We start from the raw sequence: 72,089 nt of genomic DNA, 5'->3' as shown, positions 1-72,089 counted from the left end.
AACATATGTGGCATGATTTTTGGAATGAAGTGTTAACATAACATCGCATAACATCGGTTAATGGAAACGCTGTCATTTCATTTTTTTTCTATTATCAAAATTTAGAAAATATTGCTAAAGTTTTTGCGCAGATCTGTAATTGTCAGACTGGGGCTGCGCTCCACTTTTAGACACGCACTCGCACACTTCCCTAAGCACTTCCCCTTGGGGGAATCTGCCGCCATTTTAAAGTGCGTTCCAGACCCTTGAGTTTGACTGAGGGAGCGAGTCTACTTCATTTCTACAGCTTCATATACCACAATTGAATTCACCCCACCACAATCAACTCTATAACATTAGATTTAAAACAACCCAAACACACCTATATACATATAGAATTCAGCATTAAACAATTTCTTAAGGGAAAGTTAATAATAACTCAAGTGATCAAGGGCTCAGGCTGTTCCAGTTCTGCCCAAAGGTTCCTCCAGTAGTGGACACTCATGAACCCTCAGCAATGACACACCTCTGAGGGAACGAGACGAGGGAAGGGCATAATAAACCAACTGGAACACAGACTGGGAAGAGAGGAGGCGCAGCTATGGGGAATATGAGGAATAATCAACATTCAAGCCGGAATACCTGGAGAGCCGGAAACAACAGCCTTTGAACAAGAGCATGATGGGTCAGAGAGATGATGGGTCAGAGAGATGCTGGGTCAGAGAGATGATGTGTCAGAGAGATGCTGGGGTCAGAGAGATGATGGGTCAGAGAGATGCTGGGTCAGAGAGATGATGGGTCAGAGAGATGATGGGTCAGAGAGATGATGGGTCAGAGAGATGCTGGGTCAGAGAGATGATGGGGTCAGAGAGATGATGGGTCAGAGAGATGATGGGTCAGAGAGATGCTGGGTCAGAGAGATGATGGGTCAGAGAGATGATGGGTCAGAGAGATGCTGGGGTCAGAGAGATGATGGGTCAGAGAGATGCTGGGTCAGAGAGATGATGGGTCAGAGAGATGATGGGTCAGAGAGATGATGGGTCAGAGAGCTGATGGGTCAGAGAGATGCTGGGTCAGAGAGATGATGGGTCAGAGAGATGATGTGTCAGAGAGATGATGGGTCAGAGAGATGATGGGTCAGAGAGATGATGGGGTCAGAGAGATGATGGGTCAGAGAGATGATGGGTCAGAGAGATGATGGGTCAGAGAGATGCTGGGTCAGAGAGATGATGGGTCAGAGAGATGCTGTGTCAGAGAGATGATGGGTCAGAGAGATGATGGGTCAGAGAGATGATGGGTCAGAGAGATGATGGGTCAGAGAGATGATGGGGTCAGAGAGATGATGGGTCAGAGAGATGATGGGGTCAGAGAGATGATGGGGTCAGAGAGATGATGGGTCAGAGAGATGATGGGGTCAGAGAGATGATGGGTCAGAGAGATGATGGGGTCAGAGAGATGATGGGTCAGAGAGATGATGTGTCAGAGAGATGATGGGTCAGAGAGATGATGGGGTCAGAGAGATGATGGGTCAGAGAGATGATGGGTCAGAGAGATGATGGGGTCAGAGAGAGAGATGATGGGTCAGAGAGATGATGGGTCAGAGAGATGATGGGTCAGAGAGATTATGTGTCAGAGAGATGATGGGTCAGAGAGATGATGGGTCAGAGAGATGCTGTGTCAGAGAGATGATGGGTCAGAGAGATGCTGTGTCAGAGAGATGATGGGTCAGAGAGATGATGGGGTCAGAGAGATGATGGGGTCAGAGAGATGATGGGGTCAGAGAGATGCTGGGTCAGAGAGATGATGGGTCAGAGAGATGCTGTGTCAGAGAGATGATGGGGTCAGAGAGATGATGGGTCAGAGAGATGATGGGTCAGAGAGATGATGGGGTCAGAGAGAGAGATGATGGGTCAGAGAGATGATGGGGTCAGAGAGATGATGGGTCAGAGAGATGATGGGTCAGAGAGATGATGTGTCAGAGAGATGATGGGTCAGAGAGATGATGGGTCAGAGAGATGATGGGTCAGAGAGATGATGGGGTCAGAGAGATGATGGGTCAGAGAGATGATGGGTCAGAGAGATGATGGGGTCAGAGAGATGATGGGTCAGAGAGATGATGGGTCAGAGAGATGATGGGTCAGAGAGATGATGGGTCAGAGAGATGATGGGGTCAGAGAGATGATGGGGTCAGAGAGATGATGTGTCAGAGAGATGATGGGTCAGAGAGATGATGGGTCAGAGAGATGCTGGGTCAGAGAGATGCTGGGTAGGAGAGATGATGGGTCAGAGAGATGATGGGTCAGAGAGATGATGTGTCAGAGAGATGATGGGTCAGAGAGATGATGTGTCAGAGAGATGATGGGTCAGAGAGATGATGGGTCAGAGAGATGATGGGTCAGAGAGATGATGTGTCAGAGAGATGATGGGTCAGAGAGATGATGTGTCAGAGAGATGATGGGTCAGAGAGATGATGGGTCAGGGAGATGATGGGTCAGAGAGATGATGGGTCAGAGAGCTGATGGGTCAGAGAGATGATGGGTCAGAGAGATGATGGGGTCAGAGAGATGATGGGTCAGAGAGATGATGTGTCAGAGAGATGATGTGTCAGAGAGATGATGGGTCAGAGAGATGATGGGTCAGAGAGATGATGTGTCAGAGAGATGATGTGTCAGAGAGATGATGGGTCAGAGAGATGATGGGTCAGAGAGATGATGGGTCAGAGAGATGATGGGTCAGAGAGATGATGGGTCAGAGAGATGATGTGTCAGAGAGATGCTGTGTTAGAGAGATGCTGGGTCAGAGAGATGATGGGTCAGAGAGATGATGGGTCAGAGAGAGAGATGATGGGTCAGAGAGATGATGGGTCAGAGAGATGATGTGTCAGAGAGATGATGTGTCAGAGAGATGCTGTGTCAGAGAGATGCTGGGTCAGAGAGATGATGGGTCAGAGAGAGAGATGATGGGTCAGAGAGAGAGATGATGGGTCAGAGAGATGATGGGTCAGAGAGATGATGGGTCAGAGAGATGCTGGGTCAGAGAGATGATGGGTCAGAGAGATGATGGGTCAGAGAGATGCTGGGTCAGAGAGATGATGGGTCAGAGAGATGCTGTGTCAGAGAGATGATGGGTCAGAGAGATGATGGGGTCAGAGAGATGATGGGGTCAGAGAGATGATGGGTCAGAGAGATGATGTGTCAGAGAGATGATGGGGTCAGAGAGATGATGGGGTCAGAGAGATGCTGTGTCAGAGAGATGATGGGGTCAGAGAGATGATGGGTCAGAGAGATGATGTGTCAGAGAGATGATGTGTCAGAGAGATGATGGGTCAGAGAGATGATGGGTCAGAGAGATGATGTGTCAGAGAGATGCTGTGTCAGAGAGATGCTGTGTCAGAGAGATGCTGTGTCAGAGAGATGCTGTGTCAGAGAGATGCTGTGTCAGAGAGATGCTGGGTCAGAGAGATGATGGGTCAGAGAGATGCTGGGTCAGAGAGATGATGGGTCAGAGAGATGCTGTGTCAGAGAGATGATGGGTCAGAGAGATGATGGGTCAGAGAGATGATGGGGTCAGAGAGATGATGGGGTCAGAGAGATGATGGGTCAGAGAGATGATGGGTCAGAGAGATGCTGTGTCAGAGAGATGCTGGGTCAGAGAGATGATGGGTCAGAGAGATGCTGTGTCAGAGAGATGATGTGTCAGAGAGATGATGGGTCAGAGAGATGATGGGTCAGAGAGATGATGGGTCAGAGAGATGCTGTGTCAGAGAGATGATGGGTCAGAGAGATGATGGGTCAGAGAGATGATGGGTCAGAGAGATGATGGGTCAGAGAGATGCTGTGTCAGAGAGATGCTGGGTCAGAGAGATGATGGGTCAGAGAGATGCTGTGTCAGAGAGATGATGTGTCAGAGAGATGATGGGTCAGAGAGATGATGGGTCAGAGAGATGATGGGTCAGAGAGATGCTGTGTCAGAGAGATGATGGGTCAGAGAGATGATGGGTCAGAGAGATGATGGGTCAGAGAGATGATGGGTCAGAGAGATGATGGGTCAGAGAGATGATGGGTCAGAGAGATGCTGTGTCAGAGAGATGATGTGTCAGAGAGATGATGGGTCAGAGAGATGATGGGTCAGAGAGATGATGGGTCAGAGAGATGATGGGTCAGAGAGATGCTGTGTCAGAGAGATGATGGGGTCAGAGAGATGATGGGTCAGAGAGATGATGTGTCAGAGAGATGATGTGTCAGAGAGATGATGGGGTCAGAGAGATGATGGGTCAGAGAGATGCTGTGTCAGAGAGATGATGGGTCAGAGAGATGCTGGGGTCAGAGAGAGAGATGATGGGTCAGAGAGATGATGGGTCAGAGAGATGATGGGTCAGAGAGATGATGGGGTCAGAGAGATGATGGGTCAGAGAGATGATGGGTCAGAGAGATGATGGGTCAGAGAGATGATGTGTCAGAGAGATGATGGGTCAGAGAGATGCTGGGTCAGAGAGATGATGGGTCAGAGAGATGATGGGTCACAGAGATGATGGGTCAGAGAGATGATGGGTCAGAGAGATGATGGGTCAGAGAGATGATGGGTCAGATAGATGCTGTGTCAGAGAGATGATGGGTCAGAGAGATGCTGTGTCAGAGAGATGCTGGGTCAGAGAGATGCTGTGTCAGAGAGATGCTGGGTCAGAGAGATGATGGGTCAGAGAGATGCTGTGTCAGAGAGATGATGGGTCAGAGAGATGCTGTGTCAGAGAGATGCTGGGTCAGAGAGATGATGGGTCAGAGAGATGCTGTGTCAGAGAGATGATGTGTCAGAGAGATGATGGGTCAGAGAGATGATGGGTCAGAGAGATGATGGGTCAGAGAGATGCTGTGTCAGAGAGATGATGGGTCAGAGAGATGCTGTGTCAGAGAGATGATGGGTCAGAGAGATGCTGTGTCAGAGAGATGATGGGTCAGAGAGATGATGGGTCAGAGAGATGATGGGTCAGAGAGATGCTGGGTCAGAGAGATGATGGGTCAGAGAGATGATGGGGTCAGAGAGATGATGGGTCAGAGAGATGCTGGGTCAGAGAGATGATGGGTCAGAGAGATGCTGGGTCAGAGAGATGATGTGTCAGAGAGATGATGGGTCAGAGAGATGCTGGGTCAGAGAGATGATGGGTCAGAGAGATGATGGGTCAGAGAGATGATGTGTCAGAGAGATGATGGGTCAGAGAGATGATGGGTCAGAGAGATGATGGGTCAGAGAGATGATGGGTCAGAGAGATGATGGGTCAGAGAGATGATGTGTCAGAGAGATGATGGGTCAGAGAGATGATGGGTCAGAGAGATGATGGGTCAGAGAGATGATGGGTCAGAGATATGATGTGTCAGAGAGATGATGGGTCAGAGAGATGATGTGTCAGAGAGATGATGGGTCAGAGAGATGATGGGTCAGAGAGATGATGTGTCAGAGAGATGATGGGTCAGAGAGATGATGTGTCAGAGAGATGATGGGTCAGAGAGATGATGGGTCAGGGAGATGATGGGTCAGAGAGATGATGGGTCAGAGAGCTGATGGGTCAGAGAGATGATGGGTCAGAGAGATGATGGGTCAGAGAGATGCTGGGGTCAGAGAGATGATGGGTCAGAGAGATGATGGGTCAGAGAGATGTTGGGTCAGAGAGATGATGTGTCAGAGAGATGATGGGGTCAGAGAGATGATGGGGTCAGAGAGATGATGGGTCAGAGAGATGATGGGTCAGAGAGATGATGGGTCAGAGAGATGCTGGGGTCAGAGAGATGATGGGTCAGAGAGATGATGGGTCAGAGAGATGTTGGGTCAGAGAGATGATGTGTCAGAGAGATGATGGGTCAGAGAGATGATGGGTCAGAGAGATGATGGGTCAGAGAGATGATGTGTCAGAGAGATGATGTGTCAGAGAGATGATGGGTCAGAGAGATGATGTGTCAGAGAGATGATGGGTCAGAGAGATGATGGGTCAGGGAGATGATGGGTCAGAGAGATGATGGGTCAGAGAGATGATGGGTCAGAGAGATGCTGGGTCAGAGAGATAATGGGTCAGAGAGATGATGGGTCAGAGAGATGATGGGTCAGAGAGATGATGGGTCAGAGAGATGATGTGTCAGAGAGATGATGGGTCAGAGAGATGATGGGTCAGAGAGATGATGGGTCAGAGAGATGATGGGTCAGAGATGATGGGTCAGAGAGATGATGGGGTCAGAGAGATGATGGGTCAGAGAGATGATGGGGTCAGAGAGATGCTGTGTCAGAGAGATGATGGGTCAGAGAGATGATGGGTCAGAGAGATGATGGGTCAGAGAGATGATGGGTCAGAGAGATGATGGGTCAGAGAGATGATGGGTCAGAGAGCATGATGGGTCAGAGAGATGATGGGTCAGAGAGAGAGATGATGGGTCAGAGAGATGATGGGTCAGAGAGATGATGGGGTCAGAGAGATGGATGATGGGTCAGAGAGATGATGGGTCAGAGAGATGATGGGTCAGAGAGATGATGGGTCAGAGAGAGAGATGATGGGTCAGAGAGATGATGGGTCAGAGAGATGATGGGGTCAGAGAGATGATGGGTCAGAGAGATGATGGGTCAGAGAGATGATGGGTCAGAGAGAGAGATGATGGGTCAGAGAGATGATGGGTCAGAGAGATGAGGGGTCAGAGAGATGATGGGTCAGAGAGATGATGGGGTCAGAGAGATGATGGGTCAGAGAGATGATGGGTCAGAGAGATGATGGGTCAGAGAGATGCTGTGTCAGAGAGATGATGGGGTCAGAGAGAGAGATGATGGGTCAGAGAGATGATGGGTCAGAGAGATGATGGGTCAGAGAGATGATGGGTCAGAGAGATGATGGGGTCAGAGAGATGATGGGTCAGAGAGATGATGGGTCAGAGAGATGATGGGTCAGAGAGATGATGGGGTCAGAGAGATGATGGGTCAGAGAGATGCTGGGTCAGAGAGATGATGGGTCAGAGAGATGATGGTCAGAGAGATGATGGGGTCAGAGAGAGAGATGATGGGTCAGAGAGATGATGGTCAGAGAGATGATGGGTCAGAGAGATGATGGGTCAGAGAGATGATGGGTCAGAGAGATGATGGTCAGAGAGATGATGGGGTCAGAGAGAGAGATGATGGGTCAGAGAGATGATGGTCAGAGAGATGATGGGGTCAGAGAGAGAGATGATGGGTCAGAGAGATGATGGTCAGAGAGATGATGGGGTCAGAGAGAGAGATGATGTGTCAGAGAGATGATGTGTCAGAGAGATGATGGGTCAGAGAGATGATGGGTCAGAGAGATGCTGGGGTCAGAGAGAGAGATGATGGGGTCAGAGAGATGATGTGTCAGAGAGATGATGGGTCAGAGAGATGATGGTCAGAGAGATGATGGGGTCAGAGAGAGAGATGATGGGGTCAGAGAGATGATGTGTCAGAGAGATGATGGGTCAGAGAGATGATGGGTCAGAGAGATGATGGTCAGAGAGATGATGGGGTCAGAGAGAGAGATGATGTGTCAGAGAGATGATGGGTCAGAGAGATGATGGGTCAGAGAGATGATGGTCAGAGAGATGATGGGGTCAGAGAGAGAGATGATGGGGTCAGAGAGATGATGTGTCAGAGAGATGATGGGTCAGAGAGATGATGGGTCAGAGAGATGATGGTCAGAGAGATGATGGGGTCAGAGAGAGAGATGATGGGTCAGAGAGATGCTGTGTCAGAGAGATGATGTGTCAGAGAGATGCTGGGTCAGAGAGATGATGGGTCAGAGAGATGATGGTCAGAGAGATGATGGGGTCAGAGAGAGAGATGATGGGTCAGAGAGATGATGGTCAGAGAGATGATGGGTCAGAGAGATGATGGGTCAGAGAGATGCTTTCGGCTCACTGGATATTCCAGATATGACATTGATTCAAAAAATGTAGTAAGACTAATAACATGCAGATTGAATAATGCTGATTTCCAGGTTCTGTCCTTATATCATAATGAAGGAAAAGGCCTCAGATGGCCAAGGACAATCTTTTATTATTAGAAGATTGTTAGAAAGAAACGTAGCAACACAGTTTTGTTAAAATATGAACATTTGAAAAACTCTTGTGAGTTACTGCAAACAGTGTGGCTAACCATACAGAGGAATAATGTGTTTCACTGTCCACCTCGCTGAACTAAAGCATTTAAAGCAGCGTTTTCATTCTATTTAAGGTCTTCCAAGGCCTCTTTTCCAAAAGCTCACCGGTCACAATGAAATGTTTCTAACATGTGAGCACACTGCTAATAAGCTTTGATTTGAACATTAAAATCAAATCGATCGCTGAAGGGTTTTCAGTTGAATTGCTTCGCTTGTTGAGATAATGTAAACAAAAGTGAATATCAGATCATTGTAGAATACAGTACAGGATGTGCCGAATATTCTTCAGATCTGTGCAAAACAGAAATACGACAAATAGAATATCAGATCTCTGTCATATGGCCAAAAATAAATATAGTTGTGTTTGACACATGAAAAGTGTAACAATGATTCGTACACAGAAACACGACGTAACCTCGCTCCCACTTGAGTTTGAAGTTAACCCAGGTGTTAGCCTGGTTAAAACCACACCATTCTCAGTAGTAACTGAGTTATGGTCTGGCAAAGCTTCATAGACAAATCATTTCCAAAGGGGCGTCACCAACGGGCGCCGCTCAAATGCCTCTCGGCGCAATTGGATAGACCTAAAACCAATCAGAGCGATGAGGGAGATGACGTATGCAGAGCGACGGAGAAACATCTGACTGGCCGTTTCTCAATATGCGTTCTTGTCTGTACTTGTGTTCTCAAATAGGAAATGTCCCCAGTTTCCATTTCAGAAATCTGGTCACCTTACCTAAACCACATGTTAATGTTTAATATATTATTTTTAAAATGTAAACGAAAAGAGGCAGGGTGTTTTATACTTCGTTTTATTATAAATATATAAGATAATCAATGTAGGCCTAGCTATGCGTTGCCTGAACCACATTCGTGTGGCTATTATGTTTAAGGTTTTTATTTTCTTATGAAATGAGGCAGTGGTGTTTTATGACATATTTCGTACGCAAACTTCTGACTTGCGTCCGTGACTTAACAAGTTTGACTCCGGAGAACGAACTCCCGAGGACGGGAGGACACTAGTCCACCTACTATGCTCTTGACAGTATCACTCAGTATATATTTGTATATGTAGTGCAGGCAATGCATATTATCTTCAATGCATGTTTATAACAAAACGAAATATAAAAAACCCAGCCTCTTTTTGTTTACATTAAAAAAAAAAACATACACATAATATAGGCATAATATAGGCTATGATTATCACTGTAATAAATTAAATATTACATAAAACACAACCCAGTCTCTTTTTGTTAAATGTCAGTTTATGTGTGATCATCAATAGCAATTATAAAAGTAAGTAAAAGGTATAAGAAGCTATACAATAAAGCAATTCAGTCAAAGTCAGCGCTAGGAGACTACAACGGTAAAGTTTAATAGCTTAAAAATATAAAGTTATGAAACTTCACTTTGCCCTCAGACAAAACGATCTGCCTGGGAACAAATTATAGATTAATGAGAGCAAAGATCAGCCGGGAGATCTACACAAGACGAGACAAATTATATCTTCACATCAGAGCCAGCGGCAGACGGCAGAAGGACTGGCCGAGGAAAGGCGCCTCTCGGCGGGCTCAATAAGCGATTGAGCGCCGCTGAACCACTGGCGCTCACAACTCCGAAAACGGCAGATCAAATTTTTAAAAAAGGCGCTCTCTTTATAAATAAACCACATATTTGAGCTTTAAACAACTACATTCTCGCCTGAAAAGGACTTAAAACTATATTTTGTGAAACATTAACACTACCAGAGGACTCTCGCTAAGACCCATTCGTTTAGCCACCAAAGGGCCAAGCTGGTATCAGACTTTTGCCGAATCCAGTCGGTAAGACAGCGACAACATCTTTTTTAGATATGAAGGCTTCGAGTGTTGTTCTTTGCTCGGGTTTTAACGAAAAGGAAAAGTTTAAATCGCTTAAAACAGACGCGATAGCTGATTCGAACGAGTGATGCTCCACGGCGGCAAATCTGCTTCACCGTCGCTGCGCTGTCGTCATCGTGTAAAGCCTGGCCCAACGTTTCTAATTGGTGCCGCGATTTCTAGGGTTTAGAAATGGGTTTGAATGGGCTCTTTGCCAGACTACTTGCAGAGCAAATCTAAATTTGCCGGAAGTTGTCTGGGTTTTCCCAGGCTACCCAAGTGTGGGAACCCTGGGTATAGATCCGGGGACAGGAACGCTTATAATCGAAGCCCGTTTTAATAACTCCACAAATCCCCGGCAGGTGTGGGGGGGGCATCAGGGCAATAACGGACTCTAGCCGTGTTTCCACCAGGAACTTTGCCCAGGAACTTGCACTCTGTGTGTTTCGACCACAGGGTCTAAATAAAGTTCTGGGTAAATATTTTCCCCTCCAAATGGCCCTGTTGATAAGCTTGTAACTTTCCGTAGTTCAGGAACTTTCGGGGGTGGGACTTGAGCGCTGATCATGCTGATTGGTCGACTCGACGCAGCATTTTATTTCAACCACTATTTTTAAAAGTCTGTTGCGGCCAGTGTTGGGGCTAACGCATTACAAGTAACTTGAGTTACGTAATAGTATTACTTTTTCCAAGTAACTAGTAAAGTAACGCATTACTTTTCAAATTTACAACAAAATATCTGAGTTAGTTTTCACATTAATTTGACTGACAGCTCTCCTGCCCTCATGTTGAGAGTTAGTGCAGAGGTGTGTGTGTGTGTGTGTGTGTGAACATGATGGTTATTGTAGTTCTAGACTAAATGTGAGCATTTATTTATCTCACTTGCACAATAAAGATTCTGTGCTCCTCAAAATGAAGAAAATCAGTCAAATGCAAAATCAGAGTATAAGCAAACCTCCAATAATTAAATGTTAAATAAAACTACTATTTTTATGCATAATCTACCTTTATATTTAATTGACCAATGTCTTGCTGCTGACCTTTGATGATGAAAATGACTAGATTTTTTGTTTTTATTGGTAAAACTCTTTTCTCCTGTGTCCTATTCTCCATTATCCAGAGCTGCGCCCTCTAGTGTTCATGAGGGAATCTGCATTTATACCTCAGCCTGGGGCTTATTATTTACATTTTGGTATGAAGAGCTCTTCATAACTTTTTTGCTATAAACAAAAACAAGCCCAGCCCAGGTGAGAAAAAGTAACGTAACGCATTACTTTTCTTAAAAAGTAACTAAGTAACTCAATTAGTTACTTTTTAAGGGAGTAACGGAATATTGTAATGCATTACTTTTCACAGTAACTTTCCCCAACACTGGTTGCGGTGCAGTAAGAGTTGTTTGCTATTCGAATCAACAATGGAGTTTAAAAATATGAGCGATGGACCGATGACGAGGTTCAGGCTTTATTAAGCTTATATGTAGAGGACGAAATCCAGTGGGAACTGTAGAGTCCACAGACAGCAGCAGGTCTGGGGAAAACAGTTCCTGGGACAAATTGTTCCGGGTAATATCGGTGGAAACGGGGCTTTAGTCTGTGCAACAGCGGCTGGGATGGGCAGAAGTCTTCTCCACAATCTAGAACATTTCACTGTCCTCAGCTTGAGTCCCAGCTTGGGTCAAAAGTGCCACAATAGTTCCAGTACCAAAATATGCAGGATAGCATGCCTATAAGATTCCAGACCTACCCGTCCGATGCCGAGTACACTTTCACCCAAAGCTCCCGTTGGAAGCTGGTCGAACGGTCAAGTTTGGTTTTGTGAATACCTTCTTGTCCCCTTCACTTTTCGGGGGGTAATTTCATATAGTTTTGCGGTTGCTGTCCTGAGCTAACTTTGCCTTTTTGGGAGTACTCTGGGTCCCTCCCACGCCAAATACACATCATTTACTATATCTGTGTGATCTTACATTAACATCTCTCTTTATCAAACATGGACATCCTCTTTATCAAGCTTTCTCCCTCTTCCTTTGTAATGTTCTGCGCCCTTCTGTCTATTTCTGTAACCAGGTGGTTATGTAGTCCTACTTGATCAAATCATCATGCATACATGAAGCCATTTAGAAGCTAAGAACTAGATAGATAGTTTTGATTTCCATTAGATGCAAACTAAGACTGATCCAGACACAGATGTGATGTCCAGTTCTGATGAGAGGAGTCAGCTGGGACTATTATACCCAAACACTCTTCATACAGAGACTACCAGTAAAACTGATTTTCATGTTTCACTTTGACCTGACCACGTTTTGCTGAAGTGTTTAATTGCTAATGTGACCTTTGACCCCACAGACTGAACTAAATGAAGCATTGCTTGCTCATTGGTTGAGCTAAACTGGTATTATCTGATTGTGTTAAATCCAACAGCTGATTGGTTGATTGTGATCCATTACATCCCTTTCTATCAAAGTTATCTGACATTATCGAGATGAGTTTGTTCTGCCAGTTTAACTCTTGAGTTCTTGTCATATTTTATTACCATCTCTAAACTATAGCGAATAAACTGTGATTAATGTTGAAGGTGTCTGAATAAATTTTGGTTTGACTGTATATGTACATAAATAAATACTACACTCCAGTGATGGTTTTGCTTCTGCCTTGCACACTCTGAAAAATGCTGGGTTAAAAGAAACCCAAGTTGGATTGAAAATGGTTGTAGTTTTATTTAACCCAACAATTATTTAAAAATGACTATATGGCTGGCTTAAAATTAACCCAAAATAGGTTGGAAATTAAAAATCAGACACATAGTTACTAGAGGCAACAATAACAATCAAAAGGTGAAAAATTTATTAATCAGAAATTTAATAAATGATTATTGTTTTAGTTTTTTTTTCATTAAACTTATTAATAATGTTCATTTATTAAACATAATCAGTGTTAATTTCCAACATACTTTGAGTTAATTTTAACAACCCAATCACTGGGCTAAAACAACCCAATCACTGGGCTAAGACAACCCAATCACTGGGCTAATACAACCCAATCACTGGGCTAACTAATACAACCCAATCACTGGGCTAAGACAACCCAATCAATGGGCTAAAACCTCCCAATCACTGGGCTAATACAACCCAATCACTGGGTTAAAACAACCCAATCGATGGGCTAAGACAACCCAATCACTGGGCTAAAACAACCCAATCGATGGGCTAAAACAACCCAATCGATGGGCTAAAACCACCCAATCACTGGGCTAAAACAACCCAATCGATGGGCTAAAACCACCCAATCAATGGGCTAAAATAACCCAATCGATGGGCTAAAACAACCCAATCGATGGGCTAAAACAACCCAATCGATGGGCTAAAACAACCCAATCAATGGGCTAAAATAACCCAATTTATCCAAAGCGACTTACAATTCGGGAGTACAGGAAGCGTTTGGTCGTGAAGAGTCGAGAGAGCGCAACAAGTGCCTGAAACACTGAGTCCGTGAGCATTGCTCAGTGTAGCACAGGCTAGAGTAGGGAGGGAAAGAGGAGGAGAAAGAGGATTTAAAAAAAAAAAAAATTATGAGGTTAAGTGTTCACGGAAGAGATGAGTTTTTAGTTGTCTTTTGAATGTTGTCAGTGATTCTGCGTTTCGGATGGCGGTGGGAAGATCGTTCCACCAGCTGGGAGTGTTGAATGAAAATGTTCTGGAAAGGTATTTTTTGCCTCTCTGTGATGGAACCACAAGCCGTCTCTCCTCAGCTGAGCGAAGGCTTCTGGTGGGGGTGTGGACTCGTAGAATCGAGTCAAAGTATGCAGGAGCTGAGCGCGTGGTGGCTCTGTTTATCCTTTTTCAAACCTACTTGGGTTGTTTTTAACCCAGCATTTTCAGAGTGCAAAATATGGTAACATATGGAGTGTGGCTGAGCGGATCCAATAGCAGGCGAGATCAGATGACTGGGGTGGCCTTCAGAACTCAACAGTAGGTAGTGTGTCCTTTAGTGCAGATGGAGATGCATACCCAAACCCATGAAGGTAGTTGCTTTAGTCCAGGCACTAGTCATGAAGGGCAGGTTCAGCATACCATCAGACTCATAAAAGTGATGCTGCAAAACCAAACAATAGCTAAAGACTTGATATTTGCACTTAAAGTAACTCTCACTTGTAGTTCTTTATCCTGGAGACTTCCTGTCTGACTTTAGCCACATTTATATAGAAGATAAATGTTACAAAATATTACCAGAGATTCTTGTTTCTAGAGTCTAGTTAGTGACCAAAGTTTGCACAAGAGTAGAAAGCAATATACGCGAGGCTTTTTTTGTAGCTTAGCAGTTATTTAATAATTATATATTTGTATTTTTACAAGTTCACAAACATAAAACGTGTCATCAGATGGTTTGCTGTAGGATGGTGGATTGAGGTGTTTACAGTAATCTCAGTTCATTCATGCTTGAAAAATGTATTTTTTCTTTACACAGCAACGTCTTACTCGTAGTCAGATTATTGCCGTCTATGTGAATGTAACCAATTTCAGGACTTTTGAGTTTCAGTCAGAATAGAGCTGCCAATGTCCAATTGTCCAATGTCCATTCCTCGTCAGAAGAAAAGAGCGTTATCTTCTTGGTCTTTACATATAGATACTCTCCTGCATCTATGGAATGAAATACATTTTCAGTGCAACATGAGAAAGTGATCATGTATATAAACATCCTACTGTAAAGTGCCTACAAGCAACACAACATTACACATTCAAGGTAAAAAAGGTGCAAACATTTCTTTAGATGTATAAAAACAATCGATTTAAAAATTAAAATACATAAAAATGTATATCATGCATTTTGTTCGGTTTTGACGTTACCCTTCTCAGACCTACAATCTGGCAAGCTAAAATTCATATACATTATTTTTACTGTCATTTATTTGTTTTACTTTATTTTTACAGTGCAGAAAATAAAAGTGCTTTCTTCGGATTAGTTGAAATGTACATATTGCATGTCCCTACGAAAGAAAAGGTATTGAAAGAGAATCGGAGAGGTCAGAGGAGCGGACAGTTGGAGCAGATCTCTCCATATCATAGGTGGTGTACGTTTATATGTGCCGTTGGGTATACTTGCATCCAAAGGTCCTACATGTACATTTACAGCCCGATCTGCTGATCTCCAGACCGGTTTGAGCTGCCACAAGCACAGGAGAGTTCGTGTTCTTGTTCAATTACCTTAACAAATAGTTCTCTTTTTGATTTCTTAGACTTAGCTTACTAAATATATATGTACAGGACATTACAGTCTTAATCACATTTGTATATGCACCTTGTAAATGCTTTGGAAAGGAAGCATCTGTACAAACCCAATCCGAGAGCAACACACACTTGTCTGAACGGATTACGGCACTACTTTATCCCGGCCGAAGGAGGAAGGAGTTTCATCCGGCTCTACACATTCAGATTCTGCTAACCGCAAGCCTTCCGCACATTAACGGACATGAATCCACCGGGAAGTCTATCTGCGCTACAGTAGCACAAACCTAACCAAAGCGTCATTATTGGGAATGCCCTGAAGTTTTGAATTGCATTGATCTTTTCCTCATGGTTCCTGCAATCCTCGTCCTCTAGCAGCCGTTTGCTGCTCTACTTGTCTTCCTATATTTTCCGTGGCTACGTCCTGGTCATGAGGCAGTTTGTGATCCCAAATGTTGTTATGACCAGTGTGTTTGTTCTTTAGGTGGCTAGTCGTTTTGTGTTGCATTTCTCAGATGATGTGTGCGCACACGTGTTTCACTAAATGTTTTCGCTTTGGTGCAACCAAACAGTGTGAAAGTGTGTGCTGGTGTGATGCCTGTGTGTGCTTGATTGCACGGGTTCACATGTGTGTGTGTGTGTGTGTGTGGGTGTGTGTGTTTCAGTTTTGGGGACCCTGGCCCCAGCCTCCTGCACTCGGGGGACGGCTCGGCTCTCCGCTCCCTGATTGGTCGAGTTCAGCGCTGTCACAGTCTGAGTCCTCACATAACGCGCGAGTCTGGGAACAGGACAGAGAGCATTGGTTAAACTCTTGGACACATTATATAAGACGCTCGTCAGATTAACTCTTCAGCCGTGGACGAACAAAAGAAGGCAGGGCTTTTCAAGTCTGGTCCTGAGGTCCTGATTAAACTCACCTACCTGTAGTTTTCCAATCCCCCCATTGATAAAGAAACGAAAAGAAAGAAAAGAATCGGAATTTTTATAACGATTCCAAGTAGGAACCGGTTCTCGATGCCCAATAATGTCGCTACCAAACATTCTAGAGCGCTCTTTAGTTCCTACTAAATTGTGATATGGCGTGTCTTTTCACTTGCCCATTTATCTAGCATTGATGGTCATGCAGATCGGCTGAGGATGGGAACCAATGATGGTCAATTAAAATTTTACTGTAACGGTTATCATAGGCGCGAGCGAGATGATTGACAGGACGATAGCGGAGGCACAAACGCAAGATCACTTTTGAAAATTACAGTTTTAAAGGGGAATTTCCAAATATCTTTTATTTATTTGTTTCCAAATATCTTTTATGTATTTGTTATAATTCGGGTATAGCTATTTTATGTCATCCGTCTTATTCGTTTTTTAACACGCAAGTTTTTTTTACTGTACTATTTTATTGTTGTTGTATTTTCATTAAAATAGGCTAATAACAAGCATAAAAATAAACATTAGTTTGAAAGTAATTAAAGAGGAAATGATGAGTTAAGCAATATTATACGAGCAAGAGTGCTATTTTCCAGAGTAGCCGATATCAGCACGATTGCAAAATGCGATATTAATTTTATACAACAGTTCAATAAACAACAAGTGGTCATTTTTTACAGTTTTGCTCTATTTTTCCAACAAAAATAGATTCAAACAAAGTATAGGTTTCGTTCTCGCATAATTCACAGTTTTTGAACAGTCGGTTAGAATGAATTAGTTGAATGATTCTAGAATCCATTACGCCGCCAACTACTGGCAGTTTTAAAGTTTCATAGGCCTGGAATAATAAACATGTTCTATAATTAAAATATTACATTTATAACATAAATCTAAAATTCTCATTACATTATTTAGGCAATTGTAATTACAGTGTAAGTGGATTTTGTTGATACAGATTTCATTTAATTCTATAACAGCCATAGTGTATTGTGGTAAATAGTGTAATTACTTAAAAAGATGGTCAACAATATGTAACTTTACTTTATAAGAGGTGTGCCCTAAAAAGTGAGCATGCAATTTTGAGAACACCAAGAAAAGAGCAGGTTCTTTAGTCTATTTGGATACTTCAAACACAAGTTTGCACTGCCTGTTTGGTTTACCTGTTTAGCCGTTAATAACATGCGTTCTGTCCGACTCATAGCGTGTGTCTTCGACGCGTCATTTACCATAAGCACGCGTTCTTAATGTGCGCTCCGGGGTCACGGAAAAATCAGAAACGCGCATTTTTTAAATAGCTATAGCTAATAGCATAATTCTATTATGGAATCTTATGAGGGCACCTTCTCTAGCCTGTTAGTCCTCTAAAATGTTATATAATATTGAGGACATACAGAAATTATTTAGAAACACGCAACAGCAGCTTTTCTTTTTTCATACCATCGCTTTGGCGCCCCCAAAGTGCTGCGCCCCTATGCACCACATTTAGCGCAGACCCACTTTTTGCGCCACTGGTCAGGTGTGCTTAATCAGCTAAACTCTGAAGGACATCTAGAGCCAGATCTGAAAAACCCTGCAATGAGACAGAATTTGTTTTTCTCATGGCGATGTTATTAGCAGCGTCTACATGGTCCTTTATATTTGGAATTTAACTAGTAGCCTAGTTCGAATAAAAAAGGCACATGTAACCACATCAATTGGAAGGAACTGGCCCAATCCTTCTCTAATCCATTCGACAGGACACTTGATCGGACTGAAAAGTGAATGTTCTGAGCATGTGCAATGACGCAGAAATGGCTGTTGGACATACACTCTCAAATTCTCCTTCCAGAGTTTAGCTCCATCCCTGATCAAACTCACCTTCCTGCAGATTAACCCTGAAGATCTTGATTAGCTTCTTCAGTTGAGTTTGATTAGAGCTAGAGCTAAACTCTAGAGGAAAGTGGATCTCCAGAGTTGCCCACCTCTGATCAAAACGCTATGTTTGGATTCACCAATCAGCAAAATTTTATTCCGATTGAAGCAAAAGGTGTCCATGTAGACGTAGCTAGCGCGTTGTATGGTTTCACACAATACCAGTACCTCCAGGATATTTTGTTCCAGGTCAAAATTGGCCCTCTCCAGTTCGAGGGCGGCGGCCTCTCTTTCAGACAGCGTGGGGTCTGTAATGTCCACAGGGATCTCAGACCCTTGGGAGATGAGGTCATCGCTGCGGTCGTCCAGACGCTCGTCGGTGTTGGTACTGACCACATCTGGCGTGCCGCTGTGGGAGTGGTCAGTGGTGTGGCCCTCCTCTCCCTCTGAAACGGACAGGTTCTCTGAGCTGAAAGTGGATACTGATTGGCACTTCGTTATACTGGTCGGCCGTCTGTAAATGGGACATTAGAGAACATACAAACAATTAAACAATAACACTTTATTTTTTTGGTCCACTTTAGACCTTCTATTCACTATAAGTAACTTATCATGGGTCCCATGTTGGCCCCATCTGAATTAGCCACAGTATGGGCCCTAAATTGGACTGTCACATGGAACCGATGTTGATGCCGCTGAAATTCTGCAGCAGAGCGATGACATCTCAGATCATTACCTAGTCTCGAGTATACTTCATTCAGCCAAGGCTGCAAAACAGACTCCCTGTTACAAATATGGTAGAACTATCACTCCTACCACTAGATTGCTTTATAAATAATCTTCCTCATCAGTATCATCTCCTCAGCATCCCAGAGAGCCTAGAAGAACTCGATGTTGCAACAGAAACGATTGACTCTCTCTTTTCCAGTACTTTAGACACAGTTGCTCCTCTGCGCTTAAAGAAGATTAAAGAAAATAGTCCAACGCCGTGGTACAACGAGCACACCCGGGCCCTTAAAACAGCAGCCAGAAAACTGAAGCGCAGCTGGAAGAAAACTAAACTAGAGGTCTTTCGCATTTCATGGAAGGACAGTGTTACTGCAGGCCATACTGCAAAGGCCTTAAAAACTAAATTAACAAGAAATCAGCTTCAATATTGGATGTTTCCAAACAGCACAGTAGTAATGACTTAATGAATTTCTTTAAGATTGATACTATTGCAGAGAAAATTATAACCATGCAAGTGCTTTCTACGGTATCGAGTCAACGTTGAGCAACAATTCCACTCATTCACTGCTATAGGAGAGGAAGACACACTCACTCACACACACACACACACACACTCACACTCATTCACTGCTATAGGAGAGGAAGACACACACACACACACACACACACACACACACACACTCATTCACTGATTTAGGAGTGGAAGACACACACACACACACACACACACACTCATTCACTGCTATAGGAGAGGAAGACACACTCACTCACACACACACACACACACACACACACACACTCACACTCATTCACTGCTATAGGAGAGGAAGACACACACACACACACACACACACACTCATTCACTGATTTAGGAGTGGAAGACACACACACACACACACACACACACTCATTCACTGATATAGAAGAGGAAGACACACACACACTCATTCACTGCTATAGGAGAGGAAGACACACACACTCACTCACACACACACACACACACACACACACACACACACACACACACACACACACACACACACACACACACACACATTCACTGCTATAGGAGAGGAAGACACACACACACACACACACACACACACACACACACACACACACACACACACAGACTCATTCATTGCTATAGGAGAGGAAGACACACACACACACACACACACACACACACACACACACACACACACTCATTCACTGATATAGAAGAGGAAGACACACACACACATACACACACACACACACACACACACACACACACACTCATTCACTGCTATAGGAGAGGAAGACACACACACACACACACACACACACACACACACTCATTCACTGATATAGGAGAGGAAGACACACACACACACACACACACACACACACACTCATTCACTGCTATAGGAGAGGAAGACACACACACACTCTCACACACACACACACACACACACACACACACACACACACACACACACACACACACACACACACACACACACACACACACACACACACTCATTCACTGCTATAGGAGAAGACACTCTCACACACACACACACACACACACACACACACACACACACACACACACACACACACACACACACACTCATTCACTGCTATAGGAGAAGAAGAATTGGCTAAACTCGTTAAATCATCAAAATCAACAACATGTATGCTCGACCCTGTACCGACTAGGCTATTAAAAGAGATGCGTCCAGAGGTCATAGATCCTCTTCTTAATATCATTAATTCATCTTTGTCATTAGGATATGTACCGAAAACTTTTAAGCTGGCTTTTCATGACTAGAAATTAACTTTTTTACTCGGTAGCACTGGAGCTTCCAACTTCAAGAGTTAAGGAGCACCAGCAAAAATGTAGGAGCACATCAACTATAATGTTTGAACATTATGTTTAAATGTGTGTGCGTATGTGTGTGTGTGTCTCATGTGCAAGGAAATCGGTCATTTAATTTTCAGAATATAAAAGTTGCTGACCTCCAGGCTAGATTATTGTAATGCTCTACTGGGTGGTTGCCCTGCTCGCTTAATAAATAAACTCCAGCTGGTCCAAAACGCAGCAGCTCCAGTTCTTACTAGAACCAGGAAGTGTGAACATATTAGCCCAGTTCTGTCAACACTGCACTGGCTCCCTATTAAACATTGCATACATTTTAAAATCTTGCTTATTACTTATAAAGCACTAAATGGTTTAGCTCCAGTACTTGAGCGAGCTCTTAACGCATTATACTCCAGTTAATAATAACTCTGGAACATTCCTAGCATTGTCCAGGAAGCAGACACACTCTCAGTTTAAATCTAGACTAAAAACACATCTCTTTAACCTGGCATACACATAGAAAATTATCAATTTATATTATTCAAATCCTTTGAAGGATTGTTAGGCTGCTTAAATTAGGTCAACCGTAAACCAGGAACACTTCCCATAAAACCTGATGTACTTGTTACATCATAAGAAGAATGGCAGCTATCCTTATCTCATCCTTATCCTGAGGTTACCGTAGTCAGCCGGATCCGGGCCGTATCCAGATCAGAAGGTGGATCTGCACCTAGACACGACCTCATCACAGATGAGCAGAGACTGTGTCTACTAGACAATCCCCTGTGAAGACCTCGTCGACACGGCACAGATCCTCAGCAAAGACCATGAGAACCAGACCGGTCCTCTGCACAGACCCTATGGCCAGCTTCAGCTCCATACCAGCGGGATGAGTCTGATCTTCAAGCAGAAGGAACTGGATGAAATATTTTGACTACAATCCACAATCTGACTTCTGACTTCTGACTTGTGATGCAGTCTGAATCATATTCACACCGTGTTCGTTTGTTGGCCAGAGGAGAGCTGGCCCCCCGACTGAGCCTGGATTCTTCCAAGGTTTTTTCTCCATTTCTGTTTGTCCATGGGTTCCATGTCGGCCCTATGTGAATTAGCACCAGTATGGGCCCTACATGTGTTTGTCCATGGGTTCCATGTCGGCCCTATGTGAATTAGCACCAGTATTGGCCCTACATGGGTTTGCCCATGGGTTCCATGTCGGCCCTATGTGAATTAGCACCAGTATTGGCCCTACATGTGTTTGCCCATGGGTTCCATGTCGGCCCTATGTGAATTAGCACCAGTATTGGCCCTACATGTGTTTGCCCATGGGTTCCATGTCGGCCCTATGTGAATTAGCACCAGTATGGGCTCTACATGTGTTTGTCCATGGGTTCCATGTCGGCCCTATGTGAATTAGCACCAGTATGGGCTCTACATGTGTTTGCCCATGGGTTCCATGTCGGCCCTATGTGAATTAGCACCAGTATGGGCTCTACATGTGTTTGTCCATGGGTTCCATGTTGGCCCTATGTGAATTAGCCTCACTATGGGCCCTACATGTGTTTGTCCATGGGTTCCATGTCGGCCCTATCTGAATTAGCACCAGTATGGGCCCTACATGGGTTTGTCTGTGGGTTCCATGTCGGCCCTATGTGAAATAGCACCAGTATGGGCTCTACATGTGTTTGCCCATGGGTTCCATGTCGGCCCTATGTGAATTAGCACCTGTATGGGCTCTACATGTGTTTGTCCATGGGTTCCATGTCGGCCCTATGTGAATTAGCCCCAGTATGGGCTCTACATGTGTTTGTCCATGGGTTCCATGTCGGCCCTATCTGAATTAGCACCAGTATGGGCCCTACATGGGTTTGTCTGTGGGTTCCATGTCGGCCCTATGTGAATTAGCACCAGTATGGGCTCTACATGTGTTTGCCCATGGGTTCCATGTCGGCCCTATGTGAATTAGCCCCAGTATGGGCTCTACATGTGTTTGTCCATGGGTTCCATGTCTGCCCTATGTGAATTAGCACCAGTATGGGCTCTACATGTGTTTGTCCATGGGTTCCATGTTGGCCCTATGTGAATTAGCCTCACTATGGGCCCTACATGGGTTTGTCCATGGGTTCCATGTCGGCCCTATGTGAATTAGCACCAGTATGGGCTCTACATGTGTTTGTCCATGGGTTCCATGTCTGCCCTATGTGAATTAGCACCAGTATGGGCTCTACATGTGTTTGTCCATGGGTTCCATGTCTGCCCTATGTGAATTAGCACCAGTATGGGCCCTACATGGGTTTGTCCATGGGTTCCATGTCGGCCCTATGTGAATTAGCACCAGTATGGGCTCTACATGTGTTTGCCCATGGGTTCCATGTCTGCCCTATGTGAATTAGCACCAGTATGGGCTCTACATGTGTTTGTCCATGGGTTCCATGTTGGCCCTATGTGAATTAGCCTCACTATGGGCCCTACATGGGTTTGTCCATGGGTTCCATGTCGGCCCTATGTGAATTAGCACCAGTATGGGCTCTACATGTGTTTGTCTATGGGTTCCATGTCTGCCCTATGTGAATTAGCACCAGTATGGGCTCTACATGTGTTTGCCCATGGGTTCCATGTCGGCCCTATGTGAATTAGCACCAGTATGGGCTCTACATGTGTTTGTCCATGGGTTCCATGTTGGCCCTATGTGAATTAGCCTCACTATGGGCCCTACATGTGTTTGTCCACGGGTTCCATGTCGGCCCTATGTGAATTAGCACCAGTATGGGCTCTACATGTGTTTGCCCATGGGTTCCATGTCGGCCCTATGTGAATTAGCACCAGTATGGGCTCTACATGTGTTTGCCCATGGGTTCCATGTCGGCCCTATCTGAATTAGCACCAGTATGGGCCCTACATGGGTTTGTCCATGGGTTCCATGTCGGCCCTATGTGAATTAGCCCCAGTATTAGCCCTACATGTGTTTGTCTGTGGGTTCCATGTCGGCCCTATGTGAATTAGCACCAGTATGGGCCCTACATGTGTTTGCCCATGGGTTCCATGTCTGCCCTATGTGAATTAGCCCCAGTATGGGCCCTACATGTGTTTGCCCATGGGTTCCATGTCGGCCCTATGTGAATTAGCCCCAGTATGGGCCCTACATGGGTTTGTCCATGGGTTCCATGTCGGCCCTATGTGAATTAGCACCAGTATGGGCCCTACATGGGTTTGTCCATGGGTTCCATGTCGGCCCTATGTGAATTAGCACCAGTATGGGCTCTACATGTGTTTGTCCATGGGTTCCATGTTGGCCCTATGTGAATTAGCCTCACTATGGGCCCTACATGGGTTTGTCTGTGGGTTCCATGTCGGCCCTATGTGAATTAGCCCCAGTATGGGCCCTACATGTGTTTGCCCATGGGTTCCATGTCGGCCCTATGTGAATTAGCCCCAGTATGGGCCCTACATGGGTTTGTCCATGGGTTCCATGTCGGCCCTATGTGAATTAGCACCAGTATGGGCCCTACATGGGTTTGTCCATGGGTTCCATGTCGGCCCTATGTGAATTAGCACCAGTATGGGCTCTACATGTGTTTGTCTATGGGTTCCATGTCGGCCCTATGTGAATTAGCACCAGTATGGGCTCTACATGTGTTTGTCTATGGGTTCCATGTCGGCCCTATGTGAATTAGCACCAGTATGGGCTCTACATGTGTTTGTCCATGGGTTCCATGTCGGCCCTATGTGAATTAGCACCAGTATGGGCTCTACATGTGTTTGCCCATGGGTTCCATGTCGGCCCTATGTGAATTAGCACCAGTATGGGCTCTACATGTGTTTGCCCATGGGTTCCATGTCGGCCCTATCTGAATTAGCACCAGTATGGGCCCTACATGGGTTTGTCCATGGGTTCCATGTCGGCCCTATGTGAATTAGCACCAGTATGGGCTCTACATGTGTTTGTCCATGGGTTCCATGTCGGCCCTATGTGAATTAGCACCAGTATGGGCTCTACATGTGTTTGTCCATGGGTTCCATGTCGGCCCTATGTGAATTAGCCCCAGTATTAGCCCTACATGTGTTTGTCTGTGGGTTCCATGTCGGCCCTATGTGAATTAGCACCTGTATGGGCCCTACATGTGTTTGCCCATGGGTTCCATGTCGGCCCTATGTGAATTAGCACCAGTATGGGCTCTACATGTGTTTGCCCATGGGTTCCATGTCGGCCCTATCTGAATTAGCACCAGTATGGGCCCTACATGGGTTTGTCCATGGGTTCCATGTCGGCCCTATGTGAATTAGCACCAGTATGGGCTCTACATGTGTTTGTCCATGGGTTCCATGTCGGCCCTATGTGAATTAGCACCAGTATGGGCTCTACATGTGTTTGTCCATGGGTTCCATGTCGGCCCTATGTGAATTAGCCCCAGTATTAGCCCTACATGTGTTTGTCTGTGGGTTCCATGTCGGCCCTATGTGAATTAGCACCTGTATGGGCCCTACATGTGTTTGCCCATGGGTTCCATGTCGGCCCTATGTGAATTAGCCCCAGTATGGGCCCTACATGGGTTTGTCCATGGGTTCCATGTCGGCCCTATGTGAATCCTCAAGCCCATATCGTGCCTACACAGGCCCCATCATGCAATGTTGGCTGGGTAGGGCCATTTCTCAGGATCAGAATATCTCATTCTGAAGTCAAGCAGACTTTAAATATCATCAGCTAGCAACATCACTAATGATCAATACCAGTTATCCTCCATCAGAGTTTCCCATTGCAGTGCAGTTGCTGTATAGCACTTTAGTGTCTTTAGTCATGTTATACGTATGAGCATGACATACTGTAACTCCAAATACATAACACAGATCTGTTGAAAAATTGCAGCCTATTTGCACGAGCATTTGCCAAAACAAGAAGACATTATTTTATTATAGATTTGGAAAGGCAGCTTAACAAATAAAGCAACTCCCAGCTATCTTAGCTCACAAGAAAATATTGCAGAAAGAATAAACAATGATGTTCTTACCGTCTTCTTGGTAACTCCACCTCGCTGTCCACTTCCCCCTCTTCTTCTTCAGAGGAAACGCCACGCCGCTGGTGGAGTTCAACACACTTCATTCAACACTTTTCACATGATTAAATAAATATCCATTACATGTGTTTATAGGAAAATGGGCAAAACATGGTTAACGATTGAGGCCCAGAAAAGTACTTAAATGTAGTTAAATATTTGGCTATTTTAACGATCTTTTGCATATTTGCTGTTTTACTACGCTTTTTTATTAGTGTCAAACTTGCAGTTGTGTGGATAATTTTATGACTATTTGGCCATGTAACATGCTTTATGTGGTAACATCTAAAATTCACTGGTTTTACTCAAATAAAGCTGAACTGAATTAGCTGTAACAGTTTACGGCAGCTCTAGTTAACTTGTGCAATTCCGAGATAAATAGATTAAGAAACTGGCATTACACTCTTAAAATTGTTGACCAAACCCTAAATGTAAATCCTGCCTCATTTTCTGCACAAACAGCGATAGAAAAGGTGATGAAAAATGGTGAAAATGGTGACCAGTCATGGCACCTACCAATCTTTATAAATCTTTAGCACTTTAATCTGTTTTAAATATTTGTTTACTTTATACATTTTTGTGTATTGCTTTATTGTATTTAAATGTTAGTTTTTTTGTTATAAGAAAGTTATTGAACCTGTTATAGTATGACAACACTTTTTTAGAATTTTTAACGAATTTCAATATCGTGATAATACCGTATACCGCGTTAAAACCTTCTGCAATTAATCGCAACATGAAAATTTGATTCCGGCACATGCCTACACCTAATAATGTCCCTTCCCTTGTACATATATTGAAATCTGAACTGAAGACCCTGACGTTGTATGTGGAATCTCTTGTAGACTCAGAGTCGTGATGACTCCGATTGTTCGAATATTACAATTTAATAATTGTTAAATCGATATGTCATCCTCAATAAACCCGTTTCCGGCGTGTTGCCTCCGATCTTTCGAATATTGCACTTTAATAATTGCCTCATCGACACGGCATCCTCAATAAACCCGTCCTCGGCGTGCTGCCGCCGATCTTTCGAATATTCCGATCTAATATGACCCCTGACCTGTAAAGTTGCCAGAATAATAATCATACGCTGCTTGTTAATTGGCCAGAGGAGAACTGCCCCCCCGACTGAGCCTGGTTTCTCCAAGGTTTATTTTCCTCCATTCTGCTCCTGATGGGGTTTTGGTTTCCTTGCCACTGTCGCCTCTGGCTTGGCGTGCTCAGTTGGGGATACTACATTTTTCAGCTAAACATCCAAATAAATCTAATTATTAAACTAAATTAACCATATAAACTAAATTACTGATCTAGTTACTGATCTAATGCCCACATTGTCACAGTATGATAATTGAAATGAACTGATGACATCCCCGTTTTCTCCAGAACGGCTGTACGGCTGAATAAAATTCTGTCGCATTATTTTCCTCTTTAACACTGTGAAGCTGCTTTGAAACAATCTACATTGTTAAAAGAGCTATATAAATAAAGTTGACTTGATTAGAAGGAATGGTACCTGTTTGCGTGTGATAGCAGCTCGATACAGTATGGCTGATGGGGTCAGGTGACTTCCGCTGGATCCTCTGGGCAGTCGCACCGCCCCAGTGCCCTCCTCTCTCTCCTCTGCATGGGTTCTGCCCACCGCTCCGCTCCGCCCGCAGCAGGGGGAATCAGGGCTGCTGGAGAAGGGCAGTGAAGCGGCATCCTCACTGGCCGTGTCACTTCTGGGCGGAGTCTCGTCCAGGCCGGCCCCTGCTCCAGCCCCGCCGCTGGTCTCTCCGCCCAGGGCTTCAGTCGGGGCGGCTCCACTGACTCCATCTTCAACATGGCGGGTGGAGCACAGCAGGTCCGGGCTGGACGAGGACAGCTTCAGCGGGGGCGGCTCCAGCTGGCCCTCCCTCATGGTGCCCACAGAAGCGGTTTCAACCAGGGGCGCGGCGGGCGTTGTCGTGCTGGACAGCGTGGGCTTTCTCTCTTGGCTAGCGGGGGCAGAAGGGTGCTTAGGCCCTGACAGGTCTCCGCTGCTTCCCCTGCCGCCCCTCCGATGACGGGTCTTCACCCGGCGGGCCCGACTAGGTGAGGTAGGTCCTCGGTTAGCACATGGCGGGACGGTCACCTGCATCACACCGGCGTCCATCTTGGGGAGAATGATCTCTGACCTCAGGAGGTCAGGTCTGGATAAGGCAGTTCAAGAGGAAGTCATTAGTTGCACAACATTCTTTTTGGTGGCACCTTAGTTTACATATTACAGTGTCCAAGGCCAATTACAGATTAATATTACAGTACGTCACTTAGGGCTGCAGATTTGGTGAAAATATCTAATTGCGATTATTCTGGTTAAAATTACGATTTAAAATGCGAGTATTATTATTTATTAATTTTTACAAATTAAAAGTGTGTATATAACATTTTGTGTTTATATATTAATGTGACTAATAATAATAATTATGATTATTATTATTGCTAAATAAAAATAAGAAATATTACTATTACAATAACATTCATTATTAAAAAATTGAAAAAGAGCATTTAAGAATAAATATAACAGTATAATAATAATATTTATATTTTACAGAAAACTAAAAATTATGGGTTACCTGTTAGTATGCAGACAGCCTATGACTAAAAATTAGGGCTGTAACGATTTGACCAAAAATAAAAACCTTGATTAATTGAACATTTGACCTTGATTACGATTAATGAACGATTATTTTTCTTTTTTTACCCTCATAAGGTTTTTGATTAAGTTCACTGATAAGGTTTGTACTGTAAATATTTTCTACTATTAAAGGTGGAATTTATTTTTCTAATGAAAAAGTGCATTTCTTTGTGATTTTAAAATACTTGAAGGAAACGGTTCACTTTCAGCAGTTATTGTCTATGGAGCAGATTTCTGCTTGTTGTACATCAGATACATTAACACAAACCTACATTACATTTATCTGAATGCATTAATGAGAGTGATTGTGTGTGAATTACTCATTCTGTCTCTTCATTATGAAGCTGTGGTTTGTACTTACTTCAAAGGTATTAAAATACATGCCTATAACGGTTGAGTTTCTGAGCTCCTTTAGTGACTTTACTTTAGTCACAGCTTCTGTCTGAGTGTTCGTTTGTCAAAATATATCAGGCATTAGTTTAACATAATACACATCTGATGGTCGAAACTCGCTTTAATGTTCAAACTGGCAGGTCTTAAACCACATACAAATGACAAAGCTCTGTGTGGACGCAGGTGAATCTGCCTTCAGGGCGCGCGTGTGTTATCAGAGACGCGACATGGCTCGGCTCTGTGTCACAGAAAAAAGCTGAGCCCTGAACTGAGAAGTTTTCCGTATTGTTGTTTTTGAATAGTTCACAATCGCTTTAAATGTTGAAACTGGCAAGCCTTTAAACGCATTTACTTGACAAACTTTATGAGCACGAAAGTGAAAGCGGCTTCGGGGCTTGCACGCGCCGTCTCTGTGTGTGTGTGTGTGTGCGTGTGTGTGTCAGCGCGTAGGCTATAAGAACAGCAATTAACTGACCTGTATAAACTGTGTAAAACATGCAGTTCCTATAGTGATTCTGGGCATCTATAAGCACAGATAACTGCTCCTGCATCTCTGTGTGCTGCAAACTGCACTAGCTGTGACTGACGGGCGGAGTCACGTGACTAAAACCCAAATAACCCACATGGGAAAAATACGTCGGTTAGAGGTTCTGAATGTCGGTTTCGGTTATTTTTCGATTAATCGTACAGCCCTACTAAAAATCATTAGAAAGGTCTAAGAATTTATTGTAAAAAACAATTATTATTATTATACAAATCTGTGCTTTTTATCGGTGATATTAATTTCTTAAAGTCTATGTCTTTAATATGAAATATGAGCCTCTTATGCATCCACTGTGGGGAAGAAAAACATATGGATTGTCAAATAAATTTATTTAGAGAAAAGTTTTATTTTTCTTATTTTCTACCCAAAAGTGTCATTCATACTGGAGGCCAGAGGGCGCCCTCGAGCAGACACGGCACATTTGCGCCAGAGAAGTAATCGTTTGTTTTCAGGAAATCCCTAATGTGAAGCTAAGCTAGCGCTGTAGCTGAATAAAGAGAAGATAGAAACGCTTTGACTGATTAAACATGAAGATAATAAACACACGACTGCGACAAGATATGGTGTATTTGAGTTCTTCAAGCCTTCTCGGGTATTTTCATAATAATAAAGTATGCAGTGCTGATTGACATTCTGTGATTAGAAGCCACATCCGCTCGACTGATGATATGAAGAGAGTTAAAACATGTTATTAAACGTTGTATTTGGTTGGACAACAGGTTTATGAACGCTTCGCATTACTAGTTTGTGAAGATGTTTGACACATGTTGCTCAAACTCGCAGTGCTTTCAGACGGAGCAGCGTTTACTGATCTCAGATCAGCTCTTCACTGACACGCTGGGCATTTATTTATTTCATTAATATCGCAGCCTTTGCGCTTTCATAATCGCACATAAGCCAAATTGCGATTGCGGTTCGATTTTGATTAATCATGCAGCCCTAACGTCACTTCTGAGACATCGCAACACCCGACAAACGCAGACTCAGCTTGTTCAATCGCCTGATGCTCTGAGATGCCACTCATTTATGATGGAGGGAAAAGAGCCAGATTACAGTTTTATTACTGATATTTTGCCCCAATTTCCCAGGAAGTGGTCTCTTGAGCACTTGGAATGGAAACACTGCTTTATTCGCAGATTTTTTATGCAACATTCCAATTGTGGATGGATATATAGCTACTGTTATTTGTTCTTGGCGAGCTACACCTGCTAGATACCCCTGCTCCTGCCAACTCAGACCCAGACTTGCTGCTGTGAGCGTGAGACATGACGCTGCTGCAGAAACAGACCTACAACAGCCATCTCCATAACTGATCCAGACAGGTGGAGCTGGGGGAGGTGGAGGGGTTCTCCGAATCAGACTGTTTAAATGCTGAGCGCTCAAGGACATTGGCTGCTGATACAGCACAGGTCAATCTGAGAACTGGGCATATTCTCAAATCCTTACTTTTAGATTGAATTCCCATTCGTGTTTATTCCACACTAAGCAGCAAATATCATGCAATTTGCATTTCCAGTGTATAATTCCCATTGGGATATCAACAAACAGCAGTTCTGTAATAAAACTCCCTGGGGTTCATTCTCTGGAAAGACACGGCTGTGAGGATCCCTATGGAATTGAATCATTGGTTTGACTATTGTTTGTTTCTGGCAGACGTGTGAAGTGTTTGCAAGTTGACAAAGGAACACTTTAATATCAAGGAAAGTCTCAGTTTTAACTCTTCAATCAAAGGAAGTCTCATAGAGGACAAAGCCTTTGTACCTTACATAACTTTGTGTGTAAGACAGACGGTAACTGACCTTGATACACACTGTATTGCCAAAAGTTTTGGGACGCCTGCCTTTACATGCACATGAGCTGTAATGCCATCCCATTCTCAATCCGTAGGGTTTAATATGGAGTTCAGCTCTAACAGCTTCAGCTCTTCTGGGAAGGCTTTCCTCAAGGTTTAGGAGTGTGTTTATGGGGATTCTTCATTTGTGATGTTGGACGAGAAGGCCTGGCTCTCAGTCTCCGCTCTAATTCATCCCAAAGCTGTTCTATCGGGTTGAGGTCAGGACTCAAGTTCCTCAACACCAAACTCGCTCATCCATGTCTTTATGGAGACGCTTTGAGCACTGGAGCAGTCATGCTGGGACAGGAAGGGGCCGTCCCCAAACTGGGCCCACAAAGATGGGAGCATGAAATTGTCCAAAATGTCTTGGTGAAGCATTAAGGGTGTGTAGAAGCGTCTGCAGGCCTAGTGCTTGGTTTATACACCTGTGGCCATGACGGGATTGAACACCTGAAGGGGCGTCCCAATACTTGTGGCAATATAGTGTGTGTCCATGTTATATATTGTAGATGTGATGAATGTGGCTCTTCTCACCTCTTGCCGTGAGGCGGCAGTTTCTGAGGGACGCTTCTCTTCTTGATGAGTTTGTCCACTGTGGTCGAGGGGTGATGTTTGAACAGACCGGGATATTTCTTATCCAGACACTGTTCCCTCCTTAAGGAATAGCACATTAGCATTAGCACTATATCTGATATCTGAATGCACTTCTGTTATGAGAAAGTAACATGACATGATCCCTCGGTGTGGAAAAGCTCTTGTATTATGAGTATTTTCTCTGGTGAAAGCTCTCGTGTGTTGTAATGATCACCTGAGCAGCTCTTTCTCCTTGAGCTCCAGCTGCAGCATGACGGCGTTGAGCTCCATGTACAGATTGTTGGCTCGCTCCAGCTTCCTCTCGTAGTGTTCTCGGATGTCCAGCGCGTGCCTGTGGACATGAGTCTGCTCAGAAACATCTCGCTCTACAGGACTAACTCTGAACACTCAGCCTACTCTATAACCTCACTCTGATCCCACAGGCCAAGCATATCCTGAACCGTTTGTTTATTATCATTTAGTTTTCATTAATTCGTTTTGTTTTGATAAAACATTTTTCGTAAACTATATACATACTTTATCACTAGAAAAAAATGAAATAACCAGTAAAATATTAGAGTATTATGCAATCATTTAAAGGGTTAGTTCGCCCAAAAATGAAATGAAAATGTCCCATTATTAACTCGCCCTCAACTCATCCTCGATGACATTCTTCTTTCAGACGAACACAATCTGAGTTATATTATCAATTATCCTGGCTCTTCCAAGCTTTATAATGGCAGTGAATGGAGGACGAGATTGTGAAGCCCAAAGAAGTGCATCTATCCATCATAAAAGTGCATCTGTCCATCATAAAAGTGCATCTGTCCATCATAAAAGTGCATCTGTCCAACATAAAAGTGCATCTGTCCATCATAAAAGTGCATCTATCCATCATAAAAGTGCATCTATCCATCATAAAAGTGCATCTGTCCATCATAAAAGTGCATCTGTCCATCATAAAAGTGCATCTGTCCATCATAAAAGTGCATCCATCATAAAAGTGCATCTGTCCATCATAAAAGTGCATCTGTCCATCATAAAAGTGCATCTATCCATCATAAAAGTGCATCTGTCCATCATAAAAGTGCATCTGTCCATCATAAAAGTGCATCTGTCCATCATAAAGTGCATCTGTCCATCATAAAGTGCATCTGTCCATCATAAAGTGCATCTGTCCATCATAAAAGTGCATCTGTCCATCATAAAAGTGCATCTGTCCATCATAAAGTGCATCTGTCCATCATAAAGTGCATCTGTCCATCATAAAGTGCATCTGTCCATCATAAAGTGCATCTGTCCATCATAAAGTGCATCTGTCCATCATAAAAGTGCATCTGTCCATCATAAAAGTGCATCTATCCATCATAAAAGTGCATCTGTCCATCATAAAGTGCATCTGTCCATCATAAAAGTGCATCTGTCCATCATAAAAGTGCATCTGTCCATCATAAAAGTGCATCTGTCCATCATAAAAGTGCATCTGTCCATCATAAAAGTGCATCTATCCATCATAAAAGTGCATCTATCCATCATAAAAGTGCATCTGTCCATCATAAAAGTGCATCTGTCCATCATAAAAGTGCATCTGTCCATCATAAAAGTGCATCTGTCCATCATAAAAGTGCATTCATCCATCATAAAAGTGCATCTGTCCATCATAAAGTGCATCTGTCCATCATAAAAGTGCATCTGTCCATCATAAAAGTGCATCCGTCCATCATAAAAGTGCATCTGTCCATCATAAAAGTGCATCTATCCATCATAAAAGTGCATCCATCCATCATAAAAGTGCATCTATCCATCATAAAAGTGCATCTGTCCATCATAAAGTGCATCTGTCCATCATAAAAGTGCATCTATCCATCATAAAAGTGCATCTGTCCATCATAAAAGTGCATCTGTCCATCATAAAAGTGCATCTGTCCATCATAAAAGTGCATCCATCCATCATAAAAGTGCATCTGTCCATCATAAAAGTGCATCTGTCCATCATAAAAGTGCATCTGTCCATCATAAAAGTGCATCTGTCCATCATAAAAGTGCATCTATCCATCATAAAAGTGCATCTATCCATCATAAAAGTGCATCTGTCCATCATAAAAGTGCATCTGTCCATCATAAAGTGCATCTGTCCATCATAAAAGTGCATCTATCCATCATAAAAGTGCATCTGTCCATCATAAAAGTGCATCTGTCCATCATAAAAGTGCATCCGTCCATCATAAAAGTGCATCTGTCCATCATAAAAGTGCATCCGTCCATCATAAAAGTGCATCTGTCCATCATAAAAGTGCATCTGTCCATCATAAAAGTGCATCTGTCCATCATAAAAGTGCATCTGTCCATCATAAAAGTGCATCTATCCATCATAAAAGTGCATCCATCCATCATAAAAGTGCATCTATCCATCATAAAAGTGCATCTGTCCATCATAAAGTGCATCTGTCCATCATAAAAGTGCATCTATCCATCATAAAAGTGCATCTGTCCATCATAAAAGTGCATCTGTCCATCATAAAAGTGCATCTGTCCATCATAAAAGTGCATCCATCCATCATAAAAGTGCATCTGTCCATCATAAAAGTGCATCTGTCCATCATAAAAGTGCATCTGTCCATCATAAAAGTGCATCTGTCCATCATAAAAGTGCATCTATCCATCATAAAAGTGCATCTATCCATCATAAAAGTGCATCTGTCCATCATAAAAGTGCATCTGTCCATCATAAAGTGCATCTGTCCATCATAAAAGTGCATCTATCCATCATAAAAGTGCATCTGTCCATCATAAAAGTGCATCTGTCCATCATAAAAGTGCATCCGTCCATCATAAAAGTGCATCTGTCCATCATAAAAGTGCATCCGTCCATCATAAAAGTGCATCTGTCCATCATAAAAGTGCATCTATCCATCATAAAAGTGCATCCGTCCATCATAAAAGTGCATCCGTCCATCATAAAAGTGCATCTGTCCATCATAAAAGTGCATCTGTCCATCATAAAAGTGCATCCATCCATCATAAAAGTGCATCTGTCCATCATAAAAGTGCATCTATCCATCATAAAAGTGCATCTGTCCATCATAAAAGTGCATCTATCCATCATAAAAGTGCATCTATCCATCATAAAAGTGCATCTATCCATCATAAAATTGCATCTATCCATTATACTATCCACTTTTATGATGGATAGATGCACTTTTATGATGGACAGATGCACTTTTATGATGGACAGATGCACTTTTATGATGGACAGATGCACTTTTATGCAAATTTTGGGCTGCCATTATAAAGCTTGGATAAGTCAGGTAACTGTTTAAAGGGTTAGTTCAGCCAAAAATGTAAATTGTGTGATTAATGACTGAGCCTCATGTGGTTGGACACCCGTCAGACCTCCGTTCATCTTCAGACACAAATGAAGATATTTTAGTGTAAATCTGATGCTCTGAAAGGCCTCCATTGGCTCAACTTTACACTCTCAAGACCCTTAAAAGACACTAAAGACTAAAGTTACAAAGTCCATCTCACTACAGCGGCTCTACAATAACTTTATGAAGACGAGAATAGTTTCTGTGCGCAAAAAAACCCTAAATAACGACTTATATAGTGATGACGATTTCAAAACACAGCATCATGAAGCTTCGAAGCGTTATGAATCAGTGAGTCGATTCAGCGGTTCAGAGCGTTATGAATCAGTGAGTCGATTCAGCAGTTTGAAGCGTTATGAATCAGTGAGTCGATTCAGCAGTTTGAAGTGTTATGAATCAGTGAGTCGATTCAGCAGTTTGAAGTGTTATGAATCAGTGAGTCGATTCAGCAGTTTGAAGTGTTATGAATCAGTGAGTCGATTCAGCAGTTTGAAGTGTTATGAATCAGTGAGTCGATTCAGCAGTTTGAAGCGTTATGAATCAGTGAGTCGATTCAGCAGTTTGAAGTGTTATGAATCAGTGAGTCGATTCAGCAGTTTGAAGTGTTATGAATCAGTGAGTCGATTCAGCAGTTTGAAGTGTTATGAATCAGTGAGCCGAATGATGATTCGGATCGCGTGTCAAACCGCCAAACTGCTGAAATTTGGCGATTCAAACCGCTGAATCGACTCACTGATTCATAACGCTTTGAAGCTTCATGATGCTTTGTTTTGAAATCGTCATCACTATATAAGTCGTTATTTAGGGTTTTTTTGCGCACAGAAACTATTCTCGTCTTCATAAAGTTATTGTAGAGCCGCTGTAGTGAGATGGACTTTGTAACTTTAGTCTTTAGTGTCTTTTAAGGGTCTTGAGAGTGTAAAGTTGAGCCAATGGAGGCCTTTCAGAGCATCAGATTTACACTAAAATATCTTCATTTGTGTCTGAAGATGAACGGAGGTCTGACGGGTGTCCAACCACATGAGGCTCAGTCATTAATGACACAATTTACATTTTTGGGTGAACTAACCCTTTAATATAACTCTGATTGTGTTCGTCTGAAAGAAGAATGTCACACACACCTCGGATGACTTGAGGGTGAGTAAATCATGGGCTAATCTTCATTTTTGGGTGAACTATCCCTTTAAGATGTTTCTTCTCATATAGAGTCTTTATGGTATATAAAGAGTTCTAAATAGGGTTCTTCTGTGATTATTTGTAATGTATTACAAATTTTAATTCTAAAATATTTACACACTGAATCCTCAGTTAATGTGGAATCAGTATAATATGATGCAGAATCCTGCATTAAGGGTGTTTTGTGTCATGTGACGGCTGCTGACCTGAGCTCCTCCCGCCGGCGGTTAATCAGCTCTTCATCCAGACGGTGCAGACACGTGCCCTCCGACTTAATCTTCTCAAAGTGCTGCTTCACCTCCTCACGCCACTCCGCCTGCACACACACACACACACACACACACGGTTATCTGATTATCTCTTGCTTTAGCTACACCCTGGACCAATGACACAGACTCATGTTTGTCTCACCTGTGATTTGAAGTATGTCTCCTGAGGTGTGGACAGCACGTCTGCAGAGGCGATGTCCAAATGCAGCAGAATCTGCCGGAACGACGGCCTGTTCCTGGGTTTGCAGTTCCTACACACACACACACACACACGCTTTAGTGTTAGAGGAGTCACTTACGATCATGGGAATCATGTAATGCTCAGTGTGATTCTCTCCTGTCTCCTTTCTCTCCTTGAGGCATGAATGCCCAGTTCTTGTCCTCTTCAGAGGAGTCTCACCAGCACTGGCGGAGCAGGATCTTGAAGCCGTCGGGGCAGCTGTCTGGAAGAGGAAGCTGCAGGCTGTTGTTCCCCACGCCCCAGATGATGGCGGAGGAGTCCACGTCTTTATACGGGATCTCGCCGGTCAGCATCTCCCACAGCACCACACCGAACGACCTGAACCAGGGGTCATTTTGATTTAGTTTTAGTCATAGTCACTCAGCTTTCCTGTAGCTCAAACAGTAGAGCGTGGCGCTAACAATGCCAAGGTCATGGGTTCGATTCCCAGGGAAAGCAAGAACTGACAAAATGTGTAACTTGAATGCAATTTAAGTCGCTTTGGATAAAAGCGTCTGCCAAATGTATAATGTCATAGTCTTTTGACTAAAATGCCATTTAGTTTTAGTCATATTTTAGTCGCCTGAATTGTTTTTAGTTTAGTCTAGTTTTAGTCGACTAAAATCTAATGAGTTTAGTTAAATTGTAATACATTAAGCATTTGAGCATTACATAACTGACTGTCACTTGAACTGACATTTTGACATAATTTTGTTTCTGACATTAAAAATACACGAAAGAGCTCAATTCACTTTTTTAAAAACATCTCTATAGTTTTTATAACTTTGTATTTCTGTTTGATCCTCTCACACACATGTGAGTGTGTTAAAGTGATGTTGTAATGTTGGCTGGGCGCTACTAGTAGCAGTGCTTCGCCTGTGCTTCCCCATAATATAGTCCCAAGTCAATATCTGCCTAGGAAACCGCCTAGTCTTAATCTGCATCGCTATTTGTACTCGTTGTAAATACGCAGGCCACAAGAAGTAATTAGGTGCTTTTTTTTTTTTTTGATCACTTTTACTCGGGACATGCTACCTGGCAACATAGGATTCCATTCATTATGCTAAGCTAAGCTAGCGGCGACCATGCCAAACTAAAACAATGCATGCACTGAGACAAAAATGCATTTGCCCACATATCTAAATGTAGGAAAGATGTTGAATAAAAACGGTGGAGTGTTCCTTTAAAACACTGTTTATTTCAGTCGTATCTTTGTTCAGTGGTATTTATTTGTGCGATTGCTATTGCCTCTGTGTTTACTTGTCTTTAATAATGCTTGAAATGTATATCAGTTATGCTGGTTGCTTTTGCTCTGGTATTTGTAAACCCTAGGCTAAAGTAACCTGTGCTCTTCAGCCTGTGGATTTCTGTTCATACTAGTGTTCAATGAAATGTTTTGCAATAAGACTTAGAATAAATGTCTATCAATAAGAATCAGAATTACGATTTAAATAATACCCAGCCCTAGTTTAGAACGGCCTGAGGGCGAGTACATTTTTGTGTGAGCTAACCCTACTTTTACTGAACCACATCAAATCCTCCCAGACCCAAAGACTATGATCTGCGTACCAGATGTCCACTTTCTCAGACACGGGTTCGTTGCGGATCACCTCGGGCGCCATCCAGGCCACAGTGCCAGCGAAGGACATCTTGGTGCTCTTGTCCCTGAGCTCCTTAGACGTGCCGAAGTCCGAGATCTTCACCAGGTCGTCGTGTGTGATCAGCATACTGGCGGGACAGAAGACGTGTTATCAGCCGAGTGGCAGGGTACAGACTCAGCTACAGGCTAATCGAGCGGCATACTTGGGTGACTTGAGATCTCTGTGGATGATCTTGTGCAGGTGGAGGTAGTTCATGCCGCCGGCGATGCCCATGGCCCAGTCCACCAGCAGGGACGGCGTGATCTTCCTGCCGGCCCTCAGGACCTCGTACAGCTGGCCCTGAGCGCAGTACTCCATGAGGATGCAGTAACACGGAGCCTGCGTACACACACCCCTGAAACACACACACACACACACACCGTCCATACACTTTCAACACGTCTGCAGAAACGGACCATTTCAATTGACACTCGCGAAGATCATCTCTTCCTCTTTACTACTAGTTACAGCAGCAAATAAACATGATGAACATCAGAAGGAACGTTGTCTCAAATGCGGAAAGACATCAATACACTGCAAAAATGCTTTTCTTACCTAGTATTTTTGTCTTATTTTCAGTCCAAATATCTAAAAAATCTTACATTAAAGCTACACTGTGTGATATTTTCCCCCATCTAGTGGTGAACTGGTATATGACCATCCAGTGAATATTAGTTTCTGTTCCTCTCAATTCCGATTTGGTTTTAACTCCTACGGTGGCTGATTTAGTCCAAGATTAACATGGCTTCCAGTTCGCCCTCGTCCACATTGGACACGGAGCCATCGAGTGTTAAAACGCCAAAGGCCAAGCTTGAATTTACGGGAATGTCCCTCTTTGGCTAATGTACTTTCAAGATGGAGGAGCAACATGGCGACCCGCATTCAAACCCTCACCCGTATGTGTTTACAATGGCATATTATAAACTTACCAGAATAATTTATTACTTGAAAGAAGTAAATATACATTAATGAGCACATATTTTTGAAAGAACTAAGTGTTTTTAGCTAAGAATAAACTAAAAAAGTTACACAGTGTAGTTTTTGTCTTGTTTTGGGGGAAAATAACTCCAAATTAAGGGAGTTTTTGCTTAAAATAAGCAAAATAATCTGCCAATGGGGTAAACACAATAATCTTGTTTTCCGTTTGAATTAAGATTATTTTGCTTACCCCATTGGCAGATTATTTTGCTTATTTTAAATTTGGAGTTATTTCCCCCCAAAACAAGACAATCATTTTTATTTGGCTTGTAAATGCTTCTTGTTTTGAGAATTTTTTGATGTTTGGACTAGAAACAAGACAAAAATACTAAGTAAGAAAAGCATTTCGACATTAATCTACTAACTCCCCTGACTGGTTTGTTTGTCGGACAAAATGGCGGATAGCAAAGGGGGCACATAATATTGGCGTCATGATTGGTTAGATCGCCTGTCAATCAAACTCCCGGCAAAGGGTTAATTGCAAAATTAATGTTTGGCATTAAAAAAAACTACTGTCAAGATTTACTAAAGACACGCAGTGAAAAATTTACGCTGAACGTATAGAAAGTTATTTTCTTATCTTACTGCTTATGCGTTTGTTGGAGTTTCCCTCTCCGGCCGCTAAATTTACTGTAGGAAGTCTTTACTTAAATTTAAGTGATTTACTAAGGTTCGCGCTAGTCGATTTACTGGTATTTTCCCCATTAGAAAAGCATGTCTTGACGATGGAGGAGGAGGAACAGCAGAGAACAGAGAGAATCTCCTCCACTCATCTTCATTTAATATGTCATGCCAGGGGAAGACGTTAATCCGGAGATATTCTTCATTTGCAGCGCCTGTGTTGTTACACACACACACTCACCTGTTTATCATCAGTTCTGTTTGTTTGTGACCCAATGCTAATTTGTGCGGCTCGCTGTAGATTGTGTTGGTCATAATGTAAATGATCCGCCGTGTCTGTGTTCTGTAATCTGCTCATTGTCATTAAATCACCGGCTGAACTTCCCACTCCCATCAGCGCTTTTATGAGATAGTGGTCTCGTGCTCATTTGCCCTGTCTAGTAAATCTGGACCCAGGTCTTTAGATAAACAGGTTCTATAATCCAACCCCTTGTTTTTGTTTCATTAGGGGCCAAGCACCAGAGGATCATAAGCACCTGTTGTATCCAGTGATGTTCTTAGTATTCCTTCTTCTTCTTCTTCTGCTCGTGAGTCTATGAACCGCTTGTAGGAAAGGTATGAAATTTGGCACACAGATAGAGGACAGTCTGAACATTAACCTCAGCCATTTTGAAATCTCTCAATTCCTCTAGCGCCACCAACTGTGCACTCGCGTTTATGCTAATAACTTTTGAACCGTAAGGGCCAGAATCTCCTTCTTTGGATTCCTTGGATCAACATAATTAATTTCCTTCATGAAAATGTTTCCACCATTTCTACTTTGTCCAATTTTCATCATAATTGGCTAAGATTATCTTCAGACCATGCTGGCAAAAATGTTATTAGAAGCTTTTTGATAAACCCAATGGTTCTGGAATAACTCGTATTTGATGAAGAGCATGTGAGGCTATATGTCCGCGAAACTTTAGCATATCGAGATGAGTTTTGGTACACGTCATCACAAGCATGACCTGAGGCTACACGCAGCGCTTCAGCACAGCGCCACCTACTGGTCAGGAGATATGAAAAATGCTATTTTTGCTCATAACTATTTTTGGTCATAATCATAAAATGGTCTCTTTTTGATTCAATGCAGTCGAATGATACCCATTTCTCCCTGGTAGGCCATTTTGTGCTTCAGCCATTTTGAATTTTGTCGTAATATGCTGTATCTTATGAACGCATTAGTGTATCGTTACGAAACTCGGTATGTATCAAGAAACATGTGTGTATGTGTAAGGAACAGTGCCGCCTTGTTGTCAAAATATATAATTAAATTACAATACATAAAAATAATTTATTGATTTAGATTATTTTAATGAAACTAGTCTTAATAGATTGACAGTGAACAATGAACGATTACCAATTATCGAAATTGCTGTCCGCCATTTTTATTTTTTTTGAAAACCTAACCTAACTCCTCGTAAACCATCTGATTTTAACCAAAATCAGCTCAGATCACCTTCAGAACATGCCGGCCAAAAGTTACCAAACGCTTTTTGATTGACCAAACCACTTTGATTCGAATAACACATTAACGAAATTGGTGGCAAGCTGATTCTGAGGCTGTAACTCTGTAATGCTTTGGTGTATTGATACCAAACTTTGCTTGTGTCATTGTCTCCTCACACTGACCACACCACATCAATTTGGTCACAGCGCCTCCTATTGGTCAAAAGTGATCAGCAATTAAATCATATTGTTCTGAACTGAATCCATGAACTTTCTTGATTGAGTTGACCAATGAAATCAACTACGCCGTAACGTTTGCACTTAAAAAATCCTATCATGCTCTTGTTCAAAGTCTTGATGCAGTTTCTGGCTCTACTAGAGCAGGTTTTCCTGCTTGAGTGTTGAATAATCCTCATATTCTCCATTGTTGCGGCTCCTCTCTTCCCAGTCTGTCAGTAATGCTCTGTTTAGTTCCTATCTCTATGAAGCCCCTCCTTCTGAAAAGCACAATGTGCTCTGATTGGTCAGCTGGAACAGTGGGTTGTGATTGGTGTTTGGGAAATGTCCCGCCCCTTACCACAACCACCAGTTTCAACACACTACTAACTAACTCAACCAGGCCCCGCCCCTTTATTCTGTGTATTAATTATTATAATGAGGAATATTGTTCCTGGAAGAAAACTCAAGACTCCAATGGAGGCGTTTCAGGGAGTTCAGAAACCGTCACACTGATATAGAGAATAATTTTTCATGCAACATCACACACTAAAGACAGAAGAAGATGTGAAAAAGCTCTGAAGGCACGTATAGAGGGTGATGGTGCTGTGCATGTTTGTGTTCACTCACTTGAAGGTGATGATGTTGGGGTGTTTGAGCTTGCGCAGATGTTTGATCTCAGTCTCCTTGATGTCCCTCACTTTCTTCACAGCCACGTCCTCACCATGAAACTTGCCCAGGAAAACTGCCCCCTGTGCCCCACTGCCCACCCACTGCAGCTCGGAGATCTCCTCGAACGGCACCTCCCAGGAATCTGGAAGAGACATTTCATTATCCCGTCCGATACGACTCTAAAGGTGATGATTCACGGGGGATCTTATTGAGCAATGTTGCCGAGAGATGTGGCATTGACAGTGGGCAACTAATTTCTATCTAGATACTTTAGATGAGCCATGGGCCCTGTGTCCAACCTGGTTGACCGTTGACGGCAACATTGCTCAAAAGTTGCCCCGTGTATCACTACGTTAAAGGACAACTCCGCTGAAAAATGAACCTAGGGGTGATTAACACATGGTTACCGAGTAGATCGTTCTCTGGGATGCGTTTTCATGAAAATCGGATGTAAAGAGTTATATCTCTAAAAACAGATTATCTTATAACGCTAGTATAAGTCGACAAGTCAAGCCACGAACGCTGCGATAATTCCTATTGACCAGCTCACTTAGCACAGCGTTCGTGGCTCGACTTGTCGAGACTGTTTTCCAAGATGGCTCCTGTCTGTATACGCGTAATGTTCTGTCTTTATAAAGTATCTTCTTATTAAACTGTTTGTACACTTACAAAGTTCTCAGTGCTTCGGTTTGCATGTGCCTTGTTAGTGGTATTAACTAGCGATTTAATTTTACTTACTCTATGCCCCATAGACTAGCGTTATAAGCTAATCTGTTTTTAGAGATAAAACTCTTTACATTCGATTTTCATGAAAACGCATCCCAGAGAACGATCTACTCGGTAACCATGTGTTAATTACCCCTAGGTTCATTTTTCAGCGGAGTTGTCCTTTAACTCGTGCTGCTGTCTCAGGTTGTGGTACTCACCCTCCTGGCTCTGCTTGTGCTCTGTCGAGTAGGCTTTCCCGATCATCGTCCACACTGGCTTCAGGCATCCGAACAGGCCTTCCAGAAAGCCCCCTCCGCCCGCCTGCAGCCGGAAGCTGTCGGACTGGTTGCGCACCGCTCCGCCCTCGGCTCCGCCCTCCTGCAGCTTGAGGACGCTGTTGGAGAAGTTGGTGGGCTCGTCGCTCAGGGTGGGGCTGTTGCTGTGTGTGCCGCTGCCGCCCCCCACGGGGTCGATGGAGAGCACGTTCCGCAGGACGCACTGGGTCGGGGTGAGCTCGGTGTCCGGGGTGCTGGCCGCCACCTCAGAGTCTGGCCGGCAGAAGGGGGGGTCAGAGAGCGGGGTGCTGAACCCTGAGAGGGACGGGGAAGGGGCATGTTGCTCATGGACACAAGCCATGGGGGCAGAAGGGGCGAGGGTGACCCACAAGTTACCCACCCTTCAGAAAAGTGGCCCTCACCACTCACTCCGGAGCACGGCTGCTCGTCAACACACCTGGAGAGAGGAGTCACAAAACAAGCCATAAGATCCGAGATACCAACAACACGAGGACGCTAGGGATGGGCAGATCGATCCTAGAGTATCGATACTTCCGATACTGGCATTGTATCGAAAGTATCGATTCTCACATTGAAATATCGATTCTACCTGGGATTTATTTTAAACAAGTGATTTTAGAGTATGTTTATAATAGTAGTAGGCCGTATAGTATATAAATTTACTTAAATATGAACGGCAATGGGAACTATTTCTTCTTCCGCTGTGTCTGTGCTTATCATGTATTCATGTCAGCGGCACAGCGGTAAGCGGCACAATCTCTAAGCACACTCAGCGCAGAATCGAGTGCATTGCCGCGGTCATGACTTAACTTATTGCACTCCAGTTAACAACGGTGAAGTTTCATGTGACATTTGTCAACAAATTGTGGCAAAACCACAAACATGACAAAGCATCTAAAAGTTAAACACCCTAAAGAGCACAAAGTAGTACTGAGCCGAGTAGAGGATTTAACACAGACACGACCCTCATGATCTTCTGGCTCGAGGCAGAATCCTTTCAGAGGCAGGCACCAAGTGATGATTACAGTATTTCATAAAGAATAAACTGATTATAATAACTTACTGGACATTTTAATTTAAACAGTAGGATTTAAAAAATTTTCATTAGCCTATATCTTTTTATATTAGGCTACTTGGTATCTTATGGTGGATATTCATAATTTGTATTTATTTACCTATTTACTAAATTTGTTTATTAAATAAATTATAGTTTAACCTGGGAAAGATTTACTAACATAAATTAGTTATGCCTGTAACAGCCTTATGTATTATATTTTCGATTATTTCAGTGCAAATCACAAACATTCTTTTTCTTTTTTCAAAAGCAAGAGAGTTGATCAGAAACCGGTTCAAGAGGAAAATTTTCATCATGCTTGTTCCATCACAAAAACCTTTTTGGGGAAAAAATATAGAAACATTATTTGACAATCATTGAAAATGGTTTGTGTGACGTTATATTTTTGTTATATAAATTGGTAAATGTTGATTTGATTAATAATGTTCAGTCCTTTTAAATAAATGTAACAAAAAAAGGAGTAATGTCTATTGCTGTTTATTTAAAGCTACACTGTGTGATATTTTCCTCCATCTAGTGGTGAACTGGTGTATGACCATCCAGTGAATTTTAGTTTCTCTTCCTCTCAATTCCGATTTCGTTTCAACTCCTACGGTGGCCGATTTAGTCCAAGATTAACATGGCTTCCAGTTCGATCTCGTTCACATTCGACAAGGTGCCTGTGGGATTTTCTGTGCGCAGTGGGATGGATGGAACTAAACTGGCCTAATTATTCGGCTAGAAAGAACTGCAGCTAATCCAGAGTGAACTTTGATGATAGTAATGTTTATTCAGTCAACCAATTGCAAGGCATAAAGGTTTGCGTGGATATGTACATAAATGTGGTTTCTGTGAGAGAACAAATAAGGATGGTAAATATACATACACAGTTAAGAACTGTATAACTATACTTATAAGTTACATTTGTATAATATAACTGTAAACCAGAGCTTATTGTACCATATATAGGCGCTAAATGCAGCTGCATTAAAAGAGCGGAGCTGCCGCTGCTAGCAAGCGGTGTTGGGTTATCAAAGTGTGTGCGCTGCTTTAACGTTAGCACTGCAGTGCGCTCTGTATAACAATTGTTAATATGCCGATCAGACCTGATACATATTTCCATCAACATACATTACAAGCAAATATTTTCTAAAAACGAATAAACATTGTTGATAACAAAATAACTGAATGATTATTCAAATAGGTGAGCATTACGCATTACGTATGTTGACACAAAAATACTCCTGAGGTGACATCAACTGAATTACGCGATGACACACTCTGAAACACATCTACAATGACAATAACTATTATTACTCACGGAGTTATTAACGCACAGATATACCACACAAGGAAAAACAGACTTTTAAGGAATAAACAAGCCAGGAAAACTCAGTATAACTCTGTTGGACACTGCTGAGATGAAAACTCTCTGCACATGCACCAGACAAGTCTGAACAAGTTGACGCGCACATGCGCGAGGCAGAGAATTTTGTACAGTGCCATCGAGTGTTAAAACCGGTTAAAACGCGAAAGGCGAAGCTTGAATTTACGGGTATGTCCCTCTTTGGCTAATGTACTTTCAAGATGGAGGGGCAACATGGCGACCACCGTTAGATCCCATTACCTTATGTATTTTCAATGGCATATTATAAACTTACGAGAATACTTTATTAATTGAAAGAAGTAAATATACATTAATGAGCACATATATTTTTGAAAGAACTAAGTGTTTTTAGCTAAGAATAGACTAAAAAAGTTACACAGTGTAGCTTTAATATTAATAACGATGGCTTTCAAAATACATTATAAAATCACTCAAATTAAAATATTTAAGGTATCGGTATCGACGATACTGGTCTTGAAAGTACTTGGTATCGGAACGAAAAGAAAATGATTGGTATCGCCCATCCCTAGAGGGCGCATTCGTGTATGTAGGATCCTCCTGAGGAAACTGCTTTCAGACTGGCTAATATTCCAATTCAAGTTCCACAAAACAAATCAGAGGGAGCTTTAGCCATAACCACACAACTATTTAGTGATTGCTTCTCAATAAAAATGTCATAAGCTGGAAAGAGTAAAAGACAAAGAGTAGTAAATTAACTCAATCTTCCCAACCGCTTTGCCATTATATTGAAGTTGAAGGACTTCTGTCATTTCAGTAGCTTCAATAATAAAAGCTTTTTTATTCTGCGTGAGGTCAGACATGTTGGGATAATATGAACAGATGAATTCTACACATCAACTTATGGAAACATTTACTCATGGTTGACTGTGAACAGAGCAGGTCTACACTGGTGCTTTCCTTCAAGTCCAATATAGTGTTCATTTTGCACACACAGTAGGATCATTTGAGCACACAAAAAGGTATTTTCTATTTACATGTGTGAAACAAATCAATATCGCACATGGAAAAAGTTTACCTGAGTGCTGATGTCACACATTTTGATTCAGTTCTTGACATCTCTGTGGCTTCTTCATAGATACAGGCTGATTGGCTGACCTGATCACCAATCATAAAGCTGTAGAGTGTAACAGCACCGCCCACTCTTCCAGTTCTGGAAGTATTCATTATTTTCTCCATTGGAATTGTTAAAAATCTTCTTCATTTAAGAGTTATAAGCCATGAACCAAACCAGCCAATGGATCACATTACAAACTTTGATTTGAAGCAAAAATATCGAAAATCAGACCAATAGACAAAGATATGAGAATGTGAACTTAGCGGCTGCAACGAGGGAAAGAACTACGGACAAAACGAATGGGATTTGACTTCCTTGACTTTCATCTTGTGTGTGGTTATAATATCTTCAGATAGATAAACCTGGGCAGCGTGCACAACAGTTCTGTTTGTTCAAAATAAATGATTTTTCGTGAAATAAAGTATTGCTTTACAAACTCTGCGCGTGAACCTTTTTGTGCACTCAAAATATCCCATTGCACATGCAAAATTGTGGAGTAGAAATAACGGGACGAGGCCAGCACAACAGCACACAGTATTTGGCTTCTTTGACTTTAGGAACACTTGATTTCAGTGCCTGTAGACGATCAGTATTGTCTCGTTGGGTTTTCACTCTGGCCATCCCTCTGGAGGCCAGAGCCCTTAAAGCGGGAACTCTGGAGGACATTTGTGTCTCACATTGGGGCTGTTTGGGAGCAATGAAAGACAGTGCCAACTCCACAAGGATTCATATCATGTGACGTCCATCAATCCATCAGCTGTTCTTACACCAGCAGCCTCGGTTACACTTTATTCCGATAGTCCACTTTAAAGATTCTACTAACTATATGTAACTTTGCACCTACATGTCCACTAGCAGTCATTAGAGTATTAGTAGACTGCTAGGTTAGGGTTCGGTTAGTCGAATAAGTCCATATGCAGTTGCAAAGTTACTTAGTCAGTAAAGTGGACCATCAAAAGTGTAACCACAATCTCTTATAATTGGCTGTTAAATGTAAAAACTTCAATGGTGCAAACACTGCTGAGATTTGGCACCATGTCTTGGAGCCTCAACGAGCCGATGATGTAAATCAGGATTGAGAAGCACTGGATTATGGGAGAGATTATCGGATCAGCCGATGCTGCTAATGACCAATACTGACCAGTAAACCGGCCGTATTCTTCTCATTCATAAGAAAAGCAGTAATCAACAGCGGGTCATCATCAGCGGTGGCCACTGCAGATGTTCTCCATACACTGAGTGTGTGAAGTGAAACACAACGCTTGAGCTTCTGATCTACTGCTGCTTTACCTGCCGCAATTAACAACATATTGAGTCAAGAGTGAGCTCTGAACAATCAACAAATGTAAATTATACCATAGTGATCTGCATTCATCAGAAAAGCAGAATAAGTCTCTGAGAAGATGATTTATGTTGGTCTGGAGGTATGATTCTCGCTTTGGGTGCGAGACGTCCTGGGTTCAGAATCCCGGACGAGCTCCCAATACAGCCCGTCTAGGGGCCAGGCCACAACCGAAACGATTCTTAGACACAGGAAGAAAAGAAAAAGAATGAAATTGGGAAAACATCAGGCTCTGACAAGGCCAAACCCCAAACTCAACCCTCCCTCTACCTAACCTCATCAAAAGAACAGAAACACTAAATACTAAATGATCTTCCCTTCCTACCTAGAGCTTCACACAGAGACGAAAATAAATGCCATCGCAACCCTACAACCCAATTAACCATTATTCACGAGAATTTACAAAGTATGTGCAAATAAGCAACCAAAATACTGTCTCCAACACAACCCAAAATCAAAATAAACAATAATGAACAAAAACAACACAAGGGCAACTACACCAAACGTCTCAAGGTCCTTTCACACTGGACGCGATTTTGACGCGTGAATAATTTGCGTGATGGTTTTATTGTTTGATCAGGTGTTTGTATAATGAGAGCTTCCACACTGAACACGAATGTGCTGCGGCGAAAAAACGATGTTTATATTTTCCGTTTCGATGTCGATTTTTTGTAACACTCGCAGTGACAGAAAAGGCTGAAACCAATCGCATACAAGGAAACAAAGGTAACGAAATGTCCAGTTGATGTCATGAGCTATTCAAATCACCATTAACCTTTGCCAGGCATTGCACTCTCATGAGATTACAGCTGTAGATGTGTTTACCCACTGTAGGCTACAGACAACGATATCATCACCTTTTGAGTTAAAACTCCTTGATTTTTTTCTAATCTAATGCTGTCCACGAATATCGAAAGTGAATGTGTTTCCGTCAGTACGACTGTGGCACTGAAATGTTTACATTGTGACTCAACTGGAAACACAGCGGCTCTGGATCTTGAAGTGTGTGTGTGTCGTCAGATGCGCTGCTACTGTCTCTCTCTCAAGCTCCACAAACTCTCCCACGGACAATGGAAAGTAAGTGCGGAACCGGCCATGATAAAGCTTTAGCTCCTGCAGATTAGCAGACTCCCCTTCAGACTCTCTGTTCTTTAAGACTGGGTGCACTTAAAACCTTCTTCTCTGTCTTTTAAATAAAATGAAAGGCTCGTCTTCACTGGATGATGAAGTGTCCATGTTTTCTCAGCTGTTGCCGCGAATGTTTTGGGAGTGTTGGAGCTCTTAAACGTCACAGACGTCGCAAACTCACGTCGTGGCTGATGTGAATGGTTCTATTCGCACACGAAATATTTGTTTTTCCGCTTCGCTTTTCCGTTGCGCGTCCGGTGTGAAAGGGCCTTAAGAGTGAGTGTTCAAGTGAAGTTCCTGAAGGCCAGAATGTACCTCTGGCAACGTTTTTGCAGACCCCAAAATACGTACCAATATGTACATAACACTGCAGTTTCTAAGTGAAATGTCCACTGGGTGGCGCTAAAAGCTTAGTTTTTTTCCGGATCAGATGAGCGTGAATCAGACAACGTTTGTGTACACCTACACTAAACCCTAAACCTACCCAATAGTGTTAACAAAAGCAAATGTGACCGATTGTAACATGTCATTTTAGCTTGTGTCCAGAACTCGTCTTCGAGCTCTTTTATCATCGTCTTTCACTGAGCTTTCAGCATTGCAAGTACAAAACTGTACCAGCTGAGCTACTGAGTAAGCTTGGTATATCAGAAAAGCCCAACATATAGAGCTGGTTAAGAAGTGCAAACTCCACAATGTATTCGTTTACATGGTAAAAAAAAAAACAATAAATGTGTTTGCTGTTTTACTGCCTCTAGTGTTCATTTCTGTTGGAAACTGCAGTGTTATGTACATATTGGTACGTATTTTGGGGTTTGCAAAAACATTGCCTGAGGTACATTTTGGCAATGAGACCAGGTTGAATAATTCGGCCTGAATGTAAAATAGTACTATAGTGTTGACTGTATAAATGAGCTATTGATGAATCTTTGATAAAGCTGTGTTCTGTTGTTTATGAACAGTAATGACAGCACATGTGTTTATAGGCTACTGTTACTTTAAGACCGAATGCACGGATCTAATATACTGACTAGGGTTGGGCACCGAACTCAGTACTTTTAAGGGCATCGACCGAATTACGTCGGTTCTACCGAGTACCAATTCACATTAAATCAATCAGTACCAAATTTCAGTATCTGAGAACGCATCTGGTGATATAGACGAGTGTGTGTGAATAATATACCACAAAAAGACCATTTAAATACTGATCCTGCGTGTCTCTGTGTGAATGAATGCTGTAGAAGCGCGGTTTACCACACACACACTCACTCAGAATCACGCGTGACGGTCGCATGTTTCCATCTCTGCCGTCTCATATGAGGACATGAACACACAAACGTCATCTCCAGAGCCACTGAGAGTCACTTCATGAGCATTTCACCGCTTCATTTGAGAAATCTACCGTCATATCATAAACACAGAAACTCAAAGGTCTGTCTCAGTTAATAATACTAACACTAATGTAATAATAATAATCAAAACTTTATTTTTTTAAGTAATAAATTAAAATGTTTGTTTTAGTGTTTTAATTTTAACCGTATAAAGCCCAGTTGTGCAGAACTTTGTTTGACAAAAAAAGTTTAATTAAATTAAAAGATAAATTAAAAGAATGTATTGTGTCTTCATTTGATTACAAGAAAATACTCAACACATAATTTGTGGGAAATCTTTTCATAGAAATAAAATTAAAAAGAAAAAAATAATATGGTTGTTTTTATGAATTATATTAAGTAGCTAGTTGCCTACTATTTACTAGTAAATATTATAGTTATTATACTAATTATTATAATACTCGAAAAATAAAAATACTATATATATTTTACTACATTTCTTCGCTGGCCGTGAATACAGTGAATCCCTGATAATTCCACTAAAACTCTCAGTTATAACTCCAGCCACTGGGTGGCGCTGTGGAGCGGGTTCATCGCCTGCCTCGTGATGTTTGGAATTACTGATGATCTTACAAATAAAGTTAGTTTTGGAGTTGTCAATGTCACCACCACAATGCAGAATGATCTGGAGAAGTGTGCTTCCTTTAAAGGGTTAGTTCACCCAAAAATGTAAATTGTGTGATTAATGACTGAGCCTCATGTGGTTGGACACCCGTCAGACCTCCGTTCATCTTCAGACACAAATGAAGATATTTTAGTGTAAATCTGATGCTCTGAAAGGCCTCCATTGGCTCAACTTTACACTCTCAAGACCCTTAAAAGACACTAAAGACGTCGATACAAAGTCCATCTCACTACAGTGGTTCTAAAATAACTTTATGAATCGGCGACAATAGTTTTTGTGCGCAAAAAAAACCTAAATAACGACTTACATAGTGATGACGATTTCAAAACAAAGCATCATGAAGCTTCGAAGTGTTATGAATCAGTGAGCCGAATCATGATTCGGATCGCGTGTCAAACCGCCAAACTGATGAATCGACTCACTGATTCATAACGCTCCAAACCGCTGAATCGACTCACTGATTCATAACGCTCCAAACCGCTGAATCGACTCACTGATTCATAACGCTCCAAACCGCTGAATCGACTCACTGATTCATAACGCTCCAAACCGCTGAATCGACTCACTGATTCATAACGCTCCAAACCGCTGAATCGACTCACTGATTCATAACGCTCTGAACCGCTGAATCGACTCACTTTAGTCTTTAGTGTCTTTTAAGGGTCTTGAGAGTGTAAAGTTGAGCCAATGGAGGCCTTTCAGAGCATCAGATTTACACTAAAATATCTTCATTTGTGTCTGAAGATGAACGGAGGTCTGACGGGTGTCCAACCACATGAGGCTCAGTCATTAATCACACAATTTACATTTCTGGGTGAACTAACCCTTTAAGAGTCGAGAATGAGACAGGTTAAAGAACAGAAAACACACAGAGTGTGTGTGTGTGTGTGTGTGTGTGTGTGTGTGTGTGTGTGTGTGTGTGTGTGTGTGTGTGTGTGTGTGTGTGTGTGTGTGTGTGTGTGAGTGAGTGTGAGTGTGAGTGTGAGTGTGTGTGTGTGTGTGTGAGTGTATAATCATGACTTACATGTGTTTATGTCTCTAATGTTGTGGAGGTCTAGTGTTTACTCAAATGTTTTGACATGCAAGCTTCAAATATTAGGCTGAACTATTTTAAAGCCCATAATTTCTCCTCGCGTTGCCCAATAAGAGACTCATAATAATCGCTTAATATGACAGAGCATCTTCAGAGATGAATGAGCTCATGATCATCTCCTCATGATCTACTGACGCACTGATGAGATAAACTGAGAATATCGCAGAAATCACGGCGCGTCAGTCTTCATGCGCGCGCGCGCGCGTCACGCCGCTCTCTGCACAATATGGCAAAATTGCATAACAAACGCGCGCGTGCGCTCCTGAGCGACGCGATTCCCCGCGCGTGTCGTGTAATTACACCATTGCGCGTGTACGCTCAGAAACATCGCACAAACGCACGCGACGCGCACGAGCCGCGGATGAAAGGCAGTAAACGGACGCGTTTGTTCAGATGTGATGTCATTGGCGTCAATGGCGCGCGCGAACGCGTCCAGCCGCGTGAAGTACCGCAATGAGCGAGGAGAGGATGCACACACACACACACACACACACACACACACACACTGCACGAACACACACTGATCTCATCTCATGTCTGTGGAATCATCGCGGAGCGCCGCGCGTGTCGTGTGCTGGATCAGTACCGTGTCTCTGGATCTCCGGGTCTCTGGAGGATGGAGGGATGGATGGAGGGATGGAGGGATGGATGCTGTTGTCAAGTGACGGGTGGGATCCGATGTTGTGCTCTCGGTTCCGCGGTGAACGCGTCTCTCTCCTCGATCCCCGCGCGCGCGTGCTCTTCTCCGGGCTCGGGGTGCGGGTTTAGTCCGGTCCGGGTCGGATGGGTTGCGGGATCACGGATTCGGGTCCATTAGTCGAGCGGAAGGAGCTGTTTCTCCTCTACGGTGCTGAAGTGACGTCACGGGCGCGATGACGCCCGCTAGGGGGCGCGCGCGCGCGTTACCGTGAGAGCGAGCATGACGTCAAAGCCACAAGCGCTGAATGTGTGTGTGTGTGTGTGTGTGTGTGTGTGTGTGTGTGTGTGTGTGTGTGTGTGTGTGTGTGTGTGTGTGTGTGTGTGTGTGTGTGTGTGTGTGTGTTTATTCGGCCTGACCTTCCGATCAAGTGATATTTTAAAGCGTTAAAGGAAAACCTCCTGATTTCCATGTCCCGTTTGACGCTGAGAACGCATCACACACACACACACACACACACACACACACACACACACACACACACACACACACACACACATGGCTTTACTATTGGAAATTAAAGAGATTTCTGACAATAAATCTCTGTGTTTTTATAGTGAAAGAATGACGATGATGGTGATGCTAAAAGATTTAGGCCCATTGGCCTGTAATGAAATAAAAAATAACATTTTTAAAGGATGTTAAAAAGGATGATCTTAAGATGAGGCAAAACTACATTTGAGGTCAAACAAAACTGATTTATTTGTAGACAAATTAAGAAGCTAGGTTGTAAAATGAGAATCAGAGATTGTCTAGTGTGTATATCATGAGTTTGGGCTCTTGTTGAACAGCTCATCTGTGGCTCTCGTGTGTGAATACACTGGACACGGTTTCAGTGACTGAGCAAAGGCATTTAACGGCTGCATTAAAGGGTTTTAATTCCGTGTAAAACATGTTTACCCTCGAGTCTCCATCCGGTTTAGATGTTGAATTTTAATTGAAAATAATTCAGTCATCATTATGGAGATCGGTGTTCTTGAGTTGGCCTGTTTGACTCTTTGTGTGAGTTTGTGGCCTTTGTAACAGTGTTTAGTAGAACACATCATTTGCTGCTAAGAAAGAAACCAAGATGATCAAGTTTTCAGCCTCATAAACTCTAATAAATCAATAATCTTATTTCTGATCAATATTTTACCAGCAAAACTTTGTCGCAGCAGATCAGTCATTCTGAATTTAAAATACATTACAGGGGGAAAAAGTGTTTTGCCACACACAGACATCAAGAATCAGCATATGAGTCTCAACAATGGTGACATGCTTCATGCCGCAATGCATGCTGGGAGCCAACAAAGTATTACAATTATGGCTCCCAGCATGCATTGCGGAATGAAGCATGTCACCATTGTTGAGATTCATATGCTGATTCTTGATGTCTGTGTGTGTGTCTAAAAAAATCCCACAATGGATTTATAAATCAAAATTCAGAATGACTGATCTGCTGCATAGAAATTTTGTTCGTAAATATAATATATTATTCATAAATAATCACTTTCAACCAGGAATAAAGTAGTAAACTACTCCCCTTTATAATGCTGTTACCTATCACCTGATCATTGGTTATGACTTTCTTTGCAGCAAATTATGTGTTTTGCTAAACACTGTTACTAAGACCACAAACCCCAATAAAACGGCAAGAGTCAAAGTGGCCAACTCAATGAAACACTGATCTCCATAATGGTGATATTTTCATCTGACTGGTTTATTCTTAAGAACTTCTGTTTCCAATGGACACAAAATGTTGAATTGGCTCAACTACAAAAGATTCGTTACAGAATAGTTGCATCTCTCCAGAAAAACAAATAATGTCAAGTTGACTCAACTAAACATTTTTTTGTGTCACAGACGACTTATTTTCAGTTTGTATAACTGTTATTAAAAAAAGTTGAGTCAACAAGAAAAAGCTAGAGGGAATTAGAACTAAGATTTTTACACAGTGTGGATTTTTTCTGTACAAATAAAACAAAACCAGTCATTTCTACTTTTTTAAAGTTGTGTTTTTTACAGTGTAGAAATCCCCCCTAAATAAATGAGGGTCATATAACGAAATTTTAAATTATAACAGCATTTTTTTCCCCAAATAAATATTCTTCAAGGTTTTTTCTTCACTGCTGTCCAACTTATTAACTTGAATTATTACAGTATCTGGTTCTTCAGTGCAAACAAAAAGAAAGTGCTCAATATTAAAACTAAAAATTATTTTATAATGTCTCTGAATGCATATTGAGGAAAAACTGACTTTAGGACCCAGCGGATCAGCTCATCCGCTCCATATAAATCCATAAGGCCATCTAGAGTCATGAAATATCATCTTATGTTATTATTTTCCCACAAGAGGTCAGCAGAGACACCCAATGTGAGATATTCTGAGGGTTACACATTAAATGAGGAGTTATTCTGAGTTTATGTGAGAAAGTGCTTAAATTGTCAATTATTTATTATTTATTGATCAAATCTAATTAATAAAATACCAAAAATATCCCAAATATTAAAAAATAGAGTGTGATCACAGGATAATTCCAGAAGTTCATCTTCAGCCTTTCCTCTGAACCCAGTTCTCCGTGTGTCAGTGACAGGATGTTCATTCAGAGCTGAGGCGACTCCCATGCAGTTTATATCCAAACATTCAGACAGATTTGGAAACATGTCAGGGATGCCTCTTAGTAGTTTATGTACCCATAGATCAATTATTCTCCTAATTGCATTTATTTTGTCTCTTGTCTCCAATATTGTGGAGTAAGACCCCTGAATAGGCGGAATGGTGACAAGAACAGTTCTAGATCAGGTTTATGTTCTTATAAATATTAATGAAGCTCATGTCTCAGAACCGTCCCACGTGAGAGCCACCGCTCCTCTGACTGGAGGTTGAGTATCATCTTAATATAGAGAATTCATAACAAACCTTTTCAATCATATTGTAAAAACAGTTGTTAGGGTTTAGTGCTAATTCAAATTATGTTGTTGTAATTACTCCTCCAAAAAGTTGGTTTAGAGTTTAGTTACCCTTTAATGATTTTCAGTTTTGTTCAAGGTAATTAGCAACGTGTTTTTCAATAACAGAAGAAAATGTAAAAGTATGGTATTTGGGATAAAAGACACGATTATTAACATGATAATAAACAGCCAGTTGACTTTTCCATTTGTTGACTTGACATGGTTAGATTTAGATGGGAAATATTAAGTTGGGTGTCCACCTTACAGATAATCATCATATTTATAATGAAACCATCAGATTTAAAAATATGATGTTAGTCATATCATATGATAAAATATCACATTTTAATTATTTGTTACTACTGTAAAGCTTTATAAAAAAAATACATTTAAATGAGATATCATTCAATGCTTTCAGAATCTTTACTTTTTAATCATTTTTGTTTCTGTATTTTTTCTATACTAACATATTTTAATGACAGTGTTATTGAACAATAATGAATTCTTTTATTTATCAAAATAAACAGAAAATAGTACATATTTTGCTAAAGTGATTGTTTTGAACAAGTATTAACTAAGACATGATTAAAACATTATTTTAGCAATTTGTATCAATGCATTTGTATCAATACTGTGTCTGTTGCCCCATGCTGGTTTGCCCCTGTGTCTGTGGGGTAAAAGGCCCACCTTACCACCCCATACATTTATAAGATTCTTAAACAAACAAACCATTTTTATGATTTATTTATCAGTGAGAGGCTTTTACATTTGGCTATTCGCAGGGCTGCAAGATACAGATTCATAAGATATCTTATGAAATATTACGCGAGTCACTGATTAGATATCAAAAATCAGTTAAAGCTGCAAATCCCAGTACTTTTCTGATATTACAGCTAAAAACTCCCATAAACCTAAAATGCTTTTTACTATTTTAAATTCGGTGTGAGTACTGTCTGTTTGAATGCATCAGCTTCCGTTTGTGATAGCTTTTTAAAGTTTTTCACAGACAAAATTGTTGATATAAGACAGAACATTGTATTATCAAGCTATGATTCATCTTTTCTCTCTCTCTCTCTGTGTTTCACATTTTAAGGAATTTCAAACAGTGTATTTTAATTCACTTAAAGATATTATTAAGCAGCTTAAACCTACCACATGTCTACATGACATTTTTTCCGACCCATTTTTTTGCTAGCATTTTAGCTATAATAAATAAGTCTCTTCTTACAGGTGTTGTTCCTAAATACCTAAAACATGCTACCGTTAAACCCTTGCTTAAAAAAACCTAGCCTTGACCCAACAATTCTTTCAAATTATAGACCTATTTCCAATATATCTTTTATTTCTAAAATCTTAGAGAAAGTTGTTCTGGAACAGTTGCAGAGGCATTTGGAGTTAAACAGTGTTTGTGAAGAATTCCAATCTGGGTTTAGAAAACATCACAGTACTGAGTCAGCTTTACTAAAAGTCTTCAATGATATTTAGTTGTCTGTTGACTCTTACTTTTAGATCTAAGTGCTGCCTTCGACACTGTGTTTGTCTTGATGGTTTCTCTTCTTCTGTATCGTTTTTGGATTATGGAGTCCCTCAGGGCTCTATTCTGGCCCCTGCTTTGTTCTCGTTGTATATGCTTCCTCTGGGGACTATTCTTTCTAAACATGGGGTGTCATTTCATTTTTATGCTGATGACACCCAAATTGATCTGCCCTTAAAGAAAAATGGCAAAAAAGCTTTAAGCTCTTTATCAGCATTCTTGTCTGATATTAAGTCTTGGTTTCTCTTTTAATTTTTTGCATCTAAATGAGAGCAAAACTGAGGTTATGGTTTTTAGGGCCTACAGATGTGTTAGCAAGTTCTGATGGTGACCTGGGAGATTTGGTCCCTTATGTAAAACACTCTGGGTGTTATTTTTGATTCTGCCCTTAAATTTGACAAGCAGATAAATGCTGTAATTAAATCATTTTTTTCCAATTAAGACTATTATCTAAGGCTAAGAGTTTTTTAACATTTGCAGAGTTTGAGAGAGTGATCCATTTGTTTATTTCATCGAGACTTGACTATTGCAATTCTTTTTATATTGGGGATGAGCCATACATTTAATCATATTTCCCCAATATTACAAGCGTTGCACTGGCTGCCAGTTTGCTATAGAATTGATTTTAAAATTCTGCTTTTTGTTTTTAAAGTCCTTAATGGATCAGCTCCAAAATATATCTCTGAACTTCTGAAATGAAATAACCCTGCTAGATCTTTACAGTCATCTAATCAAAGACTGCTGATGGTTCAGTTTAAGATATTTTAGATTTAGTCGTCACAGCGTCTTACGTCAGCAGCGTCACTGTGGCGTCGTGAACGCGGATTCAAACTAAACCGGAAGAGAAGACAATGCTTAACCCTTAATCGTCCCTCAAGTAGGGTTTACGTTTGAGTCCCTTGGGCTCAGATAGACCCCAAACTTTTACTGAGCGATTGCATAAGGAAATATAATTTTTTTAACATGGAAAACTAAATATCATTTTTTTTATTTACTTTTCAACTATACATTTATGCTGTGTTTTTGTGGGTATTTGGTAGTTTTTTACCTATTTACTGCACAAATACTTAACTATGTCATAAATTGGCTCATTAAAAATTATTTTTTTATGAAAAAAATCACTTGAATGATGATCTTAAATAAATATAAATAGTTTTTGGACATTGCTCTATGTGTTAGGGATAGAATACCGCCATCTGTAGGTTTGTGGAAAAACTTTAGGAATTATAGTTAAAGAGAAAGAGAGTGCAATGACCACATTATCCACTAGAGGTCCATAGGGAAGTTATGCAGAAGTTAAGCTGCCTTTCTTCTTTCTTTTATTTGCCCTTTTCCCTCTCTTTCTCATGATTGTTCCATGTTGCATTTGTGCTCTAGTATTTGTCCTTCATTTATGTATGGAATTTTTTCATATTTATGCCAGTTTTGTTGATTTTATTTTGCCAGTTTCTATAAAAATGCTCTCTGTTGCAGTCACACACGTGTGTGTGTGTGTGTGTGTGTGTGTGTGTGTGTGTGTGTGTGTGTGTGTGTGTGTGTGTGTGTGTGTGTGCGTGTGTGTATGAGACAGAAAGTTCGTTCCACTTTGTGTTTATACTCTAGGACCAGATCTTGATATACATGTAGACATTTTCAGATTTATATTGGATTTAGTTGATTTTTTTTTTTACAAACAAAGTGAAAAATAAAGCATTTTTTACATTTTCCCATTCATTGCCAAAATCCCAAAAAAAAATGCTCCAGACACCTGTGTTTGTGTTTGTGTGTGTGTATGTGTGAGTGAACATGCTTGTTCCATATTGCATTTGTGCTCTAATATTAGTACTTCATTTATGTATGAAAATCTTTCAGATTTATGGCAGTTTTGTTGATTTTATTTGCCAATTTCAATAAAAATACTCTCTGTTGCAGTCACACACATGTGTGTGTTTGTGTGTGTACGTGTGTGTGTATGAGATAGAAAGTTCGTTCTACTTTGTGTTTATGCTCTAGGACCAGACCTTGATATAAATGTGGAAATTTTCAGATTTATACTGGATTTAGTTAACTTTTTTTAATAAAAAAAAGTGCTTTTTTTTTTTTTTTACACTTTCCCATTCATTTTCAATGTGGGGTCAATCTGACCCCGAGGGACTTAAACGGTAAACATTTTTTTACACACCTTTAGAACAACCAAATCAAGCCCAGATTTTTTGTGCATGTTAAGATAGATTATTTAGGAAAAGTCACAGAGTCTCATGGCCCTGAGATGAAGGGAACACTTTTAAAAAATGGAGGAAAAGTCCAGTGGGGTCAGCTGGAGCCCAAGGGACGATTAAGGGTTAATTAAGTCTTAAGCTTTTGTTATTTTTGGACCAAAATGTATTGTCGACGCTTCAAAAGAGTCTAACTAACCAAATGATGTCACATATGGACTACTTTGATGATGTTTTCATTACCTTTCTGGACGTGGACAGCAAAGTGTTCTTACACTTACACTCAAAGGACTGAAAGCCCTCGGACTAAATCTAAAATATCTTAAACTGTGTTCCGAGGATGAACGGAGGTCTTACGGGTGTGGAACAACATTGGGGTGAGTCATTAATGGAAGAAATTTCATTTTTGGGTGAACTAACCCTTTAAGACGAGGGGTGAGTTTGCTTTTTCTATTATTGTTCCAAAATTGTGGAATAGTCTTCCTCTATCTTTAAGACTAGTATCCACAGAGTCTGAATTTAAATCTAAGTTGAAAACCTACTTTTTCTCTCAGGCTTACAACTGTATTTGATTTTTAATGTTGATTTTAAAGGTTTCAAATGAGTGTTTTCGATGTAAACTCCCTTTATTATTGCATTATTATATGTATTTATTTATCCTCTTGTACAGCACAATTGCCAACTACTGTTGTATTTATTGTGCTATATAAATACAATTTTGATTGATTGATTGAAGATACGATGCTTGCTGTGCTGTCTCGGGTATTGCCGTGATGTTAGTCAGTCGTTGATTAACCGTTAACATCCCCACTAGGAAGCGCAGCAACTCCCGCTTCATACAAGGTGGAGGATACTCATCGATTGCCTCAATCTTTGTATTCACCGGTCGGTCAACACCATGACCAACAACCTTACCTAAATAGGCCCGAGCGAACTCGCATTTCTCCATGTTCCCAGTGAGCTGAACCTCCTTCAAACGCTTAAACAGAGACCAAGTTCAGGACAGATGCTCCTCCCAGGAGTCGCTATACACTACGAAATCATCCAGGTAAACCGCACACCCCTCAAGCCCAGCTACAACACGATTCATTAGCCGCTGGAATGTGGCCGGTGCGTTTCGCAAACCAAAACTCATAACGTTATATGAATATTCGCCATCTGAAGGTCAACAGGACCTGCCAATATCCTTTTAACAAGTCAAACTTACTCAAATGTTTCACCGTGCCCACTTGATCCACACAATCTTCAATATGTCAGAGTGGAAACAAGTCTGGTTTAGTAATTGCATTTAATTTTCTATAATCCGTACAAAATATAGATGTCCTTTTTCTTTACCAACAGACCAACTGGAAAGGGACGGAATACCCAGAGCCTCTGAATCCGGTTGTTTTCTTTTTTCTCTCAGTAAAAACGCTGACGTGTTGGAGGAAAATCACCCATATCAATGTCATGTTGTACAATGCGAGTCTGAGTAGGTACATTGGAAAACAAAGACGAGTATTCCTGAATTAAATTAACCAACTCCGAACGCTTTTCAATTGAAAGATATTCCAGGAATGCTGGCAGTTTGGGATTTGGTAGTGTATATCGATTCATGGGAGGAACATAAGTCCCGAACTTGGTCTCTGTTTAAGCGTTTGAGGCTCAGCTCACCGTCAACATGGCGAAATGCGAGTTTGCTCGGCCCACGGTGACCTATTTAGGTCATTTTTTAGGTTGGTCAAAATCTCAGAGTTACGTAGGCGAGGACACATGACACAATCTTCAGGTTCAATGGCCTTCTCATAATCTGTCAAAGGCACCAAAGACACCAAAACAGATACAGACACAATGGTCTCAGCGCTTCAACAGAATCTGTGGTCTGCGTCACTGTATTCCTTACAGCCATATTTGAGTCCTCAAATGTACACAGTTTCGTTTTTGTCACGCTAGGCTCTTCTCCATTAACCTCACCAGCTGAGACACTGCGTCCTCTATCTAAAAACGTATCCATGTATATAGTCTTAGGATTCATCAGCGTGTGCATGGCTAACCGTTCTGTGCATTAGTAAGGGATGTTTTAGTGTAGTGTGCTGCGTATTATTCATATTACTTTATTATTTTTTTATATTTCTAATTTCATGTACATCATAGTTTAAGGGTTGACAATCCTGTTTTAAATACAGTTCATGACCAAGGACCATGTCACAACCATGAATGTTGGAGAGTTATTTATTGAAGAAGTTAGGGATGAATAGGGAGAGGATGAAGGGGGAGAGAGAAGGGGATGACAGTCAGGCTGATCTGGGCGTCTGGTGTTGGTGGCCGGGAGACTCAGAGTGAGGCATCATCTCAGTTAAATGTAGACTGAGAGATTAGGACCCCCTGATACAACCTGGAAGGGAAGAGAACAGGGGATGGCAAAGACTGAACGGATGAGACGGACGGAGAGAGGGAGGGGAAGGGAAGGTTCGAGAGAACGAGAGAACCAGTACTGTAAGGGGCGGCCCGATATAAGGTTTTGAGAAGTCAGGTGATTGGTTGAGGTGTGGCCCCACTCCCGAACCTCAGTTAACTAGGTATTAACTCTAATACTATTTTTTAAAAATGTATTATCTAGATTTTAGAAGTTCTGTGCGGCCCCTCTAGCGCCATCTGGTGGCCAGTTTGAGAACCTCTAGTCTCAGCCTCAGAAGTCACGGCCCGCTGGCTGAACGTCTGATGCATACGGCACACTTAACTGGAAACACTTCAGGAGTTTAGAAGTCGTCATCTGATTGGGTGAAGTCTACAGGATGTTCAGCGAGACGTGTGTGTTGCGTTCTTCAACGGTCCGCCTGGAAACCTCGACTCCAAACTCCCTCGTGGAGGAAGACACTGACACTGGTGTCAGACACTGAGCGCTTACCAGGATCCACTAAACGCTGGATTTTCAAAAGTATGTGAGGTTCGCGGCTCCATTGTTTCAGTAAACTTGCACAACGTTCAGGAATTAATAATTTATAGATGCACGGTGGTCTGTTATTGCAGGGACATTGACTTTACATTGTCACGCCCCTAAACATGACACGGAACAAAACTGTGATTGGTGGCGTTACATCTTGGGTGGTCCTCGACCAATGAAAGCTGCGGTAGAGTCCAAACCTTCTGCCGTCAGACTGAAGCTCTGGCTACACAAGACTAGAGAACCACTGGTTTACACCACTCGTTTCAATGTAGTCGATCGACAGCCAGCAAGTTCAGGAACAAGCTCAATCCTCCTTAGCACGTCTTTCTCATCCTTGATATTTCCCTCGTGCAGTTTCTCAAAGAGCTTCAGCTGATCCTCTAAAGGGATGCCGTTTACTTCAGGAGTTCCCTTTGCCTTGATCCGCCATGGAAGACTTCCTGTGACCCTCCCTTCATAAGCATTAGATGTTTTCAGCAGGTGTAGTATTCCCTCATATCTTATACAGTATTTCCATGAGTAGCCAGTCCTCAGGCAAAATCCTAAATCACTATATTGGGAATGTGCAGCCATGACATGATATACTACGGATCATTATTTCTGTGCAAAGTAGGAGAATGCGATCCATTTTGTACCCTGATGAGTTCATGCCACAGTTTCTTCACCTCTTCCACCTGTCAAACAATAAACAAGATTAAAACTGTATTCATATTTAAAGAATGAAAATGTGAAAGAGATGGTTAAGTTAAACTTCATTGCCATCACTTGTTCCAGAAGTGTATCTTCAGGTATTCAAACTCTCTGTGCTCAAACGGTGGTGAAGCTTGTCTGGCATGTGTGGATGTGTGTTACAGATCTTAACTCTTTTCCCAGTGGACACTGACACAAATCATGTGATACCTCACACTCTTCCAGATGATTGCTTGAGGTGTCCTCCACAGGTTCTGAAGATGGCGTTTGTTTTGGGACAAATAACATTTTGCTTTAACTTGTGTGTACAGGATGCCTGTGTTTAACACAATGACAGTGCCAGTTATAGCCAGTTATCAGTCGCACTACACCACTAAAATAAGAGCTTTTGCTTCAGTACAGAAATAGTGGACTGTGTCAGGTCCAGTGTTGACGGATACAGCAAATGGAGCAAAGCCAGCGATCTTAAACCACTCTAAACACACAGCTAGTTTATCTTCTCCACACCATGTGCAGCCCTCAGTTCAATCAAAATGTCATGTTTTCTCCCAGTGTGCAATAACTGGAAGACACAGAACAATAATCCAGTGATCGTAGATGCGACATCCAAATGTCTGGTGTCCACTTCAGAGAGTCGTCAGTCTTCAGGCTCACACTCCATGTGCTGTTTTGGCTCTTGAATGCTGTGCTTGACATGAATAGGAACAGGAGGTCCACGACATGCCTTTGCCTGATCGCGGGTCTATAGGCTGACTCTGTAAGTGTATTATTTCATGATATCTGGGAACTGAAGAATGCCTTCTTTGCATATGGCACTTCAGATTTATCAAATAAAACCAAATTAATCTCTGGGACCATTTCCAGGGATTTCCGCCTGGATTTGTTCCCATACACACATACAGTGGTCTCTAAATACATATTTTGGTGTCATTTGACAGGAAACCCTTTGAAGTTACATAAAACATTGCTAAAAGTGATAAACATGTAAGTATTTGTTGTCTGAGCTGTAATAACCCCCCAAAAAGAGGCGCTTTTTGATTTTTTGGTTATAAATTCATTTTTTAAAGCGTATATCTCAGGCTGTTTGGGCTGTTTCCACTAGATGGCAGCAAATACTGGAAAATAAAAGAGTCTTGTCTGTATCATGTGTGCAAGATTTATTCAGATGGATCTGAAGGGAGGAATATTACCTTTTTATTATGTAATTTCCGCCTACCCAGATCTAAAGTCTCCCCATCCCCATATACAGTGGTATAAAGGCAATATCCCAGTGTCATTTACATCCCTGACATTACATGAAACACTGCTGAAAGGGATAAATATTACAGTATATGTTGTCTGTGCTAATAAACAAACAAAAAATATTTTATAGAATAGAATTTTAACGGCTTATTTTGTAGAGAATAACCTATGGTAAAAGACAATGTAGCATTTGAGGCTAAATGTGCTATCTGGTTCAATCTGATATCTGGTGCTATCTATTCAATCATTTCCCTCGTATGTTTACAAATGTTGATTTCATACCTCATGATTCATTCGGAGATCTCAAACTAACAATTGGAGTCGGGCAGGAGTTGACGATCTCTCTGCTTCACACAGTGACTCTTACCCAGTGTTTGCTGTCTTTATTGCAAATAATGTTGGTTAGATGTATTTGTCAGCATTTGTCAAATAAACAGATGTTTCAGAACACTTGCATTAATGGATGTGAAATTTGCCATGTAACATGAGAATACTTGATATAAAGTTGACTATAATATAAAATGTCCATGTTATTTTTCCCATAGTAAAAAAAAAAAAAAAAAAGTGTAAAATGAAATAAACCACATAAATCATAGAGGGAATAACATCAAATGTTTTGTATTTTCTATTTCTTACATATTTATATATATATTTCATCAGTTCAGTCTAAAATGGTATGATGTAAAATGAACTAAAATCTTGACAGAGCGGACATAATCAATAACGTTATCAACTGTGTAAATATGTGAAAGTTATATCTCTTAACTTATATCTTTCGTATTTCAGGTTGTTACTGCACTGAGAAGTCTCCGGTGCGAGGGTAAGATGCAGATACGCTGCTCTGTGGATAGCCGGAGGTTCACTGACGTGATTGTGAAAGGGTCTGTAAGAATTGTGGCATCATTTGGGGGAAGGGATATGTGTGGTTTCAGCCTTGGGGACTACAAACCAAGATGGCCGCCCGGTCCTGGACTACAGTTAACAGGTTCCTAAGCGGTGGAATTGTGAGTGAAGGAGAAAAGCTGTTAATGAGATGAGACTGCCTGTGTCTGGATATAGAGAGAAGCTGGAAGAGTGTTGTAAAGTTTTGAGTTGATTAAAAAGAAAACAGTGTCTTGATCTCAGCCTGTGAAACCCAGCAAGAAAACACCTATGCAAAGATGTAGTCAACCAAGCATAATAATATCAGATTTACATGTGAATATTAACATTTGCACAATTGTTTAACTCAAAATACAGAGATTGAGAGGGAGCCTGAGGCCAGGAGGGTCTGTAAGGATCTTTCCCTAAGAGCCCCGGCTCTGGAACCAGATTTGTACTGTGGACGAGTTGGCTTTAGGTCAAACTGACAAAACAAGCTTTCTGTGAACCAAGTCATGTGACCCACAACAGACTCAACTATGATAATGATAACAGAATTGGATGGTAAATTATTTCTGGTGCCTCCTACAAGAGTCTAAAGACTGTGTTTCCTGAGGTGCTGCCTGTCAGAGGGTTAAGGGATATTGATAAACGGAAGGCACTTGTTCTTTTTATGAAACACAGAAAGCTCAAATAATGTTTTCAACACACTCTTGTGTCTCAGAGTTTGAGAAATCTCAATGGGCTGATTCTGTATGTTTCTGTCATGGATCAAGCCCTTCAGCAGGGGTCGCTGTTTCCCTACATACATTGAAACATTAGATTTATTCTGGTGAAGGTAGATGGATTATAATAACTTTAAACACAGACAATACGAAATGTATTATTTGCAGTGTTTATGGTCTTAGTCTCGTACTGTTAGACCTGGAGGCATATTTAATGTTAGGATGAAGCCCCAGGACTCTAAGGACAGATTCCTTAGAAACGAAATAGATGATCTGTATTTAGATTTAGCTAAAGAAGAGTCTTTAGAAGAAAAAATATAACAACACTGCAAACATGCTTTTCTTACTTGTTTCCAGTCTAAATATCTAAATCTTAAATCAAGATGCTTTTACTAAATAAGTCAAATTACATAAGATATTATGTCTTGTTTTCTGGGGAAAAAATCAAATTGAAGTGAGTTTTTTCTTAAAACAAGTAAAATGATCTGCCAATGTGGTAAGAATAATAATCTTTTGTTGCAGGACCTTTTTTTGTTCAGTGTTTTTCTTTGTTTCTGTTATAAACAGATGAACAGTAGTTTAACAGGGTCTTTTATAAGAGACTGGGGACAGCAGTAAAGATGACCATTTACTAGAATATTCTTCTATTTCACTTTGACTTGTTCTAGTGGGTCCTGTGGTGGCTCTGACATGAAAGATGATAAAGTAATTATGAAATTATTACAAGACAAAAATATAAACTGTAATAAGTGATAGAAACATCTAACATGGTCACCATTATGCATTTCATTTCTCCTGGCTTTTGCAGACTTTGAGGTGCGTTTTAATCAAGCTTTCATATTCCACATAACCTTTTGAGCAATTTGCTCTTTGGCCATGGTGAGCAGCCAATAGCCAATCAATGTTTCTACTATCCATACCAGGGCCGTTTGAAGGAATTTGGGGGCCCCAAGCAAAATGGACATGGTGCACATAATAAAGTTGCAACAGATGACTATAATACCTTGTTAAATAGTTAATAAACAGTACCAGTAAAACATGTGGGTTGTCAAACATAACAGTGTAAAAATTGCCACACAGAATAGAGTAACTGTTCAAGATCCATTGGTAACTTATAAAAATAAGGTCATATTTGCATAAACTGTCACTACTGTATATATCCCGACACTAGCACATTAAGATAAGCTATGAAAAAATACCTTTCTGGTTAAATAATGTTTATAATGATAGTTAATATAGACTGCTATATGAACTATTCCAGGTTATTTATGCATAGCATAAATACTAGTTAGTATAGCATGCTATGCCCCTTTCATCAAAACCTTTTTCAAATTCAAGTCAAGTCAACTTTATTTATATAGCGTTTTTAACAATGCAGATTGTCATCAGTTCATACAAAGCTATGGCAATGTCATATCATTAAATACGATAAACAGTGATTCTGGAACAGATCTGCGTCTTCCTTATCCCGTTAAAAAACATATTACAGAATGTAACCATATTCCGTCCGTTCGAAAAAAAAGTTGCTCTAACTGTTCGTTACAAGCAGCATTTGTCAGGCAGGTAAGTTAGCTAACATAAACATATTTTTGCTAGCCAGCTACCTGCTGCAAAATTACACCATTTTTGTACAAGACAAGTAGATCTATTTTATCCAGTGTCATTTATCACTTACCACTATCTTGTTTTTTCTTATCCTCCTCCTCCTTTCTCTCTTTTCTTTTCTTGCTTCCTGAAGCATAATTCCGCTTCATGATGACTGCCGAGAAGGTTTTGTATTTTGCCGCAGCAGAGATCGCGTGGTTGGCTGCCTGCTGTCAGCGACTACTGAGAGGGGCCCCCTTAAGGGGGTTCCCGACAGGGCTGGACTGGGGCTAAAATTCGGCCTTGGCAAATCGGGCCCATGAGTCCCTCTTGAATGTTTTAACTGGGGTTAGGGCCTTAAATTGGAATAAATAAATAAATCTAGGACAGGGACAACTAATGATGGATATTATCGAATTTACTACAAATGCAGATAACAAACGTAATATTGCACTTTTGTCACACAGAAATGCACTTGACAGTAAACCACTGGTTTTGAGCTAGGATACATTAAAGTGAATTTACTGCTTTTAAAATCTGTCATCATTTACTCACTCTCATGTCGTTCCAAATCTGTATGACTTTCTCTCTTCCATGAAACATAAAAGAAGATATTTTGAAGAATGTTTGTAACAAAGCAGATAGAGCAACTATTGACTACCATAATATTTTTTTTCCTACTATGGTAGTCAATAGTTGCTCCATCTGCTTTGTTACAAACATTCTTCAAAATATCTTCTTTTGTGTTGAGCAGAACAAAGAAACTCATACAGGTTTGGAACAACTTGAGGGTGAGTAAATGATGACAGAAATTTCATTTTTGGGTGAACTATCCCTTTAATGCATGGGATCCAGGCTTTAAAGCTGTTTTGTTGAATTATAATTTAATTACTCTACACTCTAAAAAAAAAAGGTTCTATATGGCACCAAAAATGGTTCTTGGCTCATAATGATAGGGGAACCTTTTTTAGTGCTATATAGCACCAATTTTGGTGCTTCAGTGGTTCTTCAGCGGTTCTTCAGAGGTGCTATATAGCACCTTAGTCAAAGAACCGGTGAAGAACCTCTGAAGAACCGGTGAAGAACCACTGAAGCACCAAAATTGGTGCTATATAGCACTAAAAAAGGTTCCCCTATGATTACGAGCCAAGAACCATTTTTGGTGCCATATAGAACCTTTTTTTTAAGAGTGAATGACATTTTAACTGAGTTTAACTGTAGGTCAGTTTCATTTAACTGTATGGGCATGGTAGTCACAGGTAAAATTATGCTCCTCATTACCATAGGTATATGGTTTCGAAAATAAATAAATAAATAATAATAAACTATTGAATTTGGTTGTGCTAGAGTGACAAGGTTGTAGTTGTGTGTATTGCTGTTTTCCAATTTACCTCGTGATGTATTTACACGGTCGCGGCTGTTTTCAGCTGATTCACTACAGAACCTTTAATGTTCCCATATCACACGATTGTATAAAACAACATTCGGAGTCAAAGTGCCGGTTTATCACTTCATAGAGCAGCAGAAACGCAGCGCACGTTCGTCAGCGGCAGCGCTGTTGCGCGGATATTCGCCTTTTGCAGTTTCATGCGCCCAAATATTTAAACAGCGCCTAATATGGACACAGTCTATGGAGGAGAGAAGGTCTCTCTAGCTTTGGCCTGTCAATCCAGAAGACAAACCAATGGGCCGCTGTCCCTGCATGATGGGCCAGTCCGTGGCAAATAAATAAATAAATAAATAACCTTGTATCGGCCCCAAAGTGCGTCGGCCCACCGGGAAAATGCCCGGTATGCCAGATTACCAGTCCAGCCCTGGTTCCCAATAACAGTGTCATTGCACTTTACTGCATTGACTATCAAAGGGGCGCTCACACATTTTGTAGTTGCATTTTATTCTTAACCTGTCGTTGTCTTGCAATTGCTTGGTTTGAATTACCACTATAACACATGAATTACCACTATAACCAGTAGATGGTGGCAGAGGAGCATTTATTGGCTCAAGTCAAGTCAACCTTATTTATATAGTGCTTTTTACAATGCAGATTGTCTTTAGCAGCTTCACAGTGTTAAACAGGAGGTCCTCTGCTCATTTCAATTATCATACAGTGACAATGTGGGCTTTAGATCAGTTTAGTTTATATGGTTAATTTAGTTTACTAATTAGATTTATTTGGATATTTAGTTGAAGTTTAGTGTCCCCAACTGAGCACACCAAGCCAGAGGCAACAGTGGCAAGGAAACCAAAACCCCATCAGGAACATAATGGAGAAAAATAAACCTGGGGAGAAACTAGACTCAGTCGGGGTGTCAGTTCTCCTCTAGGGTGCCCCCCTAGATTTATGAAGCTGCGCGCACCTCTGAAATCCAGGCGTACGCAATACCTGCCCTTGATAAATGCCGCGGCTGAAAACGATCATCATTAGAATAACACGCCCCTATATATTCAAGTCTCTGCCTCCCCCACGCCCTCATTTTACGCCATGGACACACGGAAGATGGTAAAGAAGGGTCCCCAGGGTTGACTGGGGACACAACTCTGTATCATCCTGGAGCACTAAATGTTATGAGTCTTGTCTTGTATCTGCTTGTTCGTCTGTGTCCCATTCTGTTTTCCAGAGTGAGGCAGTGGATTTGTCTAACGTGCCCTCGGAGTATCTCGACCTGAAGGAAGTGTTCAGTAAGTCCCGTGCTGCTTCTCTTCCTCCGCATCGTCCCTACGACTGTGCTATTGATTTACTCCCAGGTAAGTCTCCGCCTAGAGGCAAGCTTTACTCTCTTTCTGTTCCATGGAGGCCATGGAGAAATATATTTCTGATTCTCTAGCCTCCGGATTCATCCGCCCTTCCTCTTCTCCAGCGGGGGCGGGGTTCTTTTTTGTGGGGAAGAAGGACGGATCTCTGCGACCTTGCATTGACTACCGAGGGCTGAACAACATCACGGTGAAGAATACATATCCTTTGCCGCTGATGTCTTCAGCTTTCGAGAGGTTGCAGGGAGCATCCATCTTCACAAAATTGGACTTACGTAACGCTTATCATTTGGTTCGCATCAGGAAGGGGGATGAATGGAAAACGGCTTTTAACACCCCCAGGGGCCATTTTGAATATTTGGTGATGCGATTCAGGCTGTCCAACTCCCCAGCAGTTTTACAAGCACTCGTCAATGATGTGTTGAGAGACTTTGTTGACCAGTTCATATATGTTTACCTGGATGACATATTGATTTTTTCTTCGTCTCTCCAGGAACACATTCAACACGTCAGGCGAGTGCTTCAGAGGTTGCGAGAGAATGGGCTTTTTGTCAAGGTGGAGAAATGCGCTTTTCATGCACAGTCGGTTCCTTTCCTAGGGTACATCGTCTCGTCTGAGGGAATGCGTATGGACCCTGACAAAGTTAAGGCTGTGGTAGATTGGCCAAGTCCAGATTCCCGTAAGGCCCTACAGAGGTTTCTGGGGTTTGCCAACTTCTATCGGCGTTTCATTCGCAGCTTCAGCCAGCTAGCCACGCCTCTGACCGCCTTGACCTCTCCCAGAACGGCGTTCAGGTGGTCAAATACAGCTGAGGCTGTATTTGCTAACCTCAAAAGTCGCTTCGTTTCGGCTCCCATCCTGGTTGCCCCTGATCCCTCACGTCAGTTTGTGGTAGAGGTCGATGCGTCAGAGGTGGGGGTAGGCGCAGTTCTATCTCAACGCTCTTCTTCAGACGATAAGATGCATCCGTGCACGTTTTTGTCCCATCGTCTGTCACCTGCCGAATGTAATTATGCTGCAGCTCGTCAGCACACACTATTTAGTCTCCCTGTGTTCACCTTGTCTTTGTCGGAGCGCTGTTGGATGTTCCCCGTGTTCCTGTGTTTGTTCCTGCCGTTGCCTGTGTCCTGCCTGTCCGTCATCGTTTCCTTCACCGTCTGCCTTCTCGCGTCGGAGATCTGGGCTGCCTGCAGCGTCTCTGTGCTACTGAGTGTCTCTGCTCTGGACTACCAGCTCGCCTGCCGTCTTCGTCTGTGTTGTCGTCTTAAATAAAGACATTTTACTTGCATTTGAATCCTGCCTTCATCGTATCATTACAATTATTTTGTCAGTCTGAATTATTTTCAGTCCCAGTCCGTGCGCAGCTGCCGGGCCTAACCCTGAAACGTCAGGTAAAGCGCACAGGCTCGCAACTGGAGGAATACATATGCATACAAATCAAATGCTTTGGTAAAGTCACACAAATTAAACATTGAAGTCCATGTTGCACAAAAATAAACACTGAAGTTTATGCAGTAATTACTATGTTGTTGTTGTTGTTGTTGTTTTCACAGTGGGTCATAATATAGCATATCTTTGTCAGTGCGTTTTGTGGTGTTAGGAATT

At 41.8% G+C, this 72,089-nt stretch overlaps 1 protein-coding gene across 1 annotated transcript; it reads right to left on the bottom strand.

Moving 5' to 3' along the window:
* Nucleotides 1–14,277: 14,277 nt before the first annotated feature.
* map3k12 (mitogen-activated protein kinase kinase kinase 12) lies at nt 14,278–53,210 on the bottom strand. The gene is made up of 14 exons (XM_079821774.1): nt 52,934–53,210; nt 43,178–43,691; nt 42,210–42,393; nt 38,437–38,628; nt 38,203–38,361; nt 36,814–36,972; nt 36,556–36,664; nt 36,351–36,460; nt 31,836–31,952; nt 31,562–31,681; nt 27,114–27,771; nt 25,553–25,620; nt 18,200–18,485; nt 14,278–15,971 (listed from the first exon to the last, which is right to left on the bottom strand). The coding sequence occupies exons 2-14, from the start codon at nt 43,593–43,595 to the stop codon at nt 15,855–15,857; spliced, it is 2,697 nt and encodes an 898-aa protein (XP_079677900.1). The 5' UTR covers nt 43,596–43,691; nt 52,934–53,210; the 3' UTR covers nt 14,278–15,854.
* Nucleotides 53,211–72,089: the final 18,879 nt, after the last annotated feature.

Source organism: Gobio gobio, assembly GCF_949357685.1.
Source record: "Gobio gobio genome assembly, chromosome: 7".
In the NCBI taxonomy this organism is placed as follows: Eukaryota; Metazoa; Chordata; class Actinopteri; order Cypriniformes; family Gobionidae; genus Gobio; species Gobio gobio.
Note: the sequence above shows the minus strand (reverse complement) of the source record. Positions and strands in the feature narration are given on the sequence as shown.

Coding starts and splice junctions, on each gene's coding strand:
- map3k12 (XM_079821774.1), bottom strand. CDS start 43,595: ATGGCTTGTGTCCATGAGCAACATGCCCCTTCCCCGTCCCTCTCAGGG. Junction 38,629..42,209: donor CCCAACATCATCACCTTCAA/GTGAGTGAACAC, acceptor TGTGTGTTTCAG/GGGTGTGTGTACGCAGGCTC. Junction 31,953..36,350: donor CGCCGGCGGGAGGAGCTCAG/GTCAGCAGCCGT, acceptor TCATGTCCACAG/GCACGCGCTGGACATCCGAG.